The sequence below is a fragment of the Corticium candelabrum genome, chromosome 9 (genome assembly GCF_963422355.1).
Source record: "Corticium candelabrum chromosome 9, ooCorCand1.1, whole genome shotgun sequence".
Classification (NCBI taxonomy): Eukaryota; Metazoa; Porifera; class Homoscleromorpha; order Homosclerophorida; family Plakinidae; genus Corticium; species Corticium candelabrum.
Window position 1 is genome coordinate 7,583,161 of NC_085093.1, and position 72,089 is coordinate 7,655,249.

Consider the following 72,089-nt stretch of genomic DNA (forward strand, 5'->3'; position numbering starts at 1 on the left):
GAAAAGTTCTTTTGCTGGTAGCTGACCAAAAAGCATACAGTTGGGCATCCTAGACTCAGCCATTTTACTAGTCACACACACACACACACACACACACACACACACACACACACACACACCACACACACACACACACACACACACACACACACACACACACACACACGCGCACACACACCAGATGCAAGCGTTCTTAGCTTAAGGTTAGAGCCACATTGAGTAAAGTTTCAGTTAGTGGTAGTATTCAATAATTGTGTTTGAAGAATTGACAGTATTAATTAATTAATTAAGAATTGACAGTCAAATTTCTCGAGAACAGTACTCTTTGTGTTTTGGTCTATGCTATTGGTTAGAATATGTAAGGCAGTTGTGTTGTGCTGTTGGCTTGTGTACCTTGAAACTGCAGTATGTACATACAGGCATCATTTAAAACCAACTCCTTTGCAGAATTAGTGGCTTTGTACTGATTTTTAGAAGGGCATGACAGCTGACAATTTCTGTGGCTTCAATATGTTCACAACAACAACTTCATTGTGTATTGCTGGATATTTTTATGTCACTAGTAATTTAAGCTGTGTTTACACCATTGCTTCTACAGCTATGAGCCTTCAAAATTCTGAACACCACATACGCTAGGAGGAGTAATTACGAATATACACGATGATTCTTTCTAGCTGTAAATGTATTTAAAATCCTACATAGTGCCTGTCGTTTTGTGTAACCGCAAAGTCCATAGGTGGTCTGTAGTTGTAAGTAGAGTCATCGTATACGGGACATAAAATGTCTCCTGGTTACGTAGTGTTAGATTCCTGTATAACTATCGTAAAACCAAGAAAACGATTGAATTCGGGTCAGCAGTTGCAGACAGGTGAATTCTGTTGTTAATTTCCGACAAGTTTGCAAACATAAATTACACCGTTCCGGTAATAAAACTCTCATGAAAGTTTCACGCATAGGATTGGCTGTTCGTTTATTGTCTTTGGTTGCCACGTACGACATAAAAAGGAATTAATTCTTCACGATTGGGCCACACAAAGGAGGCGTGACACATTCCTGCAGCGTGACAGACATAGCCAGCCACATAGTCCCCAGACCGGCAGCATAAGGCTCCACCTCTTTTTGGTAGCTGCGCTACGAGAATTTGGGTGGCCGTCCTGTACATGGTGTTTAGTCCTTTGCTCTACATAAGGGTTAGCACATAGAAACAATGCCTACTATGCACGTGCATGTTTTTCCAGCAACAACCAGATGGCGATTCAGGTGCGATGCAGTACTTGTAACATTTTGCTTGTTCCAGTGTTTCTGCATAGCGGTTCTGCAGTCTTACAGCTTGAATTTTCTGTGTGCGTTCCTGAGCGGGCACGGTGTTGTTGCAAAATCACTAGTGCTCCTCAGGAATTTGGGAAGGGAATGTGCATTGTCCATGACGGCGTCTGTTTGTCGGACGAAGCGACTGACCTGTAAGTACACTAGTGCGTCTTTATTCATTTTTGTTACAGTATCCTGAACAGAGACTCCTAATCTCCATGTGCTTGTGCATGTTTTTCCACATTGATGTTTGTTTGACTCTGGCGGCTCTCAACTCAAATGATGGCGGTTAGACGTATTACTGTGTAAATACAGTAGGCGTAACCACCACGTGAAGGGATTTTCAATGGTGTCAAATTCATGAGTGTTCCTCAGCTGCCTTACACACACTATACACGTCTTAGCACCTGTGGTGTCCATGTGCACCAGCCGAGGGTTTAGCACTGTATAGTGCTTCTCTATTCATTTAGATAGTTGTGAGAACTAGGATGTAAAATTAGTGCTAATGTCTTACAAGTATATTGGTGTGAATATGAAAGTCATGATTTGCTGGTTATAACATGAGTTGTACCAAATCTACATAGGTAGTAAATCAGTACATTTCATCGACTGATACCACAGCATATCCTGATTTGATACATTCCTGATTTGATACATTAATACTATGCGTCTTGAGAAATACCCCTAATTTGTGGAAATGAGAATTTCTGTAATAGAATGTCAAATGGTTGTGATGAAATTGTTTGACTCTTCTGTTGATTTGTGTTTTTGAAGTCTTGTTTTTTTGTTGCAGAGTTTTATGATTTTTGTCATCTGCTTTGGAGGGGTTATGTTTCTTAATGGCAAGTGGCTTCGTATTGTTTATGGATAGTTTGTGTACTGTGTCTTGTATAGGGTTCTTGGGATGCTGTGGTACGCTTAACGAAAATAAATGTATTCTCAAAATGGTCAGATTGTTGTGTAACTCAGAGGTTGATCAATGGATGCTAAATATTTTTGGGAATTGTTGTAGTTTTGTTGTCTTACCATCCTTCTCATATTGGGAGAAATTGGATTATCTCTTGTGGTGTGGCTTTTGCAAGATGATGTAAGCTCAGATGTTGTTATTCAGCAGTCAGTAACAGCATTATGGAATTGGCACTGTTATTTGTTAAAAGTAGTATTTGTATTCTACATCTTCACTTTGTACATGTCATCTAGCTGCCAAATCTAACTCAACACACATGGCGCGCATGTACCATCTCTGTTACACAAATGTAATCTAAATTTGTTACATCTACCTTTCTCTCAAAACACATGTACTCTGTGTATACATATTATAACAGAAATTAATAGTAGTGTGTGTAATAACTACGTTGTGCTGCAGTGGACAAGTTGGAGTTGGAGAAGGTGGTTTGGAGGCAGACGTGCTTTGCCTTTCCACATTCATGATGAGAACAAAGACAGAAATGATTTGTGCTGTCTCAAAACAGAGATGTGTTTTTAACAACTGCAATGGATTTTTTCTTCTTAATTATGTCATTTTGAAATCTTCTCTTGGGTAAAGTGGTCTGACAACGCTGCTAGAGAACTGCATTTCGGTCATCATCACCTTGCCTCTCTACTAGTGGAGTAGAACAAGGTGACTTACTGGGCCCACTTCTCTTTTCTCTCATCGTGATGGAATTCTTAGATGATATTCGTGAAATACTGGGTTTGGAGTTGCAGCTGTGGTACCTCATTGGCGGTGCTGATTTTGTCATTTGTAAACCACCTAAAGGCACGAGGTCCGACATCTGGTTTGCATTTAGACCATGAGAAATGTGAACTTTTTTGGCCATTTCGACACAGGATTTTACTAACTTCAACTCTGCTATACATCAAATAAACATTACTATAGCTGATGCAAGATTACTTGGTGCTCCAATAATGAGGCATTATTTTTCTGATTTTATTCATGCGGACAAGATTCTCCATTCTCAGTCTCATCTGATGACCGTAATGATCCTCAGGTAGAATTACATTGATTGACTAGTTGTCTCCGTGAACTATCTTTTGAGAACAACATCACCTGGCAGATCTGAAATCAGTAGTTTGTTTGATTCTGGTCTACGTGAAGCCTTTAGACACTCACTTGTTCATCAGACTTGTCTTGGTCACAGGCTACACTTCCTAGTCCGTCTTGAATTACAGGAAGCCAGTAACTTTGCTGCTGCAGCTTTTCTTGGCAGTTGCAACTCTACTTGCACTCTGATAGCAGCTCTACTGAAGTATCAACAGCCATTGAGACATTCATTTACTGTTCACCAGTTAACATTGTTGGAGGAGATGCAGCTAAACTACAGTTCACACTCCTTTGTAACAATGCAGACATTGAGTTTAGCAATGGCAATGTTCACTTATTGATTATGCTAAGCTTAGAGCAGTCAATTCTCAAGTAGTATTAGAGATCAAGCATGTAGTTTGATCATCACTGTCATCAACTCACTCAGGTTCATAGCTTCGGGCGATCCCTAATCTCAAAATCAGCCTGTCCATCCTTAGAGAAGAGATCCTAATGCAAAGTGCACACCATGGTACCAACTGGTAATACGCTGTAATCCTGATGTTATCACCGAAAGATTCCGGGTGTATTACGTCGTGGACACGCAGTAATACCAGCAAGAAATTGCATTGCACTTAATACCTATATTTATTCTTATAATACTGATTTATCTGTCAAAGTGTAGTAGTTAGCCGGGTTAATCCAGGGACTCTGGTGTGACTGAAGGCGGACTACAGGATGTGTTGTACACGTAGCAAAGCATTGTAGCAAATATACTACATTTCTGGCAACAAGGACGAGATTATGGCTGAACGTGAACCAAACCCGGAAGAGGGACGGCAGCAAGTCAATCTGCAAGTAGGATAGGATTTCTCGCGACTAGTCTTACCAGTCAGTCACTTCAAAGAGTACAAGGCGTCATCTCAAGATTGGTCTAATCTACCAGGAGAGATTAGAACAGTTTTTCATCACGAATGGGATCACACATGAAGATGTACACAGAAAGCGCGACATATTGCTAAATTCTTGTGGGAAGGCAACATACCATCTGATTTGTAGCCTTGTAGCACCTCTAAACCAGCCGACACACTGTACATGAAACTTTGCGAGAAGCTGCAGAAGCACTGTAGCCCGAAACCCAGTGACGGTACAACGATACCTGGTTAACACCCGTTCACAACAACCAGTTGAGGAAGTGGTAACGTTTGTAGCTAAATTACGAGAGATAGGAGAACACTGGGAGTTTGGGGACAGGCTGGATGAACATCTGCGTGACCAACTTGTGTGCGAATAGCAGATGAACATGTGAAGCAGAGGCTATTCACGGAGATGGCGCTCATGTTTCAGAAAGCAATGGACATTACACGTGGCATGGAAACCACAGGAAAGAATGTGGCAGCAGTTCATGGCACTATCGCAAACCAGGAGAGGCGGCAATACAAGTGGCCAATATAATCACAGTGAGGAAGGGGGAGTCTGGAAATTTGGGAAGGACACCCTGTTACAGATGATGCGGCACTAGCCATTCGGCAGGAAAGTATTGTTTCGAGGACAGTGAATGCCACTTATGCCAGGGGAGAGGGCACATTGCAAGGATGTGTCACCTAAGAAGAAAGCAGAACAGGCAGGCAGGATTGGCATGAAGAGGCCACACAAGACACAGAAGGTAGAGGAAGACCACAACCAAGAGGAGTTAGAATCAGAGGAAGAGTTGTGAATCACACGACAAGGGATCAAAGAATAGACCCCTCACAGTTCAGATAGTGGTGGGTGGTTGATGATTAGATATGGCTTTGGATACTGAAGCATCAGTGACCTCATTTTGGAAAAGACCTACCAACAACAATGACCAAATGGAAGGAAACCAGCTCTGAATCCGTCACGAAAGAGGCTACATACCTATACAGACAAGGTGAGTCCACTGTTGGGAGAGCTAGAAGTCAAAGTGAAATCAGGTCAAGAGAATGAAGAGGTTACTTTACTGCTCTTGGTGATAAAAGGGGAAGGTGTCAGTCTCCTAGGACGAGACTGGCTGAAGGAAATCAACCTGGAATGGAAAGAGTTTTCAAAATATCATCGACTGGAATAGATCAAGTAGTGAGGAGACACAAAAATCTTTTTGAACCGGGGCTGGGAACTTGTTAGGGACCAGAAGCAAAAATCGTAGTAGATGCAGCAGTTAGCCCCTGGTTTTGCAAGGCCAGAAGCATACTTTCACTTTGTGAGAACGGGTTAAGAAACGACAGGAAGCTGACGGCATTATCACCCCCTCTTACTCAGTCTGAATGGGTGACACGACACCTATAGTTCCAACAGTGAAGCTGGACAAATCAATCAGGATCTGTGGAGACTTCAAACAGACCATCAATAGGTCCGCCCGGTGTGATACCTATTCGGTTCCGAGTGTGGAAGACTTATTATTGGCAACCCTTTGTAGGGGGAAGTACTTCTCAAAGCTGGACTTTAGTCAGGCATATAATCAAGTACCACTGGATAATGCTTCCAGGAAATATACCACCATCAACACCTCAAGAGGTCTTTACGAGTACACTCAATTGCCATTCAGTATCGCATCAGCTCTGAGTATATTCCAGAGAGTACCGGAAGGAGTGCTGAAGGGAATACCACAAACAAGACATAGTACCGCCCCCATCTGTATAGTCGTTGATCGACAACATCCGTCTAGTCAATGGTCGACAAGAATCACTACTGTAACGAGAGGTTTTGCCTCAGGTTAACAACTACTTGGATGATATTCTAGTAGCAACACAGTCAGAGCAAGAGCGTAGGCATGTTCTGGATAATGTGCTGAGCAGGCTGGAAGATGCAGGTGTCCGATTGAAGACAGACAAGTGCACCTTTATGACTAGGTCAGTTAACTACTTGGGATACGTTATTGATGAACAAGGACTGCAACAAGATCCCATCAATGTCAGACAATCAGTGAAGGAATCACCGGAACCAAAAGATGTGACTGAACTCCGAATCTTTCTGGGCTTAATCAACTACTATAATCGATTCATGCTTAATCTTGCCAACATCTTGGCATCCTTATATCATTTAGTTCGCAAGGGGGCGAAATAGGAATGGAATAAGAAGCAGAGCATGGCCTTTGAAGAAGCAAAGCAACAGTTGATATCTATGATGGTATTGGCTCACTATGATCCAGTCAAGCACCTGGTGTTGGCTTGTGATGCCTCACCATATGGTTTGGGAAGCGTATTATCACACAAGATGGAGGATGGGAGTGAGCGCTCAGAGCCGTATATAGAGAGTTTTGACAACCCGGATTAGGAGTGCCATTTGTGTCCAGTAGTACAAAATTTGGACTATTTAGCTCTGGTTAACACGATGACTGCGGGTCCGGGGATTAAGGAAGAAGAGTGTACGTGTGCTTGTGATGTACATAGTGACGTGTTTTGACGGGTTAGACAGTAGTGAACTCTGTACAGTGTAGTAACGTCTGTTTCTGTTATGCTGCGGGAAAAGTGCACAGCTACTTCTCGCGCAGGTCGGTTACTTCAAGAGTACTTGGCTCTGTTGGGTGAAACGCATTCTAGCTGAGACAGGGTGTCAGGTGAGGAAACCTCATCATCACAATTTTCCTGCATCATATAAACTGCATCCATCTCTCCTTCAGAACCAACAAATAGTGTTTTTGATAATTATCAAAGTGAACAAGTGCATTTATTTCATCACAACTCCGAATTTATATATTTTAGGAATTGCTCACTGACATTGAAGAACAAAATGGAAGAGCAGTAGGAATGATCCAATGAGACGAAGGGGAGCTTCTGATTCTGGATGTACTCTTTGTGTTGAAGGAGACTTTCTCCGAAAGACAGCTTTGCGATGAGGGAATATTGTCAGAATGGCATTTCCTTTCAGCTCTCTCTTCCCGTCAGCTCTCGAATTAAGACTCATAGAAATGAACCTAAAAGCAAAGCAAGTAAAGAAACAACATGCCTTCTACATTACCTGGCAGAGAAATGACCTCGTTGTAGATGACACCCAAAAACGTCGCCTCACTTTTGCCTCCCAAATCTTCCTCGCAGGGTTTTTCGGAAAATGATGCAGCTTGTACCCTTTTGCTGCATCCCCAATCACAACAGCAAGGCATTCTGCAAGCATTGACTAAACAAAGCGACTATCTTTGTATTTCCCGGATCCATTCAATGTACAACTGGACACAAAATGGCGCCCATAAAGTCACGTGACCAAATTGTCATGTTGCAACTCTCTCTATGCGGCTGTGAGCGCCCAATTGCATTCGCCTCACGCTCACTGAATGACACAAGTATATTTTGGGGAGAGACATCACGTTGCTCACAGATCACAAACCAATGTTGGGTTTACTCAAGGCAGAGAAAAGTATTCCAGCCACAGCATCATCAAAGATGCAGCATTACACATTGAAATTGGCAGGACACTATTACAATCTGCAATAACGAGCAGGGTCCAAACACAGCGATGTATTGAGCTACTTACCGGTACCGACCACCAGATCACTGGTAGAAATACCTTGGGAAATCATTTTAACTATACAACTATTGGACGCTTTGCCAGTTACAGCCAAACAGATAGCAAACATGACATCTTGAGATCTCTGTTTTTCTCAGGTATGACACTGGATACTAACAGGGACCATGTCAGTCGCCAAGGAGACAGGAGGACTCCCAGTTTGCAGAACTGCTGGCTCTGTGGCAGAGACAAAGGGAACTAATGTACAGCAAGGCTGCATATTGGGGGACATCATGTGGTGATACCCACCCCCCTCGAAGGGCAGAACAAGACTACTGGAGACGTTATATGAAAGGCATCCTGGGGTCTGTCAGACCAAAGCCCTTGCTAGGAGTTTCCTGTGGTGACCGGGAGTGGACACAGCCATGGAACGAATTACCAAGGCATGCCAGACATGTCAAGAAACAAGGAAGTCACCAACAAGAGCCCATTACAACCCTGAGGAGGGCCACAGAAGCCATAGACACAGCTCCATTTTGATTATGCTGGACCTTTCATGGGAAAGATATTTTTAGTAATTATCGATGCCATGTCTGAATGGATGGATGTACACTTATTAGCACAGCCACCAGCCAAGCCACTATTGATGAAGTTAGAGCCTCAATAGCCATACATGGAATTCCGGATTGGATTGTCTCGGATAGCAGTTGTTTTACTTGTGCAGAGTTTGAATTGTTTTGCATGGCTAATGGAATCATTCATACCAAAACAGCCCTCTACCACACAGCCTCCAATGGACTGGCAGAGCGAGGAGCACAAACATTTAAGGAGGGGGTGAAGAAAATGAAGAGAGGAACGTTAGAAGAAAGGCTGCAAAGTTCCTGATGGCCTACCAAAAGACGCCACACACCACAATGGGAGTGACACAGGCGGAATTGCTGTTAGGATGGAGACCAAAAACGTTGCTGGACCACATCCGCCCTGATCTCTCAGCCAATGTGAGGTCAAAACAAACCAAGCAGAAAGACCAGCATGACCAACACAGCAAGGCCGGGAGCTTCTTAGCAGGTCAAGCCATTTACATTCGAAATTTCGACCAGGTCCCAGATGGTTAGCGGCTACAATTGAAAGCCAACAAGACCGTATTCACAACCAACTATTAGGGAACACTGATGAATAAACATCAAGGGCACAGGACCGACTCCAACGAGAAGAAGAAAGATAATCAGATGTGGAAGACGCCGGAAAAGAGCCCTACAACGCAACAGAACAGGACGTGATCGAGGAAGGAGTGGAACTGGACAACAAGGTAGACAAAGATACGGAGGCTGAAAAGACAGCAGACTCCTCAATCAGCCCTGAACTGCCTACAACTCCAAGAGCTGGAAACGACAGTGAAGTGGGGGTACATCATTCCCAACACATGAGGAAGCCATCTGAAAAACTGGACTAATAAGTTTCTGTGGTTGTTTTGTTTGGTTTTTGTTTACTAGTTAACGGGGTTAATCCGGGGACTTTGGTGTGATGTAAGCCGGACTGCAGAATGCAGTGTGTTGTACACGTAGCAATTAAAGCAGAGTAGTAAACATAGTACAGAAAGCTAAAATACCACATAGAATAACAAGAGTCAACTGTTTGTTCAGAGTCTAAAAACTGATACTAGGTGAATTTCCGGAGCATGGTCTTCTGATTTTCTTCTCGTAGGGATTCTCTGAGCTGCCTATGTGCGTGGTCTGTCAAATTTATTGAAAGTTGTACAAATCTTCTAGCCATTTCAGTGAAATTAGATAGATGCAGCGCAGTTGAATACGCACAACAATGTTATTACTGCTGTTTGATTGGTCAAGAGGTAAGCAGTGGAATGGAAGCGTTGATTCCTCCTAGCAACTGCCCAAACTTGTAGAAAAATAGAATAGAAATGCCACGGGTCGTTGAGGACAATGGAGTAGCTAGAGGTGCATACTTGCAGTGGAGGAAACGCAATGAAGAAGTGGAACGGCGGATGACTCACAATTATACTTTAATGATAAATGCAACAAAGCAAACTCTAATTTACGTGTATACCGTCATTAATTAAGCTAGCGACTGAGAAAGTCTGCGATGTTGTTGTCTCCTTTTATCATCTCAATGCGCATCTTGAGGCCTTGAGGAGACAGACCCCAGAGGAGACACATCCCAGCGCATTACACAACTGTTATGTATTTTGTTTTATTCAGGTACTGTAATGGCTGGTGGTCTGTCTGGATTGTAAACTCACATCCGTATAAGTACCATGCATATTTCCCTACCGCCCATACTACAGCTAGACATCCTCTTTGATAGCTGAATATTGTCGCTCTGCATCGGTGAGCTTCTTCCTTCCCTTGTCAACTAGGAACAATTTCCGTCATGACATTGGAAGTAAGGCGGCTCCAACACTGACCTGATTCGTCGACGTGCAACGTATATGGCTTGTCATGATCGGGGAGGTGTAAGACAGGTCTACTTGTTACAGCATGTTTTAGCGCTGTATACTCTCTCTCTCTCTCTTGTGACTTTCCCACTGGATCGTGTTGGGTTGTCCCCTTTAGTAAGATTGGTCAGAATTACAGCCACCACGCTGAAGTTGGGAATGAAGTTTCTATAAAACCCCGCAGGACCTATGAAGGCTTGAAGCTCCTTCGTAGTTGTTAGTTGTGGTGTGTTGCATACTTTACTAATGTTCTCTACATTTGGTTCAATTATACCTTTGCTGATGTTGTGGCCAATGAAATCCAAAGTCTCAGCTCCGATCAAGCACTTTGATGGTCTCACTGTCAATCCTGCTTGAATCCGTTCCAATACCTAATTAAGAACAGTTACGTGGTTTTGCCACGTCCATGCATGAACTATGGGTGTCCTCCACATAGGAGTCTGCCCTACCCATCCCTTGAAATAACTTCAGGTCTGTGTAATGAAATTGCTGCTTTGGGTTTTACTGATTTTGCCAATACAGCTGTGTGGGTTGTTTGCAAATAGACATGACCTATGAGATCAACTGGTTGTTTCTATCAACGGACTTTCCACAATTAAGAGCTATGTAAATAACGCGTGAACGTTTAGTCTGTAGACTGGGCTTTCTTGAGCCTGGAGTAGACATGCAAGAAACACGGTTGAGTTTAGCAGGGATTTGAATTTGTGTTTGTTTTTAGATTGAGTCATACAAACAGAAGATGTGGAGAGGTTTTGGTGACCCTATTCGGATATATCTGCAAACGGAGGTGCTGGTGTGCTGGTGTTTTTGACTGAAGTTTGTGTAAGGACTTTGTTATCTTCTTTAGCTGGATTGCTGTGCCTATCTTCACAGTAATGTTCAAATAGAACATGAGCGAAAGTTCAAGTCTTTTCAGCATGGATCTTGTTACCGGGACAACTTAGTCAGATCTAATGACTTAGCCCTCAATGTTTCTTTGTCTGACATCATCAAGCCTGCGTGTCAAGAGGCAATTACGCGGTGGTTGACAGACCATAGGGCGGTGCTCAGTGTGGCTGGTTCACTGTTTATCTGTTTACAGGTTGGTGAAGTAGGATTGTTTTTCTAGTCGAAGTCACAAATTTTTGTTCTCCTAATGCAGATTGTGGCTATTATGTATGTCTGTTTTTTCCTTTGTTCGGATGATTCTAGTTCATTGAACTCTGCTGATCAACCGCTTCCACAAAGAAAGAAGCACCCTAACTTTGGCTTGGTGAACAACAGGGTTGTACCTCTTGAGCTTGAGGATTTTGATGATTCTGGTCATAGATACAACTTACACCAAACAACTGACGAACAGCTCGCACTGCAGCGGCGACCTGTACCACGTAGTGAAAGCTAGTAGTACGCTATCAATGGATATTTTGACGAACGTAGAGGATACAATTACACTACTGTAGCAAATAAACTCCAGGGACATGTTTTAGTGTACAATTTTTGAAGATTGTAACTAGGCGATATGGTGCAGTAATGGCAGTTGCGTTATAGCAGAGACCCTGAGAGGAATCCCCAAGGGAAAACCAAAGGCAACTTGCCATTGGATGATGAGTTGACTGACGTGCATTTGGCGGGCGCAGCTAGACGTGTGTGATCAGAGAAATTTAGTGGACAAGTGTGAGTTCCCAGCTTAACTGCTGCTGCTAGACAACAGAGTCTAGACATCCCTTAGGTTGGCGTACTATGTTTGTGTTGATATACGGAAGTCTTTTTCTTGATTATTTGAAATCTGTGTTTCATGAATGAATTCATAATAGCGGTTGTGCTGCATTAACATAAATCAATGAAGTATGTACTTGCTGTTAGAATGATATTGCCATAGAATGTAATTTCTGACGCTGCTGTACCTGGTTTTAATGAATTTCTACGCTGTGCACATGATTAGATTGATCTAGAGAAAAAATCATGCAGTGTCTTGGCTTAAAACCTATTGTGAAAGGGGATACCACTTTCTCTAGTTAAAGTGGAATACGTTCTAGGTGGCAGACAGCGGAAAGAAGTATCAAAGCGATGTCGTCAAGCCAGTACTTTCGACAACCATCTATAGTAGGAGCATCAGCAAGGAAAGCTCAACCTAAACGAAGCTTAACAAATCTTCAGTCAGGTGAAACTGCCAAGCATCGTCATATTCGAACAAGAGAGATGAAGGAGTCTTGCAGAGCTAAGCTAGATGCAAGACATCGATATATCTTGCGACTTGTTGCTGATTGTCTTTCTATTGAAATGACTGAAGGAGAAGAAGCAATACTGGATGAGAAGCAAGTAAGCTTTTCTTACAGTAACATAACTATTTTAATTAAATACACATTAAAGATGCCCACTCACGATTAATCGCGCACGCGCAGACACACTCACGCAAACTTGAAATCGTGCCTTTATGCACACATTTATCCATTTACCAGTTTGAGATAACATGCTGTTGAACGACAAAGCAATTTCTCGATCCGTTTCCTTGTTGCACGTGACCCAAAATGAGTGGAGCACAGAGCGCGCACTTTTAGCACGATGGCACCGGGAGAGACATCTACCACGTATGAAGTTGTAGACTAGCTTATCAGTGTACCAACGCATACATCTGACTTACAGTTGTTGAATTTCTGTGAAAAAGAAACACCTCTACCGGCGCATCGTCTGTCGCTACTGGTCTCGGCTATTACTCAATTCTAGCTAGCTCTTGCAGCTACCATGTAAAGACAAATGCACGATCTGCGTTGCCGGCGGCGTCCGGCACCTCTCCATGGCTTAGTTCACCCTTCGCGTTTCAGATGCCGATAAGTATGCTCTGTGCTCCACCCATTCGCGGGTCACGTGCAACTAGAAAACGATCGAGAAAGCGCTTTGTTGTTCAACAGCAAGCTATCTCAAGATGGTAAATGGTAAATGTGTAGATAAAGAACCTAACACACTTGCCGTTACTTTCCCCGAAAGGTCAAGTAGACCTACGATGAGCGAAACTGCCGTGGCGGACAAGAACGCGATTCGTCTTCCTCTTTATACTAGGAATAAAGACTATGTCATAGGACGTGGTGCACCCTAAGATGTTTGCTTGTTCCTGCTTTGTCATGACACAACTTGAAATTGTGGCAAATTTCAAGTCTGCATGGGTGTGCCTGCACGTGCGAGGTGAATCGTGAGCGGGCACCCTAGGTAACTGACATGCAAAAATCAAGAAAATTATTTTATTGCCTCTTCCGTTAGTTATTAACGTCCGTATGCTCCCAAAAATGAAATTTTTGTTTTGACGTTACAATAGTGAAGATATCGAGGCGCAAAGTTGCTTCCTGTTGTTTAGTAGGCGTACCCGTCGTGACGTAGTAGCAGGAACGGAAGTGGCAGGAACGGAGTTGCTACCTCGCATGCAGGCAACACAAAATGTCTTACGAGAGTACACCTCTCGTTGCTTGCTGGCTGCAGTAGTAATGTGCTCAGAAAGAAAGTGTGGCTTTGAATCGCTTCCATAATAATGCCAAGATGTGAAAGAAATGGGCAGTACGAGTGAAACCAGCAAGAAGTCTGTGGGATGGGTCAATTTCACGTTCAGACCCGTCTAGTGCGTATTCTCAACCGGAATGATTCAAAACGGAGGATAACGTTACTGTGAGGCTTTGGGCGTTATCTAAGCTAAACTGAGACTGAAGCCTGAAGCATGAAGCTGTGCGCTGGTGATTTGTACAAGGAAGCCAATGTAACGTGACAATGTGAGATCAACAAATATAGAAGAGGATAACGGATGAAAGAAAGAATAGGAAATGAAGGGTAAGTACAATTTTAACGATCGACAGAGTTGCTCGTGACAATTTTTTTACATTAGTTAGATACTGCTAGAACGTGGACGAGATGAGCTTCATTGTGCAGGAGATACCACACAGTGGCAGTATATCACCAACTCACAAGACTCCGTGTGCTGTAAGTGGGTTGGAGAGAACATGAGTTAAATCTAACTTACTTCATTTTTCATAAACAAACAAATAATTGAAAATCAGTTGCCCATGGTCAGAGTAAACAAGAGTATGAAATCTCCCTTTAACTCTAATGATTTATGATTCTCTAATTTATGAAGATGTTTAAAACTGCTGCAAAAGGATGGGTGTGAGGTATTGTTGATAATTGGTTACAATCTTCAGAAGTTTCAACACTCACAACCTACAACAAAAATAACATCATTCACTTTTAGTGCCAGCTCGAGACAAATATGTTTCACATGACACCGAACCACAACTATTGACAGTAGGTTTCCTACTAAATAATTAACACCCTACTTATTGTCTCATAGTGCCTTCTGACGTTTGGCTTGTAACCTCATGGAATTTTAATTTTATTCAAAGCAGCCAACGATCTATAAAAGCAACATTACTTTTATATTATTGTAAAGCACTGGATATTCTATGATGTGTATGTGTGCTAGCGTTTCTAACAAAGTGTGAAGACAACAGGAAAGAAAAATAACGCCATTCTGCTATTTGCCAAGACATTTCAATTACCTAGACAGTAATTATACAAACCAGAGAAATGCCACCACTACCAACAACAATAACAATAACAATGACAACAACAACAACAATTGCCATTACAACCAACTTTGCATTATACCTGCCAATGCTACATACTGGACCAACGCCAGGACATTGATCAGATTCTTCATCATTTTCTACTTAATGCATATCAACTCTCTTCGATTTCACGCAGTATCTAGGGCGTGTTTCCACTAGCGCCTAAACCGGTTTAACAAACTCGTTTAAGAATTGTCCTGTTTCACTAAACCAGTTATATTTTAAACCTAGGCCGTGTTTCCACTAGCTGCACCTTAAACTAGTTCAGCTTAACAGCAACAAAACTAAACCATTTCAAGAAAGCGACTGTTTCCACTAGGAACTTGCACATCCAGGATGTGCAAAACGAACTGTCTAGGAACGCCTTATTTTAAACGCTGAGTCAGGGCAACTGTACATGTTGGTTGTCACTGATTCAGCGTCTGGTAGTAATAATTTGCATGACGATGAACGAGGACACCGCGTTCTCTCTCTCAATCTGTAGCTGCTGATTTCTTTCCGTTAGCTAACAACCCTTCCATCTTTTAAGGCGATCAAAATAGTCAATATCATCAAATGGTGTTGTCAGAAGCCATCTAAACAAGCTTGCTACTGTCACGTGACAGTTAAACCTAAATCACTTTGCTAAATTTACTTTGAAGTAGGTTTAAGAAAGTGGGTTAGGTTTAAAATATAACTGGTTAGTGCAGGTGGAAACAGGTCAATTCTTAAACCAGTTTAGCTTAAACCACTTGCTAAACCGGTTTAGGCGGTAGTGGAAACGCTCCCCTAAACCTCTTCCTTAAACCTACTTCAAAGCAGGTGTAGCAAAGTGGTTTAGGTTTAACTGTTACGTGACAGTAGTGCGCTTGTTTAGATGGCTTTTGACAATGCCGTTTTGATGATATTGACTATTTTGCTGGGATCAAATTGCCTTAGAAGATGTAAGGGTCATTAACTAGGGTAAAGACATCAGCAGCTACAAAGATTGAGAGAGAAGAACGTACGTGTCCTTGGTCATTCTCATGCAAATTCTTATTAGCAGATGCTAAATCAGTGACAACCAACAGTTGCTCTGACTTGGCGACAGAGCAGCCCAATACTTAAGAATAAGGCATTCCTAGTGGAAACAGTTACTTTCTTGAACTGGTTTAGTTTTTGAACGTGTTTTAAGCTAAGCTAGTTTAAGGTGCAGCTAGTGGAAACACAGCCCTAGTGTAGCAAGCAACTGTATCGATTGCTAGAATTGTACAGGATTTAAGCCTGGTTCACAATAGGCGTCGCGCTGTCTCGCGTCAAAGGAGGTCGTTTCTGACGTGACGCGACGTGTTGGATAGGATTTTTGCCTATTCCAGCGCGTCGCGTCAGAAACGGCTTCCTTTGACGCTACGCAAGATGTATTGTGAACCAGGCTTAACCCTTCATTTCTTATGCTTTCTTTCATATCCTTTATTGTCTTCTATATTTGTTGACTTTCTCACATTGTCACGTTACAATGGCTTCCTTGTACAAATCGCCAGCATGCAGCTACTGTAGATGCTTTAGACTTCAGTCTCCGTTCAGCTTGGATAAAGCCAAAAGCCTCATAGTAACGTTATCGTTTGTTTCAAAATTATTCTGGTTGAGAATACACACTAGACGGGTCTGAACGTGCGGTTGGCCCATCCCATCGAATTTTTTCTTGTTTTACTCCCGCTACCCATTTCTTTCACATCTTGGCATTATTGGGGAAGTGAATCAAAGCCGCACTTTCTTTCTGAGCACATTACTGCAGCCAGCAGGCAACGAGAGGTGTAGTATCTCGTAAGACATTTTGTATTGCCTGCATGCACTGTAGCCACTTCTGTTCCTGCTAATAAGTCACAGCTGGTACGCCTACTATACCGGATATACACAACCGGAAGCAACTTTGCACCTCCATATCTTTACGAATGTAACTTCAATGACAAATTTTTATTTTGGGGGCATACGGACAGTAAGAACTAATGAAAAAGGCAATAAAATAATTTTTGATTTTTGCATTACCGTTTAAGCTTCTAACACAATACACATTAAGTAAGCTGTTGAACATATGTACAGTGTAGTCTTTTACTGATGTCAGTTCTGATTGGTTGCTTTTTGACTATAATGTCATTATACATGTGTAGCTGTTTCTTTGCAGATGTTGATTAAATCAGAGGGATTAGAAAATTATGTGGGTAATAGGATGTTATTTTTCTATTCAGTATGTTTTGATGTTTCTATAAAAACTTACTGTTGACATTATGTGATGTAAACTATTGTTTATTCACATTTTTCAAGGATAGCCAATGGCCTTGCAGTTATCACTTTTTAAAGTTTTGGGTTAGAAGTTTAGTAGAAGGAAGTTATAGCAATGGCAAACATTGACAAGGATGTAGAAGCACAGGCAAGCACTTTATTGAATCAATAGGTGTTTTCTTGCTTTATTTTTTAGCAAACAATTTACTGTATACGTTGTTTCTGTTATATAGCAATCAAGCAATAAGTTCATTTTACAGCTATGAGCCATAAGAAACAGGACTGTCAGACTGGCAGGGTTCGAAAAGCTAAGAAATGTTGGTCGGCAAAGCAATTCTTATTATGCCACGACCCTCAATAATTGTATGCAGGGCCACGCCTACTTGTGATGCTCAGAAGTTATTAGTCAAACAGTCTCTCTACAGCTACTTACCTTTTGTTGCACTCATCCTAGTTCACTAGTATGATGAGGCAATGTGACTACATGCAGGCACAGAAGGCGCTTCATTCTCTAGATTAATATCTAGGTTCAGCAGTTGGGACATCTTAAAGTTTATAACCTGACCAACTGACCAACAGTTTGTTACGCTAAACTTTCAATTAGGAGTCACGTGATGCATCGTTGAGAAGCCTAATTAATTACGAAGACATAAATACTTGCAGGTTAAGGCCAAGGTCTTATCTCATACTTGAAATTCTTACCATAAATAACACTAGACAAATAGATTGCGAGGCAGAGAGAAGCCAGACTCCATTGACACCTTGTCAGGCTATTCCTTGCAGCAACTGATGTAATTGAGCATTAGCTCAAGAACAGTGCGAAGCTGTAGTTCTCTAGGGCAGTTTTCATGCCCCGTAAAAAGCAAAGAAATGGCCCAATAGCGGCATTTTCCGTCTGTGCCCACAGCTACTGGAAGCAGATTTGCTGGAGCATCATCTGGTATCAGATCCCTAGTGAGCAAATCTAGTTGGCACCGAGACAAGAAACTAGTAGCTGGCTTCCGGGAATATTGGTATTCGACGGTCTCTGCTAGAATTGCTCTGGCTTCAACTCCTGTTGCACATTTCAAGTTTTGTAAGTGCTGAATGCACTACATTGCGCGGGAAGCTAGTCAAAATTGAGCCTATTGTGCGGTTTCTTTAATTAATTAAATTACCTAAGTGTTTCCCAGGTGCAGGTAAGGGTCATTCCTTGCGCATGTGCTTGAGCACATTAGGATCATGGAACACACAGGCGGACAGTTTACGTTCATGTAGATGGGAAAGTTGAGGCTTTTGTGTACCCAGATTACGCCGTACTAGTTTCAAGCTCCTACTAAACTCGGAAATCTGGAAAGTTTATTTTCGTCACAATTTACCATTTCTACGCATTGCGACTTCCTAGGCTTGACTGGTCTCCATTCCTGTGACAGAGATCACCATTTGGCGACTTGGCGACCGGTTTTTGAAACCCTGACTGTGTAAGGGTCATGAGACTTGGCAAGTAGCGTACTCAATCATTTAGGGGTTAACTGGCATCTGGTTCATGGGCTATGCGTGTGGATAGATGTGTGGATGTGTGTCACAAGTAACTGCGTCCTTAGCACGCGCTCAGCCAGTCTTGCTGTTAATTAACTCAAGTAGATCTATTCATGAATGACTGGCTAGTCATAAATGTCGTTCATTCACTGAAATGTAACACAATACCAGTTCCCGTTGTCTTACTACATCCTTCTCCCCTCCCGACTATGTGACTGATATTAACAATTAAGAGGTATTTAGTACAACATAATAGTCTAATCTACTAAATATTCAGTCAGCTGGTGTCTTCTTCTGCTGGAACGGCGGACTGGAGTCACTCTGTTGTTGGCACCTAGATTTGATGCTCTAGTTGGTTCTACATGTATCTCTTAAGTCTTCTGGTCCTGTGCTGATCTCCAGCGATGGTACGGTACCATCGCGTCCTGTTCTATTTGTTTGTCAACTCCATTTTGTTGTTGTTTTGGTAAGTCTGGTGTGACATCCCACTCTTCGGGTTCTCCCGGCGATACCGGTACCATTGCTCTTGAACGTGGTTTATTCGGTGGATGTACTAGTTCCACTAGTAGATCTTCTGGTTCACCTCTTTCATGTCTTTCTGATGTAAGGTTTTCCAAATCTGATCCAAATGTCATTTGACTACCCTCCCATCTTCCAATTTGATAGTGTATGATAGGGGCCTGTTTTGGACTGAACTACACCAGCTACCCAAAGACGACCCTCTGTTGCAATTACTCTCACCCCGTTGTAAAGGTCTATCATACTATTCCGGTTACCCTTGTAGAAATGTCTCTGTTGCCATTGTTTTTGTGTACCGTTTGCTTTGAGTCGGGGTGTTACAAATCTAAATGTGACCGTAATTTGTGACCCATTAATAATACTGCAGGCGACATTCCTGTCTTGGAATGCGGTGTAATCTGATAGCTGAACAACACTTGTGTCAAGTGATATGTCAATGTTCCTTGTTTGCTAGGGGCAGTCCTTTCTTCAATACTTGTACTGCTCTTTCCACCGGCCCATTACTTGACGGATGATAGGGTGCTGTTCTGATGTTAACAATTCCATTCGATTTTACAAAATCTGTAAACTCTTGACTGGTGAATACTGACCCAACGTCTGATACCAGTTTTTCAGGAATTCCATGAGTTGAGAAATTTTTTTAATTTTTCCACCATAGTTTTGTTGTCGCTAATTCTACAGGTTCTACTTCAATCCACTTCGAGAGTGCATCAATGAGTACAAGAAACATTTTTTCTAGCAAGGGTTCAACGTAGTTCACGTACACCCTCATCCACAGCTGATGAGGCCAAGACCAGTGATGCAATGGGGCTTTTGGTGGTGCGTTCCTTGTTTTTTGACAACTAGAACAACCTTGGACCTTGCTTTCAATGTCCCCATCCAACCCAGGCCACCAGACTATTGTTCTGGCTAAACCTTTCATCCGCGCTACACAAGGATGACCAGCATGTAACTCCTCCAAAACTCGTTGTTGTCCTTGTTGTGGTACAATCACCCTGTACTCCTATAATACGCATCCCTCTTTGATACATAATTCACTTGCTCTTTGCCAGTAAGGAGTCGACACTTTGATTAATGGTTTATTGGGCCAACCATGATTGACATAATATGGTACCCTATACAGTATAGAGTCTTGTTCTGTCCATCTTCTAACATCTTTTACCAATACTGGTGACGATTCCAGTTGCTATAAAATTGAATTGTCTCTGCTTGTTCTTCTCATTTATCAATGGTAGTTGTAAGTGTAATTGACTGCGGGTTACCGACTACAATAGTCGGTATTACCGACATTCCCGCCTGGTTTGTATCGCAACTTATAACTGTAGCCTATCATGGCCCATCGATGGATTCTCACTGATGCCATTGGTGGAAGAGGCGTATTTCCCCCCAACAATCCTACCAGTGGTTTATGGTCTGACACTAGCACAAACTCTCTGCCAAACAGATATTGTTGAAATCTTTGTAGACCAAAAATTACTGCCAATGCTTCTCTTTTCACCTGTGCATAATTCCTCTCCGCTTTCGTCAATGTTCTCGATGCAAATGCTACTGGATGTTCTTTTCGTCCTTCCCTCTCTGAGCCAATACAGCACCGAAACCATACGTCGAGGTATCACAGGTTACGACTGACTTTTGCTATGGATCGAATGTGCTAACGCTTTGGCTGACACTAACAGTTGTTTTGATTGGCAATAAGCTTGTCTTGTTCACATGACCAGTTCCACTTTACTCTTTTTTGTAAAAATCTATGTAGTGGAACTAGAAATGTTAACAAATTCTGTAAGAATTTGCCATAATAAGATAGCAATCCTAGGTATGCATTTAATTCTGTCACATTTTGTGGTCCCGGTGCTTCCGTTATTGCCTGAATTTGTCCCTTGTCAGGCAACTCTGTCTTGTCAATGACATGTCCCAAATACACTACTTCAGATTGCATGAACTGACATTCAGTCTTAAGTCCAGCCTCTCCCGATTTCGTCAACACCTTGTACCTAAGTTAGACAAACGCTCTTGTTCATTTTTTTCTGTTATTAATATGTCACCTAAGTAGATCACTGCTCCTGCAATTGCTTGCAACAGAGTTTTTGTCGTTCTTTCAAAGATACCGAGAGCCAATGAAACACCAAACTGTAGTCTATTATACTGATATAATCCCTGGTGAGTATTGAGGACGACATACTTACGTGATTCCTCATCAAGTACAAGCTGTTGATATGCTCTATCCTAATCCAGGGTTGTATACAGCTGTCTTCCTGCTATTCGAGCGAACAAGTCTTCAATGTGTGGAATCGGTAAGTATAGCATTTCGACACTTGATTCACTGTCAACCGATAGTCTTCACAGATTCTGACCTATCCATTGTTTTTCAATACTGGAACTATGAGGGCTGCCCACTTTGAAAAGTATTGGCTCAATAATTCCGGCTTTGTGAGGTCGAACAATTCTTCTTCTGTCTTCTCTTTCAAAGCATACGGTACTTGTCTTGGTCGGTGAAACTTGGGACTCGTCATTTCTGTCACTGGTAATTTCACTTCCTCATCTTGCAATCTGCCTAACTTTCCACTGAACACTTCGCTGCGTAATAACAATAACCCTTCCACTTTTCCTTGGTGAGGGTTTGCCTCCAAAAGATGAACTCTTCTCCAATCAATTTGTACTTGTCGAATCCAGTCTTTTTCCAATATACTCGGGCCAGAGTCTACCACTACCACAAGCGGAAGAGACAGTCGTCGTCCATCCAGAGTGTCTACCCACACTTTCAACTTTCCACATACAGGTACTGGTTCCCCAGTATATGTCTTCAGCGTCTTCTTTGTATCTTTTAATGGTGCTTCATCTTTCTTCCAGACTGACTTCCATGTTGTTTTGCTCACAATACTGACACTGGCTCCCGTGTTCATTCCATCTCGAGTGGCTGTCCTTGTATAGTCAACATTATCTTTATAGGCTTCTCTTTTCTTTTGTGTAATGTGTGAATATTGCTGCTCTACTCAACTTCCTCATCCTCATTTGTATCTGACTGTGCCTCCTCATAGCCGATTTTGTATGTACCTCTACCACTGTCCTCTTTCTGAGCCGTTTTTCTCACTGTGCGACAGACAGCCTTCGCATGCCCGATTTTGCGCACCCAAGACATTTCACATTCTTGAACCAGCACTCGAACTGTTTTTGTCCCAGTTTACCACAGCGATAACAACAACCGGATATCTTTTCAGTCAGTCTGTTACCTGCTTTGGGTACTTGTGTACAAGCTGCTTCTGTAACTTGTGTATGGACTCTCCTTCTGGGTTGCCAGGCGTAGTCATTGCTTCTATCTGCTTTAGCTCTGCATTATTCTTTTCGGCTGTTTCTTGTACATTATTCCTACGACTAGTCTGTTTTGTAGCATATCGCTAAGCATTGCCCTGAATTCGCAATGTTTACTGAGTCACTGCAGCTCTGCCCTGAATTTAGCGACCGACTCACATTCTTGATGCGATGACTGCTAAATCTAAATCTTTGTACTGTTACTGATGGCTTCCTCTTGTGACCATTTGTGGCCATTCCTCCTTTAATTCGTCAAACTCCGCTATTTTTCTGAATACTGCCGTCATCCTCATCGCCAGATGTCACAAGTAACTGCATCCTTAGCACGTGCTCAGCCAGTCTTGCTGTTAACTCAAGTTGATCTACTGATCTATTTCCAAGGCAATACGAAAAAAAGTGAAACAAAGACTTAGTGCTTTGCTAAAAGATGTTGAACAGCAGAATAAGATTATTCAAATATACGAATAGATATCTCTTGTGGAGGCCACGCAATTTCAAGAAGACAGTCTACCCAAAATACACAAACAAAACATTTCATTGTGACCTGTCATTAATGACCTACAATCTATCTAAAGAACCGCGTCGAATTTTGTCATCACTAACAGGATGTACTGGACTCACCGTCAAGAACTTGAAAAGAAATTGTTTGCCAACTTCAAAAATGTACCAATTCAAGATGAAGAAGTAATGGTCAGTTTTGACGTGCAGTCTCTCTTTATAAGAGTTCCTATTGAAGGAGCAATAAAGCTGTTGAATCTAGATTGAAAGGATATCTAGAACCTCTTTCATCTGTTTCTAGCCTTGACGTCAGATTGACGTCATTTTTTAACTTGATTCATTCTGAATACCACCTATTTTCAATATCGAGGAACGATATATGAACAAACAAAAGGAACGCCAATGGGATCTCCACTTTCACCAATTGTTGCTAATTTGTATATGGAAGAGCAAGAAAGAACCATCTACAACATTTACCACCATTATTAACAAAACCAAAACTATGGTGATGCTATGATGATGACATAGTTTTGCCATTATACGTCGAGGAGACCATCAAACAAGTCTTGATCAACTCAACTCATACCATTCATCAATTATGTTTACCATCGAACATGAGTCTGACAACCAACTTCCGTTTCTTGTCTGGTTAGTGAAGCGTACAACCACCAGAAATTTATATTACTTCAGTGTACTGCAAAGCAACCAATACCAACAGATATCTTCACAACCGGCCAGCTCATCCTCTATCAATAGCATAATTGGGTTGAGTCTTGGCGAGGCCCTTTCCACATGTATGTGTACTGTACTGTGTTGAGATGTGTGTGATGATACGTACCTACATGCGATTGACCGGGCCAGAAATAACGTTGATTTTGAGCTAATCACAGGCGTGATGGTTTGTGATGTCACAATTCAGGTGTAAGTGTAATAGCTGTACGACTCTCCAGGTTGTTGCGCGCCATTCCGATGGGACTAATAAGAGAATGTGCGAACAAGCTCAAGCTTCTAGAGATGGCTTGATGACTGCGGCCTAAAATGCAGCTAAATGTGAGAACCCGTCCTTTTTACAAAGCAATCTTTATTAGCATTCTATCTGTACGTGTATGTGTATGTTCTCCGGGATTTTCAAACGCGCGTTCACATCCAGTTGTGAATGAAATACTCGTAGCTTGATTTGAAGCGGTCAAATTACAGGTATATTTCTTTGCTAGAGTATCTACGAACTATGTGAGCATACACGCTACAAAGTACGTGGTTTGCATTCTGTGTTGTGGAGGTCTATAATCGGTTTTTGTCTACTTCCAATTTCTACATACATTGTTTTTAGCTGACACATCAAGAGAGGAAGATGTTTACAACTGATTGCCGCTCGTCACGGGACTAGACTACAAAGAATGCAACAGACTGGAACTCCAAACTATAAAGAAATTTACGTTAGCATTATACCTACAGTATACACGCATATTCTCCACGATTACAAATCACTGTCTCGGGTCTGCCTGTTCTCATTGAGGCTCACCCCAACAATGCTTTGCATTGTTAACTATTTAGATGTCTACACCATCGAGCAAACAGAATTTGCAGCACCGATGAAGCTAAAAAATTAGAGACCAACAACATTTTGAACATCTTTGAAAGCACAGATATCTACAATCGTTTATCAGAAACAACTAAAATGATCAATCATCCACAATAAGCTAGACCATCTGAGGAAACAATGCCACTTTTATGCCTACCCTATGTACCAGAGCTACCTGGACGATTCAACGCCTCTGTCATAGACTTAACTTCCGCTTGGTTAACAAAACGACAACAACAATAAGATCATTTCTATGCCATCTAAAAGATTCAGTTCCAATCTTACACAAAACCAATGTGGTATAACAGAGACAATATGAACACAAATTGGCTACCTGTTGGGGTGACATTAACACCAATGCAGTAGCTGCTCACTGTTGGGAAAACAATCATGGTACGGACTGAAAGAACAGCACAGCATTTAAAAGAGAAAGCAGGTGCTTTAATAGACGTGTCAAGGAGCCCATCTGCATTTAGAGAAAAGGAAAGTGTAATCAGGATGATGGATTAAGAGTACAGTTCAAGATCATTGGTCTACCTTATTATGACAGCATAGACACTTACAAATTTTAAAACGATTTACAGTAGTTGTAGTAGTCGTTTTTGGACAACCTACTGTACGTGTAAAAATCCAACTATTTCTTGGTCTATTTGCGGTAAACATTCATGTGTATACATGTATAGAAGAGCTGTGTGTGTGTGTGTGTGTGTGTGTGTGTGTGCATGTGTGTTGTGTGTGTGTGTATGTGTGTGTGTGTGTGTGTGTGTGTGTGTGTGTGTGTGTGTGTGTGTGTGTGTTTCTGTGTTTCTGTGTGTAGCTGTAGCTTAATTGGTTAGAGAGTTATCATATGAAGTGAGTACATCCACGACCTTGCAGGGTTGTAAGTTTAAGTCACGGTAATGGCGAGCTATGGCATAACTCCTTAAGCAAGAAACTTACACACAATTGCTTCTTTCGACTCAGGAAAAAAACGAGCACCTGGTCATTGACTGGGGTGGTCAGACTGCTGGTTTGGCAATTCCTATGTACCTGCATATCTCCAAAATGGCGAATCATAGCGCCACCAAATTTTGCTCGTGCACACTGAATCGATTATGCTTGACAGTGAAGTTATTGTCTTTCAGAGTTCTCTTGGGACGATGTGATTTTATGCCCATCGAACCCTCCTCCAGTTGCACGTGAATTTTTTATAATTTTGTTTTCTTGAACAGGATATTTGACTAATTAGCAATTTCCAATTAATTTAAAAGCACGCCCACACCAGTCTCATGTAGGCTGTACACGTATGTGTTGTCATCCTTCGCAGCGCTTCCAGAGATTGAAGATTTCTTCTCAATTAAAGCCACTCTTCTAGCGCTTGTCTTTCACTTTGAATTCTGATTGCATTTGCACTGAATCCAACCTACGCATTTTCAGAACGGGACACTCGGTTACATTTTCATTTGTCCCAATTCTGATTGCATTTGCATGAAGTCCAACCTATACACGTTTCCAGAACGGGACACTCAGCTAGATTTTCATTTGTGGTATTAACTAACAATCGATAATCTAATTAGCCTGTGAGAAGAATGGGCAACTCAGCTACACCTCGAAGGGCTGATAACAGGCAACATTTATTTGCATATAAATTAACAGTTTTTTAATTGTGCATCTAACATCTAATAATCAGGAATGCAGTGTCATGGGACAGTGGAGCAATGTTCAATAGCTGCATCTACTTGAATGTTCTCTCCATGTGTTTAATTGGTATCTAATTCCTTTGCTATTGCCTCAGTTTGCATAATGTTTTGGGCACTTGTGGTTGTAATTGCTTTGTTAACTCATTGCTCTGAATTACTCTTTTGCTGGTAGACTATTATGTAAACACAGTCACAAAGTGAGACGTGGCACTGCCGATTGAAACCCTGTTTGTATTTTATAATTAAATAGATTGAGTTATTCAATGATTTTATGACTCCTGGTGGAAGAAAAAGTGTTCTCTTCTTTTATCAAGAAACAGAACATGAAGCGAAAGGTCTGCTTATTTTGATGGTTAGGCAAGGAGCATAAGTTTGTATTGCTTGTTTTATTGTGTCAGATTCATTGGTTGGAAAGATGTTGAAACACTTGTTTCTGACTGATGGTACCAGCTTGGCACTGACGGGGCAGTGTGTCATATTCGTTCGTGTAAACAACAGCAAGGCATTGACGAGTAGTAATATCAGTGAGGTATGTTTCTCAGTTTAGTGCATTTTTACTTTGCATAACTTCTTTCTGTGTTTAGGAGGTTTGTTGTCAGATGTTAGATATGACAGGCCAACAGAGTTTACTGATTGCGGTACAGCAGCTATTAAGCACTGTGATGATACCTGCACTAAGATCTTGGAAAAAGTGGGGTCCTTTAGAAGAATACAAAACTGGTAAAAATGACCAGGAACGCTGTTTGCTGTCATTGGATTTATTCATTGACTTTTTGAAAGGTAAGTTATGCTTCAACAAATAGATGCATGGGTGTACCTTTAAGTAACCCTTGCTGGTTATTTGTTCTGGTACATCTAATACTGAGAGGATCTGTGCCACTTTGTGTATAGTGTTGATTATGGTATTTTATAAGGAGGTGAAATTCACCTCTCTTTCTGTACTCGTATTAGATGTTTGCACAGCATAGCTAAAAGGCAGGAAATAGTGTTTTCTATCTGGGCTAGGGTTTACAAATTGCTTTGAAAATTTTTTACAATGCCAGTTATTGGTGCTGCACTCCATGTGGTTTTTACGTGGTAGCTAGCATTATTAGAAGGTTAAAAGTCAAATTTCTGCTTTCAAAAATGAAGAAGCACTACAGTGCAAACCCTCCATGTGCCATTGTCGCGTGTGAGAATCCAAGAGCTTTCGGCGTGCACAGAAGACGACGTATTTTGACTCTTAGTGAATGAGTAAATTAGTATTACGAGCTATATATGAATACACTCATGCACATACATACACAAGTTCTTCAACACCACGTAGATAACAGTTAATAATTATAACGGTAAGCACCAATTCTCCCTGTCCCTTCTGTCTGTTGTACTTGTATCGTTCGCACGGAACTTTCTATGCCTGATTCTTTTCTTCTCCTCTTCTCTTTCTCTCCTTTCTCCTCTCCTCTCTCACTCTTTTCTCCTCTCCTCTCATATATATATATATATATATATATATATATATATATATATATATATATATATACAGTACCGGCAATAAGTAACCTAACATTTTTATCGTATGCGTATCGTATGGTATCGTATCGTATCGTATTGCGTATCATATATCGTACCATCTGGTATCTTATCTTAATTGTATCATATATCATATTGCGTATCGTATATCCTATGGATGGTATCTTATCTTAATTGTATGGTATCATCTTTTATCTTATCCTATCCATAGTATCTTTTATGGTATCCTATGATATCCTATCGTATCGTATCGTATCGTATCGTATCGTATCGTATCGTATCCTATCGTATCCTATCGTATCCTATCGTATCGTATCGTATCCTATCGTATCGTATCGTATCGTATCGTATCGTATCGTATCGTATGGTATCGTATCGTATCGTATCGTATCGTATCGTATCGTATCGTATCGCTGTCAGCTTACTTATTGCCGGTACTGTATATATATATATATATATATATATATATATATATAGAGAGAGAGAGAGAGAGAGAGAGAGAGATGACATATCTCCCCCATTTGAAAAGAAACTCCTCCGTAGTTTCTTGCAACTCAACCATGTCTTAGTCGGTCGCCGTTAGCAGACTCTACTGAGGAAGTCGGCCCCGACATTCTCTGAACCTTTGATGGCCTGCACCGTGAACCGGTAACTTTGCAGATACATGGCCCATCTCATAATCCTGTTGTTCTCGAATTTTGCTCTATGCAAGTATGCCAGCAGTTGGTGGTCCGTCTGGAGAGTGAATTCTACTTCGTAAATAAATCTCATGAACTTTCTGATTCCCCAGACAACCGCCGCTAAACAATCTTTCTCGATGGTAGAGAATCTTCTCTCTCGGTCGCTGAGTTTCTTACTTGCATATGCTACAGCAAATGGTTTTTCTCCATACTTCTGCATCAACATCGCTCCCACTTCTACATCTGACGCGTCCACTTGAAGGAAGAAACGCCTATCATGTTCGGGCAACTTGAGTATGGATCGAGTGGATAGTGCCGTCTTCAACGCCAAATACGACCTCTCCTGCGCTTCTTTCTATTCCAGTTTGTTTGGGAGTCCTTTCTTTGTCAAGTCGGTCAGAGGAACTGCTATGGCCGCGTAGTTGGGTAGGTATTCTCTATAATATCCTGTTAGCCCTAGAAATGCGAGCAGTTCTTTTTTGTGCCGGGCATATTGGCCTTCCTAATTTTTTAGGAAGTTTTCTTTGCTCGGGTGAATGAGGCCGTGCCTGATCTTGTGGCCAATAAATGACAGTGTGCGTGCTCCAACGACACATTTAGAAGGTCTAATTGTCAGGCGGGCTGGGTAATCCTCTTTAGTACTCTCCTGAGAGCGGCAACGTGTTTTCTCCACGTAGGTGTGAATGACGATGTCGTCCATGTAGTGGTTCGCATACTCCAGTCCCTTCAGTAACTTTCTCAATCTTCTCACCAAAGTAGCTGCAGAGTTGACTAACCCAAATGGCATTCTGAGGAACTCATAGGTGCCATTGATACCACAAACGCAGTTTTGTGCACATCTTCCGTCTTCACGGGAAACTGCCAATAGCCTTTGGACAAGTCTATCTTCGTAAAGTATTGGTCTTGGGCAAGGTCTTGAACTACGTCCACCAAGGGTGTCATAGGCTCCGGATCGCATATGGTCAGACGATTGAGGTTTCTATAATCCACGCAAAACTTGTTTGTTCCGTCAGGTTTCCAAACGTTAAGACAACGTACAGAACCATTCTGGAACGTTAGGACATCGTAACATTAATTCCGTTCCAGAAAGTGACAGAGAGTGATGGTGGCTGTGTCGATTACATTCTCAAACTGTTTCTAGTTACTTTTTGGGACAACGTACCAATCTAATTACAGTATGCATGCAATTAGAACGGTACATGATTGACAAGATTCTACCTTCTATCTCATTATTTTACCAGAAGCATCACTTATCTCTGCTTATCTCTTGTGTAATGCATCCTACAAAAGAGAGGCATCCATAATTGAATAAAGCAGACATAGATATTTCCTATAATACCCTTATGACCTCAGTCCATTCCAGGGTTACGCGTCAGCAGCCCACTTTCACACAACTGACTTTAATTCTGGAACGGACTTTATTAGTAACTAACATGTTAGTAGCATGGCTGATGCTACTCTCTCTGTGTAACTCTGTTGCACACATATTAGTACGGTGAGCGGTTCTCCGGAGCACCATGTATACACCTCTATATAGAGGTTTAGTTAGACAAGACTCACTCATGGATCACAGATGTGGACGCTGTATAGAAGAAATATTCAGGATCTAGAAAATTTCACCTTTTGCTGTCTGCATTGAATAATGAAATTTATTGGTCGGAAAGAGTGACAAACATAGAAGTTCTGTAAAGAGCTGAAATAACAGAAATTGAATACATGTTGACTCGACAAAAAAGCAACTAAAATGAGTAGGTCATGCACAAGAATGGATGAGAGACGTTTACCAAAACAAGTGCTACAGTGTGTATACAGTCAGTTGTTAGATGCACCAAGAAAAGCTGGTGGTCAGAAGTTGAGGTTCAAAGACACTCTAAGACAAATCTGCAGAATGTCAGTATTGATCACAAGAATTGGGAAATGATAGCGTGTGACCGTTCAAGGTGGAAGAAAATATGAGATTAGGTGTAGATCGTTATGAGGAAGGTAAAGTTGACGAATTTGAAGAAAAGAGACTAATGCGCCATGACTATGCACCAGAAAGCTTGACTATTGGTACAAAGAATGTTTGCAATATTTGTCATCGAGTGCTTATGTATGTCATTTTAGAAGTGGGCTCTTTTGCACATGAACGTGCTCATCAAAGACAAATTGTAAGCAACTGCTGAACGGAAGTCGTGAACTCATTGTTGAGTAGTGAAAAAGAAGTGTGTATGTACCCAGGTATCTCCAAAACGGCGAGTTGCAGTGCCACTGAATTTTACTTGCGCACGGTGAATCGATTGAACTCAACAGTGAAGGTATCATCATCTTCCTGATTTCTCTTGAGACAATGCAATTTCTTCTCAGTCGAACCCACTTCCAGTCGCACGCTAATTTCTCTGGAACAGCACATTGGATCTCCACCAAATTGAAATTCCCATTTCTGACCTCAGACGGTACTCACATAGCGTGTCGTTTATAGCTGGTGACGTCAAAAAGGCCAGATATTTTTAGTATATCCGGGTCTTTAAAATACAATTACTTTTGTTTATCCTTGTACACGCGTTGAATAGCTGCCTTGAGGGTTCAGTACTCTTGTTCCCTGCAGTGGCAGCAACATCTTTGAAGTGACGATGTCTAACAGGGCTGTCAAAATGGCTGTGACACGAGACGTGACTTGGTCAGATATACAGGGAACTGATTATCCAGGTGAGTAACTAACTGCACGTGCCTTTCAAGTTTCTGCTACCCGGATACATAACCCTGAACAGTAAACTCGCTGCTAGATTCTCGAGTCTGATCTCCGCTACATTTGACTTGCTTTGGCTCACACACTTCGAATCGATGAACGCCGACAGTGAGGGTGCCGCCGTTTTTATATACAGGTGTGTAAGCAACTGCATGTGACTTCCAAGATTCTGCTGCCCGGATGTATAGCTCTAAGCGAGAAACTCGCTGTTAATTTCTCAGAATGGGACACTTGGTTACATTAATTATTTTTCTTCAAACGGATATTAACTAACCATCAATAATCTAATCAGCTCGGGCGAAGAATAGGTCTCTAACAGCACACATACTTTGGCATACTCATTGCTAATTTCTCAGAACGGGATATGATTGAACTGGATATAACTCTGAACAAACTACTTCGTGAGAATTCTGTTTGGCTGCTAATTCTTAAGAACGGAGTAAGAATGCATGTGAACAACATATCTTTTATGATAAATAATCTAATCTGCCCATGCAGAGAACGGGCTACTATTCAGCTATTTCAAATATTGCTCATAAGCACTGACAATGGAAATTCTCTAGTTTGAGATACTACTCGTTTTGTAGACCAGGTCTTAGCACCGTGCAAGAATGCCAAGTACTACTGGTTTATAGACACTTTGTTTTGTGGGCAATAGAAAGCATTGGAATACCAAATTTTCAACTTTTCATACGTGTAGGACCGACCAGCTGCTGCTATGCGATTCTCTACATCAAGGGCAACAGATCCATCACAATGTACAACAACATTCAAGGTATATGTAGTTGAACTGATTTGCAATTGTCGAAGGAACATGCCTTGTTGAGGATTTTTGTCACAATCAATTACCATGACTTTTGTCTTTTGTACACTGAGTGAAACTCAGTGGCTGCAAATGTCAAATTGTTCTCCATTGAATGAATGAACTGCTCTTTAAATTTGGCCAAGATAGCGATGTCATCAGCAAACTGGAGTTTATTTTGTGTTATAGTGGCTCCGTCATCTACACACACACACACGCGCGCGCGCGCGCGCAAATGGACAATGGGCAAATGTCAAGCCCTTCATGTCATTCGTGAATGACGTCAACCTTAAGGTTAGTTGCGGAGATAGCTCCCCTGCCTCTAGAGTCAGGGCCTCCATTTGCTACATGGAGGCTTAGGGCCAGCGCTACAATCCACCTGGAGCTTGGCCAGAGTCACTGACTATGGCGTAACTTTGGGACTGGACACCAAGGCCCACATGTACTCGTCTGCTGCATGATGTTAAGGCCAAGCCAGCGGTCATGTCCACCTCAGTCAATGACCAGGTACTCATTTATACTCCTGAGACGAGAGCAGCAATTGTGTGTAAGTTTCTTGCTTAAGGAAATTATGCCATAGCTTGCCATCACTGTGACTTGAACCTGCAACCCTGCAAGGTCTCGGATGTTTTTATTCTCCAAATGCACTCTCTAAACAACTGAGTTATTGCACCACATACGCGCACATGCACACGCATGCATGTGCATGCACACACACACACACACACACACACACACACACACACACACACACACACACACACACACACACACACACACAAACACACACACACACACACGCATGCACGCACACACACACACACACACACACACACACACACACACACACACACACACACACACCTCGTACCTCGATTCCACCATACCCACTATGGGTTTTGGCAACGCAGTGTAATAGTGCTTCTCCAAGCAGCACGATCATCAGCATCACAAAGACTGATATGTAATGATCTGAGGTCTCTTGTGACAGCATCTATTCATCTCTGTTTAGGTCCATGTGTTGGTCTTGTTGTATTGCTAAGTCTGCTGTGAAGTAGTTGTTTTTGGGGACGATTGTCACTCATGCGTAGCAGATGGCCCAGCCATTGCAATCGTTGTTTCCGTATTGTCATAGCAATAGGGTCTTCACACACTCGTTCTAGATTGTCTGAATTCTTGATTTTATTTCATCTTGAGACACCAAGAATCGATCGAATGCACCGCATGTGGAATGTATGTAAGCATTGCAAGTTTGGTTGTGTAACGGACCAAGTCTCACATCCATATAGTAAAACAGGTCTCACCAAAGCACGAAAAATTTTCATCTTTGTGGAGATTGAAGACTGCCTGTTGGTAAATACCCTTTTCTTCCAGGAACCAAATTTACTTGCTTAGCTTATACGAGCATCAATTTCAGCAATGCATCCACCATCTTGGCTCATGATACTCCCCAAGTAAGTAAACTCTGTAACATTTTCAAGAACAGAACCGTCAAGAAGAATACGTGCCTGCTCGTAACCAATGCTCAAAACTTTTGTTTTCTTGATGCTGATTTTCATTCCCCATTTACAGCAGGACTCATGTAGACTGTCTACTAACTTTTGTAGTTCACCCGAGGTCTTCCCAATTAATTCTAAATCATCAGCATACATAGCAGCTTTAATGACACTAGTTCCTTGAGCTTTGACTCTGTAGTTCATGTAGAGGCGTTCCTCTTTCCTGTATTCAATTTCTACTCTGCCAACTTTAGCTTTGTTTAGTGCTTCACATACAATCCTGTCCATGACGAGATTAAGTAATACAGGAGACATAGAACAACCCTGACATACACCAGTTGTAACTTCAAATTTTGATGACTTCTCACCACTAGATTTGACAACACAATGTGTTCCATTGTGAACGTCAACAATCAATTGTACAGCTTGTTCCTCAATGCCTCTCTCTTTCAAAAGTAGTCTGAGAATTTCTCTAGGTACGGAGTCAAAAGCTTTTTCCAGATCAACAAAACAAATATGGACAGCGCACTCATGTTCAATGGACTTTTCAATTAACTGATGAACCAACCATATTTGATCAATTGTTCCTCTACCCGGACAACAACCACATTGGGCTTCCAGTAGTAGATGTTCAACTGACTGTTTAAGTCGTTCCAGAAGAATATTTGCTAATACCTTTCCAGGGACACTGAGTAATGAAATACCATGATAGTTGTCACATATTAGTCTGTCATTTTTCTTGAAAACAGGGACAAGAAATGAATCTTTCCAATCCTGTGGCACTCTTCCTGAAGACCAAACTTGTTGAAGAAGCTCAGATAACCAATCAAAAAGCTCCGAAGACCCAGCTTTCAGTAATTCAGCTGTTATTCCATCATTACCAGATGCTCTATTATTTTTTAACTTTTTAATAGCATTGGTTATTTCTTCTTAACTGAGTGGAGCACCAGACCCAACAAAGTAGTTTCTGATCATGCTCATCTAAAATTACTGAGGCAGGTTGAATGGGTACGTGATAAAAGTTTTTGAGCTTCCTGAAAAATTCATAATGATTGTGGTGTTTCAAGTCATATTCTAAATCAAATGCTTGTTCATGCAACCATTCTTTTTTGTCTAGTCGGACTGCTTGTTTTACTTGTTTGCATGAACACAAGCATCACACACACACACACACACACACACACACACACACACACACACACACACACACACACACACACACACACACACACACACACACACACACACACACACACACACACACACACACACACACACACACACCGTTCCTTCCTTTCACTGTACTCATTCCAATACGAAGGTGCAGGCCAAGGTCACTACAGGCTTTGTTGGGAGGTGGACATTCTTTGACAGCAAAACTCTCGTGGTTATGAGGCCTTTGTTCAAGGAAAGTTTGATGACAATACTCACTTTGGCCAGTTAAGGACTGACTACTTTTCTGCCTTTGACGGTTTACAAGGCCAGCATGATTTACAGCAGTTAAGCCACAACCATCAAAACCTCAATGTAATCTCAATGTATATGAAACTTTGATGTTGTTTGGGTTGTTTTGCATTGCTGTTTCTGCTCATCCTTGTGGTCTTTCTCTTTTTCTTCTTTCTTGAAAGTTACTTCTCGTGTGATGATCCAGATTTTATTCCTCCATACATTTTGATCTCGCGCTTGTATCTTCAAACCCTCTCAAGTTTGCAATCCCTCAATCCTCTAAGCACTAAATCATTCCATTGCATTCTCTGGCCTCCCACTGAGCAACTTTCTTGCGATGGCACAGACACCAAAAGCTTCCTCGGTAGACGACACTCTTCGATGCGCAAGATGTGACCCAATAGCCGAAGACGCTTCTCGGTCAGCATGGTGGAGATTTTCTTGTGGAGGTGTCTTTCTTCCTGTCCAATAACAACACATCAAGGATGAAATAGAGGCATCGCATCACGAAACTCTGTAAATGACGTATCCGAAGGTCTAGAATTACAGCTGTTTCCAGCTCTAGGTTTGATCTTGTTCAATATAGCACGAGTGAAAATCTTGTTGGTAATGCTTAAGAGGGCAATGCCTCTGTAGTTGTCACACTCACAACAGCTTCCCTTTTTGAAGAGTGACAATGAGGTGGTTTAGCCAATTTGAAGGGACTCTCTCACTACTCCAGATAGAGTTGAACAGTGGGATGAGCCAGCAGGTGGATTTGCCTTTTCCTAACTGGGTTAAGGATCTGCTAATGGCATGACATGGGTCAGTTGAAATGGTGTCCCCAACTGTTCTGTGTTCATCTTGTGGTGAACAGAAGACATCAGCCTTTAAAACCAAGCTTCACACACACACACACACACACACACACACACACACACACACACACACACACACACACACACACACACAAGCCTGCTTGGTTATTCTATATATGGACAGATCTACGTACCGTATTTGCTTGTAATAACACCCTGGGCATATAGAAAAGAAATCTTTTTTTCTGGCTGTATACGAGGACATGGACATTATTTTGGTCCCAGGCGTGTATATATATATATATATATATATATATATGGTCGGAAAATGCTGTTGTTTGGCCAGTCATCATTTAAACACTTGAAGACAGAATACAACAAATGCTATTTGCAAGATTAAAGGTACTGGTATCCGTACAGCATCAGCTTATACGCAGAAACTAGACACTACACACACAAACTACAGTGGTTGGCCTGAAGCCCGTCAAAAGCATGAGGATCAGTAATTGCAACGAAAACATGAGTCTAGCGGTAAGCACTTTTACTCAACATTGACACTAGCTCATCAAATGCACAGATGGAGACGAATGTTCTATGGACCCCATTTTGTTTTGTCTGCATATCCTGGGGTTATACTTGGACATGGACTTATGCTTAGGCATGGGGGTTTTTTGGGTTGAAAGTTCTGACCTGTCTCACATGGGGTATATACAGGCATGGGCATTATTTTGGTATGGGCGTTATTACAGGCAAATACGGCAATTGTTTGGGAATGCCTCTAACCTTTGAAGACATTTAGGTTATGTAAGTGTAGTCTTTAGGTTTCTGCATGGATACTGGAGTAATAGGTGGTCCAGATTAGTGTGGACACTCTAAACTTTAAGTCTACTTTGGTAGGTTAGTCAAGCCATGAACTAAGCAGTATTTGCTGGCTTGAGATATACAGAAAGATACATGAGATGTAAGGATAGTGACACTGAGTGATATGGATAGTGCTGTGCAACAGTTGACTTATGTGTAAGAGGTATTTTTAGCACTTGTATGTACACTATGTTTAGTAGGGAGGTTGCATTTGTGTGTACCTGGACTAGTAGTAGTATCTAATGTGATTTGAATCACAGAATCGAATCAGAATCTTTCCAGCACAGTGACATTGTCACATGAGTGCAAAGTGAATGTCAATTCCATTCATCCTTCTAATATGAAGGCAGCAGCCAATAATCCAGAAACTGTTGCAGCCTTTGAAGAACTTGCTACCAAATGGTGTAAAGAAATTGAGCAGGTTTGTAGTCAAGGTCTTGTTTATTACAGCTCAAAATAACATTTTTTGGTAAATATTTTATTTGTTGATAGGTTTTAACAGAAAGTGAACAAATGCGAAAGGAGACTGATGATATTGGGCCATTGGCAGAACTAGAGCACTGGAAGCATCGTATGGCCAAATTTAATTCTTTGCTAGAGGAAATCAGATCTCAGAATTGTCGCATTGTATTGAGTGTGCTTGCTGGAGCTCAATCTAAAGTTGTCAAAGTAAGTGTTAATTGTATTTTGATGGAATTGCATTATCTAACCAGGTTGTGTTATAGTTGTGGAAAGAATTGGATGAAAGAATTACTAAGGCTTATGGGGAAGCTAAAGACAATGTCAAGTTTCTATATACACTGGAGAAACCATGCATTTCTCTTTACAAGAGTGATCCAGTATTTATAGCTAATTCACACTTTAGGTTTGCTTGCAGATGTGACGCATGGTACTATTATAGGTTTCAATGCTTGAATGCGTTCCTGGAATTATAAATGCAGTTCGTATGATCTACAGTGTGTCTTACTACTACAATTCTTCTGAGCGAATGACTTCCCTGTTTGTTAAGGTACATGCAGTAACAAGTATTAAGTAGTGTTTGTTGTAGGTGAAGAAGGGTACATTGTGTTTTTTCTAGATCACTAATCAAATGGTGACAGCATGCAAGAATTACATTACTGAAAATGGTAGCTGCAGAGTGTGGGATGTGCAACGACAAACACTTGTTGCTCGAATTCAAGCATGTTTAAGGCTGAACCACGAATATCAGTGTTACTTCCAACACACAAAGCGCATGTTGCAAATGTCACCATCTGAGCGAGACTTTGATTTCTCAGAACTGTACATCTTTGGGAAATTTGAAGCTTTCTGCAAACGCTTGAAAAAGGTACAAAAGTCAGAGAGTCAATACAAATTAAGCAAATATTAATAATTAGGATTTCTCTAGAATTTTAAATAGCGATGCTGGGTGTTGTTGTTTTTGTTGTTGTTGTTGTTGTAGCTACTGTTGTGTATGCATGCATGAGTGAAACAACCAGTACGTACCTCTGGATCATTTTTATTTTTGGTGGTGGGCTATGTTGTAACTTCTTTAAGCAAGGAATTTAGCTACATTTGCCTGAAAGTCAGTTATTTTAAACAGATTGAAAAGATGGCAAACACTATTGAAGCACTTTCTGTGTTGATGGAGTCTCAGATTGAAGGAGTTGAACCAATAGTTGGCAAGCTGAATCACATTGTTTCTACAGTAAAGAAGAAGCCTTATGACATTTTGGATCATCGAAAGATGGATTTTGATGGTGACTTTGACGACTTTTACCGGCAAGTAGTTGAACTGGAATTGCAGCTGCAAAACTTCATTGACTCTGCAGTGATCAAAATGCCTTCAATATTCCAAGCTCTTAAGTTCATATCAAGGTTGTGTTGTGTCATTATACAGTTGTATAGTTTTGATGATTTTATTGTTCTAGGTTTGTTGCTTTGAGAATTCCCAATCTCAAAGACTACCTGTTTCAATGCCATGTTATTCTTCTTCGCCAATTTGTTGAGGAAGTTGAATATATTGCATGGGTAAGGATAAATTGAGAACATATTCATTTGTATGTTTAAGTTGTTGTCAGAAATGGATGAAAAAATAGGTGTTGCCTATTTTGAATAAGCTAAACATATTAGGCAAATCGATAGTTTTATATTGTCAGGAACATAACTAGAGGAAGTGTTGCCATACCTGGTTTTGGTAGAGGACTTTGAAGCTTTTCATTGATTTGATTGCAATGCAGCTGAACGAGCTAGGTTTCTGTATTCTTGTCATTTTTAAGCAGACATGTTGCTGTTTACATATGGTTTTTAGGTTTAATATGTTTGTATAAGTAGGTCCTCTTACTGAGTCATTAGACAATGTTTCTAATCAAAACGTATAAATTATTTGTTACAATGACTTGTTTTGAAGCTTTGCTAAAACTTTTATTTGTATTTCTTTCATTATATTCTTGATGGACAGAATTGTTACATTTATTCTATGTGGAAGGGAAGTTTCATGAATCAATGCTTCAGATGACTAATCAGTTTCTATTATTGTCGTCGTCACCCTCTAGGTAGGGTAAGTGGGATCTTTACCCTCAACTGGGCGCCCACCAACCCGGCGTGTAAGTCCCAGAGAGGTACATGTTTCCATGCAATCCATATAGCGCTAGTAACTGGGTTAGCGATATTGATTGTTTGCTCTACGAGGATTTTGCCAGCTCTGAACAGCATGCCCAGTAGATATCAATGACTACCAGGAAAGCACTGCTCATTGCCAACGGTCCCCACACCAGATCACAGAAACTCCCCATCGACGGAAACAAGTCTACTCTTACAGACATAGCCAAATACACAGTGACAAAGAACCAACAGACTCGTTTCATTATATTGCTGTCATCACCCGGGATTTTTATGTATTGCTATGCCCCTCCATGGTGGGCAAGTGGGGTTTTTACCCCATCTGGGCGCCCACCAACCCAGCAGGTGAGCCCAGCAGAGTACATGTTTCTGTGTAGTCCACATGGCAATCAATGACTAGCTAATTCGATATAGATTGCAGGCATTAAGGTGACCGCGAACATCGGGACAGCACGCCTAATGGATATAAATGACCACCAGGAAAGCACTGAACGCCATCGTCAACGGTCCGTTTGCCAGACCACAGAAACTTTCCAACAACTGAAACGAGTCATAGTCATCATGGATAAAGCTAGAGAAACATGAGAAAGTAAGGACAGACGAGCTTCATAATTTACTGTCGTCACTGGGGTTTGAACTCCCAAACTATGGAGTGGTAGCCATACCATGGAGTGGTAGCCATATTATTTATGTCGTGCTCAACCAGATCAGTCTGGTTTGTATAGTCTATTACAAGTACTGGAAACAAACCCTGCTTCAGAAGTACCTAGACCATCACGGCTGTCTAGAAAGAAGACATGCCTTTATGAAGGATCTGAGTAGATCCCAGAAGCACTGTTTTCTGTAAGTGCTGCAGGTTGTGATGATCTAGAATAATGTCCAGCCACCGTGCAATACCTGCGTGCACTGTGCCCAAAGCTCCCAAGACCACCGGAACCACCAGTGTTCGACAATGCCACATGCGGCTTATCTCCACTCGCAAGTCACTTGTACTTTGCCATCTTCTCAGCATGTCTCTTGCCAATGTTGTCATCAGCAGGACAGCTGATATCAATAAGAAGACAAGTGTTTGTCTTCTTATTTCTGAGACAGATGTCTGGACGATTGGCTTTGATCTTCTTGGCAGTGGGGATGGTGGTATCTCACATCATAGTAATGTCATCCGTCTCCACAAGCCTATCAGGATGATGCCGGTACCATCTGCTCTCCACTGGAACCCCAAAATGGCGACAAACATCCCAGTGAATGATGGAGGCCACCTGATTGTGTCGATCAGTGTAGTCCATTGGTGCCAAAGCACTACAGCCTGCCACAATGTGGTCGACTGTTTCCAGGCCTACACTGCACATTCAGCAAGTAGGACTGACATCGCAATGTAGAATCTTGCTCTCATACAGTAGTATCGAGTCCGAAGAGGTTGGTCTTGAGCAGCAACAAGCATTCCCTCAGTTGCAGCAGGAAGATTCGCTACCTGTAGCCATCCGTAGGTCTCTTTCATGTTCACAGACGGTTGCTGAGTGAGATGGCGATACTGCCCGTGCATAGGCTTTCCCCTCCAGGACCGCACACGAAGAGAACTGCAACATGTACGGTAATGTCTCGCATCTGTTTCCAGTGCTTGCTCGAAGCCATCTTCAGCCGAGATGGATGCATTCCTGTGTAAGCTCTGCGACTTGTCGTCCGAAGCAAGACTTCTCTGCAGCTGTGCAGTAAAGCGACAAGCCATGCGCTTGATCGAGTGTGAAGATTTTCCGGAGTCACACTCCTGTATCATCTGTAAAAAGGATGAGAACTGTCAGCAAGGTAACAGTTCAGCCTCACAATACAAGACTGATATGTCGACTGAATCTGTTGTAACCCCCTACCCCCATCACTGCAAGGAGCATACAGTCGGTCAATGTCTGCAGAAGGATGGTGGACACCATGCATAGAGAGGAGCTTTCTGGTCCGTCAATCGAGCTGCTGCAAGTCCGTGCACCCCCAATGAATGATGCCAAAACTGTAAGTGAGAACCGGTAGTGTAAACCCATTGATGGCTAGAATCTTGTTTCGACCATACAATATAGTCCGGAGGACCACCTTCACTCTGCAGAAGTAGTCACGACTGAGTCTCTCTCACATTATGCTGTGCTGAATACCATTACTCTTATCTACATCCAAGTACTTGTAGACTTGACCCGGTTCCAGACAGTTGATGGTACGGTGTCTGTTTTTCCTACCGTCACTCCAGAGTTGTGTCCAGATAGCCTGCCATTGACAAAGTGTGCAACAGCACACTTGTCCAGGCCAAACTTCATCTGGATGTCATCAGAGAAGGTATGCGCTGTGTGCAACAACCCATCCAACTGATCAGAGTTTCTGCTATACAGCTTCAGATCATCCATGAAAAGTAGATGACTGATGAGCTGACGTTTGGCAGTCTCACCATGCTCAGTGGTCATCCGGTAGCTGTAGCCGGTTCTGTTCAACTCCTTACTCAGAGTGAGAGCCATACAGAAGAGAAGTGGAGAAAGTGAGTCACCTTGGAAAATACCCCTCCTGATCTGCATATGCCTTGTCTTGATCGTACTGTTCCACAAGAAAGCACCATCAATGTCCTCCAACTCTTCATCACACGTGACATGAACCTGCACAAGACTGGACTGGTTTTATGCATCTGAAGCCATTGGAGCAACCAACTGTGTGGCACCCTGTTATAGGCTTTCTGGTAGTCCACTCAAGCCATGCTCAAGCTCTTGTGCCTGGTCTTACAGTCTTCGGTAAGCAGCTTGTTGATCAAGAGCTGATCCTTTGCACCAAAAGATCCCTGTCGACATTCCTTCTGCTCCAGAGCCATGAGGTTTCTTTGAACAAAATGCCCTGCAATCCTCTGCCTGATGACTGAGGTAAGGGTCTTATAGAAGACAGACAGACACGTGATAGGCTGGTAATTTTTGGCCTGGTCAGTCTTGTCATTCTTATAAATCAGTGATTGTTTCTTGAGACAACCAGTCAGGTACAGAGTCTGGATTCTGAACCAGCAGGTTATAGTTACGAGTCAGATCAGTGTGAAGACACGTGATACGAATGACCCAGAAACCATAAACCTTGTCTGGACCAGGAGACTTCCAGTTCCCCATCCTTTTGAGACACGATGTGACCTCATTGTCTGAGATAGGTAACCACTGCTGCTCATCTCTCTGGTGCGTCTCGCCATCGGTTTGACGTCTCAGCCAGAAGGCAGACTCATTGTGATGTACCTCAGTTTCTAGGATACCACCCCAATAATCCTCGATCTCGGACTCGGATGGCGAGGAAGTGACCTGGATAGTCTGCTTACCCAACTCTCTGTAAAACCATCCAGCGTCTCGTTGAAACAAATCATTCTGGTGAAGTCTCTTACGATTCTTCTCCAGCCTCCTGGTTCGCTCGACCTTGGACTTAAGTTCCATTTTGAACCGATTGATGGTGACCTCACAACTTTCCGAACATTATGTGTCGTGCTTAACCAGATCAGTCTGGTTTGTAAAGTCTATTACAAGTACTGGAAGCAAAGTCTGCTTCAGAAGTACTTAGACCATCACGGCTGTCTAGAAAGAAGACATGACTTTACGAAGGATTCGAGTAGATCCCAGAAGCACTGTTTTCTGTAAGTGCTGCAGGTTGTGATGACCTGGAATAATGTCCAGCCACCGTGCAATACCTGCGTGCACTGTGCCCAAAGCTCCCAAGACCACCGGAATCACCAGTGTTCGACAATGCTACACGCGGCTTATCTCCACTCGCAAGTCGCTGTACTTTGCCAACTTCTCAGCATGTTTCTTGCCAATGTTGCCATCAGCAGGACAGCTGATATCAATAAGAAGACAAGTGTTTGTCTTCCTATTTGTGAGACAGATGTCTGGGCGATTGGCTTTGATCTTCCTGGCAGTGAGGATGGTGGTATCCCACATCATAGTAATGTCATTCGTCTCCACAAGTCTATCAGGATGATGCCGGTACCATCTGCTCTCCACTGGAACCCCAAAATGGCGACAAACATCCCATTGAATGATGGAGGCCACCTGATTGTGTCGATCAGTGTAGTCTGTCGGTGCCAAAGCTCTACAGCCTGCTACAATGTGGTCGACTGTTTTCAGGCCTACACTGCACATTCAGCAAGTAGGACTGACATCACGATGTAGAATCTTGCTCTCATACAGTAGTATCGAGTCCGAAGAGGTTGGTCTTGAGCAGCAACAAGCATTCCCTCAGTTGCAGCAGGAAGATTCGCTGCCTTTAGCCATCCGTAGGTCTCTTTTATGTCCACAGGCAGTTGTTCAGTGAGACGGTGATACTGCCCATGCATAGGCTTCCCGCTCCAGGACCGCACACGAAGAGAACTGCAGCACGTACGGTAATGTCTCACATCTGTTTCAGGCGCTTGCTCGAAGCCACCTTCAACCGAGATGGATGCATTCCTGTGTAAGTTCTGCGACTTGTCGTTCGAAGCAAGACTTCTCTGCAGCTGTGCAGTAAACCGACAAGCCATTATGTGTGCCGCTATGCCCCTCCATAATGGGCAAGTGGGGTCTTTACCCCCATCTGGGCACCCACCAACCCGGCAGGTGAGCCCAGTAGGGTACATGTTTCTGTGTAGTCCACACGGCGATCAATGACTAGCCAATTCGATGTAGATTGCAGGCATTACGGTGACCGAGAACATTGAGACAGCACGCCTAGTGGATATCAGTGACCACCAGGAAAGCACTGAAAGTCATCGTCAACGGACCGTTTGCCAGACCACAGAAACTCCCCAACGACTAAAACGAGTCATAGTCTCATGGATAAATCTAGAGAAACGTGAGAAAGAAAGACAGACGAGTTTCATAATTTACTGTCGTCACTGGGGTTTGAACCCTCAAACCATGGAGTGGTAGCCATTGTTGCTAACCACTAAGCCACGGCTTTTATTGTGTCGCTATGCCCCTCCATAATGGGCAAGTGAGGTCTTTACCCCATCTGGGCGCCCATCAACCCGGCAGGTGAGCCCAGTGGGGTACATGTTTCCGTGTAGTCCATATGGCGATCAATGACTAGCCAATTCGATATAGATTACAGGCATTACGGTGACCGCGAATTCGTGGACAGCACGCCTGGTGGATATCAACGACCACCAGGAAAGCACTGAACGTCATCGTCAATGGACCGTTTGCCAGACCACAGAAACTCCCCAACGACTGAAAAAACGAGTCATAGTCTCATGGATAAAGCTAGAGAAACATGAGAGAGAAAGACAGACAAGTTTCATAATTTACTATCGTCACTGGGGTTTGAACCCCAAACCATGGAGTGGTAGCCATTGTCGCTAACCACTAAGCCACGGTGGTGACTTTATTATGTGTCGTTATGCCCCTCCATAATGGGCAAGTGGGGTCTTTACCCCCATCTGGGCGCCCACCAACCTGGCAGGTGAGCCCGGCGGGGTACATGTTTTCGTGTAGTCCATACGGCGATCAATGACTAGCCAATTTGATATAGATTGCAGGCATTACGGTGACTGCGTACTTGATACAGCACGCCTAGTGGATATCAACGACCACCAGGAAAGCACCTGACGTCATCGTCAACGGACCGTTCGCCAGACCACAGAAACTCCCCAACGACTGAAACGAGTCATAGTCTCATGGATAAAGCTAGAGAAACATGAGAAAGAAAGAGAGACAAGTTTCACAATTTACTATCGTCACTGGGGTTTGAACCCCCAAACCATGGAGTGGTAGCCATTGTCGCTAACCACTAAGCCACGGTGGTGATTTTATTATTATGTGTCGCTATGCCCCTCCATAATGGGCAAGTGGGGTCTTTACCCCCATCTGTGCGCCCACCAACCCGGCAGGTGAGCCCATATTATTATTATTATTATTATTATTATTATTATTATTATTATTATTATATGAATACATATCAAACAAGTGTCCTTTGTCTGCCTTTACAATAATTTGTAAATATTGATGCTAAGAAATATTATATTGAAGTTGATAATGTATAATGTGTTCTAGCTGTATGAAGAACAAAGGGAAAACCCTCCTATTGCCGCCAACATGCCACCAATTGCTGGTCGCATTGGCTGGGCACAGCAACTATTTCTTCGTCTGGAGACCTCAATGAAACTTTTTCAGAAGCAAGAGCCTGGTGTTCTTGCATTACCAGAAAGCAGAAAAGTTATTCGAATGTATAACAGACTCAACTATACATTGGTCAAGTACCAAGTTCTTTATCATCATGCATGGTGCAAGCAGGTGGAGCAAGCAAAATGTGGTAAATACGCTGTGCTGCATTTGGTGTGATGTGTTTCATATCTGTTTGTGCTATAGGTTTACAGGCAACTTTATTTGTCAGACATCCCAGAACGGGGAAGATCTTTCTTAATTTAGATCCTGGGATATTGCAGTTGCTGTCTGAGTCTGAAATGCTTATTAAAATGTGCTTAGATGTTCCTCCTGCTGCTCGCGAACTTTGTTTGATTGGTGATGACATAAAGAAAAATTACTGCTCTTTGAAGGCAATGACTCATACCATTTCATTTGTTATTTTCTTGTTGTTGCTATTACAACTGTTTGTTTAGTCTCTTCTTGCTGCTTATGAGAAATGTCAAGCTGAAGTTCCAAGTTTGTTCAAGAATCTCATGAAAGCCCAACTTCTAAAGGTACAGCTGGATTTCAGTAATTTCTTTACATATGTAGCTTTCTCCCTCCTTTGCTCCCTCTCTTCTTCTTTCCTCCCTCTTTTTTCCTCTCTCCCTTCCTCCTCTTCCAAGACATAGAGCGAATAAAGGTATCCTAATGTAATTAAGATCCAGTGTTAGTTAATGTAAAGTGCTGTAACAGGAGACTAACCTGTTTATTTATGGAGCGTCAAACATAGTCTTATTTGCCAAACTTTTGTCATTTACATCTTTGGCAGGGAAGGGTCTGGTGAGGTTCCTTTGAAGTTGCTGCTTCACCGATAATGGGTGAATGATATGTTGAATCTGGTTTGTTAAACAATTAATTAAAGATCAGATCTGTTTGCCATACCATGCAATCTTATCTCACTTACCGTATTTCTTGATTTAACGCCACCCTCAAATAAGCGCCACATTTCATCTATTGCTCAGATTTTGAAGGAAAAATCGTACGACCTCTTTGGAGGCATACGTGAGGCAAATGTTTCTTTAGAATATTGGGATACTGTTTCACCACATGACGTCTCAAAGTCTGAAATGTGTACCAGTATTGTAAGTGTTGTTTTCTTGAAAAGATGTCATGCTTACAGCATGACACTCTTAAAGCACGGACAGAGAGCCTTAACAAGTAAACGCCACCCTTGTTTAAACGCTGCAGTTGAAGCCCTAGCTTAAAATAAACGCCACAGCGTTTAATCGAAGAAATACGGTATATATCTTCTTGTCTGTTTGTCAGTGTAGGTGATTCTCAGTGTTGATGAAATGTGTGATGCTCAAATTCAATTGCGTCTTTGCTGTTTGTAAACTACATGTCTACAGCAGCCAATGTTGGCTACAGAAGCCTTGACATTGGGCCAGCCACAATGTTTTATGGAGCTGCATGCATTGTACACTTGTTTCAAGATGAAGACTGGATGCGGAGGTGATACTGTTTGACTTCCAAAGCAACTGTAGACAGTATAGAGCGGGTTATGTATGTCTGGAAGGGCTTGGAGCTGACATCATCAAAACAAGATGTAGTCGGGTGCTGTGCATGGAGATTTCTTGAACAGCAAGGAGACTTTGAAGAAGTTCTTTTCACTGCGAATCCAATCACCTATGTTGATGAACAGACAAGAAGATAGTGAGATAGGATTGCAGGGCGTTGCATACCGATCTGGTCTTTTAAGTACACACTGTTCAACAAACCAGATCCAGTATTTACTTCATCCATTATTATTGATGAAGCAGCAACACAGCAACTTCAAAGAAACCTCATCTAATGTATCCCCATAGTCAGATGACATAAATGAGAAGGTTTTGGCTACAGTAGACTACAGCAACACTTTGTCTGATGGTTTTGTGAGTGATGGGTAGGTCTGAGTCTAGGCTACTCTGAAAAGTAATTCACTAATTTACCAATAGAAAATAACATTCTATTGACAACTTAAAGAGCAGCTTGTAGAATTAGAGTTACAGATTAATGCACTTTAGTGATGTAATGAACTGCTTGCTTAGTATTTTATTTACAGGACTCTTGTAATATTTTATAGTCTTTACATGTATTTAATTTACTAGTTGTATTGGGTTTAATTTGGTCATCTTATATCAGACCTCTCAACTCTCACGATTTCCTCATGAGACTTACGATTTACAGGCATGTCTCATGATCTTACGATTTGCACCCAATTCTCACGATTGCCAGTCCTTCTCCCAACAGTCCTACTGTGAGACACTCTGACAGTCGCTTTGCACAGTCATGGTTAGCCTCGTCTTTCCGGACATAGCGGATTCTTTGAACTAGACTCTATATACGGCTCTGCTTGCTTGTACCCGGGGTATTCGGGGTATCTACCTGCAGTACAAGTGTGCTGTTTCCATTCCTACGTTAGAGATGTTTAATGGGTTTGGTTATTGGTAGATGTGATTGCTGTGTATATGTGGACAGATATGTGCTCCTACATTCCAATACTTAGTTGTAGTTGTAATTGGTTACCAGCGTGGCCCCTACCCAATGAGCACTCTTGTAGACTGTGTAATAATATCATTATTTGGCCAAGTGCTCGCATAGTTTAGTTATTGCATAGTTCAGTTATTGCGTGCTCCCAGTTATTGAATGCTCACACTGGGACTGATCTTGACATTGAAACCTTAACATCTCCACAAACAAGCTAGGACATCTTATGGAAACCGCACTAATTTTACAAACAAGCTAAGAAGTCAAATGAGAAAGGAGAAATATTGTGCAGTCAGTCAAGTGTAGCAGACAAAAGTAAGCCATCTTTGACTAACTAGTTGAAATTGTCGCCAAACCGGGAATACCAAGTACATGACAGTCTACTTCAATGCCCATTGGGTAGGGGCAATGTCCAGAGCAATATTACATTTTTGCCCTCTCACCATTTATCGTGCTTTTTGCAATAAACGGTGCTCATGGCAATAACTACGATATTGCTCTAGAATGCGGGTGATAACCGACATACTTACTAGTACCAATACATCACTAAGTCAGTCACCTGGGTTCAATGGTTTCAGTATTGGTTTGTTAGGAATGATTTGCAGGTTTGGTCTGCATTTTAAGTGTAAATCCTTGCATTAGAAACTGATTCCTGACAACACAAGACTTGTTTAATTAATGTTTATTTTGGCAAAGTTGGTTTATACAGAAAAACATTTTTAAATATTTTGTACATGTCAATTGTTGCAGTTTTGCAGGGATTGCAATTGTATGCAATACATTTGCTGTTAACAGTGCAATACTGTGATGATGATCATCTGCTGAACAGCTTGTTTCTGATGCATGAGATATCAATGTTTTAGCCACCTTGCTATGAAATGATGTATGTAGCTGCTAGAACAATGCCAGATTTCTCTTTTCTTTGTAGAATATATTCATCATGGCATTTAAATTTAACAACAGTTTTGTCAAAGGACCAGAGCAGCAGTGCTGCATGGCTTTCTCAAATCTCATCATAACTGAATGGAACTCGATCAGTTTGCAGTGTCATGCATGAACTGTACACATTTCTTGAGGCTGATGCTGAGATCATGTGTCACATCCATTGGTATATGGACATTTTATACATTTTTGTGATTATTCTTATTGTTGTTTGTTTTTTTACGCTATCCTAATTGTATAAGGGTACGGTAGGACCCTGTACATGTAGGGACTGCCCAAGTGTTGTGGCGTAGCTGGATTTTTATGTATAGCTTTAGAAATTCAAATTGCCTAAAACAAACTGAAATCATTTCTAAAGTTACGCAGTGAAAGAGGTAAGACTTTATATGTAGAAGTACTTTTAGTTATCAAGCCAATCTAAAAAATGAGAAAGCCGTCATCTACATGTATATGTGGGAGCATGGCTAAATTGTTTTTTTCTTTTTTTCCAGTAAGGATAACTCTAAATGTACGTACAGTATCTTGGAAATTTGGGGATATTGTGTAAAATAGCCTGATTTAGTTTCCCGTAACAAAAGGAAGTAGAAATATCCAAGAGGAAAGTAGCTCTGCCATCGCACTTGAGATCTGAACCGTAAACTCCATGATTAAATTCATTCAGTACTTTTCTATGTCAACACTTAGCAACGCTTGAAAGTCACGTGTGATCATACTAAATGCATGGTATTGGCTGAAGTCAGCTCATGTCGTTTTGAGAAAGTTTCACTTCATAATGCTCACATTGTGTGGGGCAAGCTCTTGTTCTTGTCATTGCATGAGCAGATTTTTTGCAGGCAAATTTTGTAACATTAACAATTGAATTAGCTTTAGTCAACGGTTAGCTAACTTTGAAGAATGGTGGGCATGTATTAAACTACCATTTGACTGTGATTAACAAATTTGTATGTATTATTTATTAACTTATAGGTGGATAATGTACTAAGTGCAGGATTAAGAGTTGTCACTTGGAATTCAATCAACATTCCTGCATTTGTAAAACAAGCAATTGCTGCTATATGGGAAATGGAGAATCTTGCAAAACAGGTATGAAGCTGTTGGAAGGCAGATTCTTTGAGATGTCACTTATAGATCTGTGGTTTTGTGGTTTTTGTTTAGGTCAGCGATATTCATCGGTGGAAAATAGAACCTTTGCTTGAAGAAATGACTTCCACAATGTTGTGTACGTTCCCACCTGCTGGCAAGCCATGGTCTACCACAGAATTCTTAGAAGAAACAAAAGTACTTTGACAATATTATAAACTTGGTTTGTCTATTATGTTCATGTGTAGAAACATTGCTTTCATGCTGCTATTGTGCTTGAAAGTAGAAGCTTTCTTTTGGAGATGGCTGTTCAGGAGTTGTTGTCAGTATTTTGCTTGGCTCAAGGACCCAGTCAAAACAAATTTAATGCTAATGACACTTTTGAAGCTGTATCTAATGGGTCTGCTTTATCTGGCTCATCTGAAGGAAAGAGTTGCAGTAGTGGAACATTAGGTGCAGCTCATGGGACAGGTGACATGACTACAGTTGATCAGGCAGTTCCAAAGGGTCAGCAAACATCAAACAGACAGGATGAAGGGACTGAGTTTAAAGAGTATTGTGATACTTTGGTTTCTCACATCAACCATTTGACATTTGATGCTTTGGTAAAAGCTACAAGAGATTCACTGGATGCACTTAGAAAATGCTTTTTCTTTCCTCGGTATTATTTTAATGGTTCAAAATAGAGTTTCTGTTTTTATGTAGGCTTGTGTGTATGTGTGTGTGTGTGTGTGTGTGTGTGTGTGTGTGTGTGTGTGTGTGTGTGTGTGTGTGTGTGTGTGTGTGTGAGCTTGTGCTTTTATTGTTGTAGAGGATATGCAGCACAGTCACTTCATGGTACAGCCAAGAAGGGACATAGAACGGCTCTTTTTATGGCACAGATTCATCTAGCAATACCCAACGTTGTAAGATTTTCTATACTGGCTTTGTATATTTTGAAATTCTACTTCCTGAATGAATTTGGGGTTTCAGATAATGCAACCAACTTTAGATGAAATGCAGCATGCTGTCAGCAAGTCTGTTCAATTGATGTTGGATGTCAGCAAATACGTGTATGGGTGGGGTCAGACTAGACCTACCAGTGCCGATATGTTGGATCGTGATGGAGTGGAGAAACTAGAGTCAGAGACTTCTTCTGGTATTTTTTTAAAGTTGTAGATGTGGTCTTTTACAAGTACTGTTTGATTCTGTTGGAAGAGTCTGCACTGACTCAGGCGATGGCTCCATCTGGTCTCAAGAATTACTACAAGAGCGTGAGCGAGAACAAAGATGTTTCAAAGTTGGTTATGGTGTTGTCTGCAGTGTCACAGACAGCAAGGCAAGATATAAATGTAATACTGCTTGAGTTTGGTGCCTATCATCAACTTTGGGAAAATGAACAAGCAACAGTTATTCAAGTGATTTCAATATTATAGTGTAACTTTGAATTGACTTTGTGATTTTGTGGAACTGCTATTTGATGTAACAGGAGTTTCTAAGTTGTGATCCCTTGCTATCTGACTTTGAGAAAAAAGTGCAGCTGTATCAAAAAATGGAGGGAAACATAAGCAGTATTCCTGATAGACGGACAATTTCTTTCACTGAGCTTTGCTTTGGTGAGTAGATTGTTTTGTAAGGTGTGTTGCACTTTCAGAAAGGTATTTTTGTCTCAAGAACCAATCAAGTATGCTTTGTCTTTGGAAATTAAAAGTTGGATTCAAGCTTTTGGGCGTGCTTTGAATGGCAAGTATCGCTGCAGAATGGAAGAGATTATACAGTTTGTTGGTGACTACAGCAAAAGGCTTAGTAGACCCATTAATGATCTTGAAGATGTACGAAATGCTATGGCTGCTCTAGAAGACATCAGGCAAGGTCAGACAGAAATGGACATGTCTCTTGGGCCTGTTGAGGTATAAATGTTGGTCAGCTTGGTTTGATTGTTTTGTAATGGGAATATGGTTTCTTAAATACAGGAAGCATATGCAATGCTTCAGTTTTACAATGTGTCAGTGGCCAAGGAAGAATCAGATCGAATTGACTCGTTGCGCTATTCTGTGGAGAAGCTTCTATCACAAGCAGTAATACTTTCCTTAATGCTGTAGTATTTGACAAGATTGATTTGTTTTACTTATCAGGCTTCAGTTCAAAATAATCTTGGTAAAATTCAACCTGAGCTGAAATCAGATTTGCTGACTGCTGTGCAACATTTTGGTGGTGAACTCGCTGATTTCAATGCTAATTATGAAAAGGTATTTACATGCAACATGTACGTTCGTACTTACTGTAGAATAAGACTCAGAGCATGTTCATACCGGGCCTAATCATGATTAGTGTAACTCCATTCTAACATCGTAGAGAGTAGCATTGACAACCGCATTAGTGGCGTTAGTTGTTGCACGTGACTTTGGCATCTACAGCAATGGTTCGTCAAGACAATTCACGTGAATTCTTGCCAGATATGACCTATGAAAACTGTCGAGGCTAGTTTCACTCACGTGCCCACATGACTTACTAATCATAGGTAGCGGTGTGAACGCCCTTGATCTAATGTTGGCCTAATCATAGTTAGCCTAATTATAGTTAGTCCAGATGTTGGTGTGACCACACTCTCAGACTATGTTGAAATGATCTCTTGGAAGAGGCTTTATTGGAAAAGTAAACTGTTGTTGTTTACAGCTGCATGCTCTATACACATAGATATTATAAAGTTATACACTAGAAACCGATCATGATGTGCATTATTTTGACAAGGTTTGCAATTATTGAACAATGACAGAACTCACTTTTATATCTTAGCTGAAGTTAAATTAACTTAATCTTCTAAATTTTGTCAATGGCATTGTTTAATTAAAGTTAAATTAACTTAACTAAGCTTCTAAATTTTGTCAAATGGCATTGTCTTTTGTTATGTAAGAAAATGGCAACCATTATTTACTTGTACACAGCTACCTTTCTGAAGTTTTAACTATTTTTTATTTGAAGGGGGGACCAATGGTTGAAGGATTGGCTCCTCAAGAAGCAAGTGTGCGTTTGGCTATGTTTCAGGTTCTAGGTTTTTGTTGCCTTTTGGATATTAATTGATCATCTTGCTTTTTTGACTTGTAATTGAATAGGCACAGTTTACCGAATTGTGGCGTCAGTTTGTAACTTGTTCAGGTGGGGAAGAGCTATTTGGTCTCCCTGTTACTGACTACCCTATTCTCATGCACACTAAGAAGGAGCTCGGGCTGCTACAAAAGTTATATGGATTATATGATGCTGTTATTGATGGTGTGAACGGCTACTACGACATGTTGTGGCATGATGTGGACATTGACAAAATCAACTCCGAACTAATCGACTTTCAGAACCGGTTGGGTGTTTTATGCCTATTTTGTTTTGCTGTTTCTATTTGTAGCATGTAGGTGTCGTAAACTGCCTAAAGGCCTCAAAGAATGGCAAGCATTCAAGGACTTAAAAAAGAAGATTGATGATTTTAATGAAACATGTCCTTTGTTGGAACTCATGGCAAACAAAGCTATGCAGAATCGTCACTGGGAAAGGCTTACTGAATTGACTGGTCACACATTTGATGTGGAGTCAGAGTCTTTTCACTTGAGGAATATTATGGAGGCACCATTATTAGAGCACAAGGATGACATTGAAGATATTTGCATTGCTGCTGTGAAGGAGAAGGACATAGAGGCCAAGTTGAATAGTGTTGTTGGTGAGTGGAGTGGTCAGGAATTACAGTTTGTTTCTTTTAAAACTCGAGGTGAGCTCTTGCTGTCTGGTGAATCAGCCTCAGATGTTATGTCATTAATGGAAGACAGTTTGATGGTACTAAATTCCCTCATGAGCAATCGTTACAATGCACCCTTTAAGAAGGAAATTCAGGCATGGGTACAAAAATTGTCTAATACATCAGACATCATTGAGAACTGGCTTGTTGTTCAAAATCTATGGGTCTACTTAGAGGCAGTATTTGTGGGTGGTGACATTGCTAAACAGTTACCAAAAGAAGCAAAACGGTTCCAAAATATTGATAAGTCTTGGGTAAAGATTATGACGCGTGCTCACGAAGTGCCAAATGTAGTGCAGTGTTGTGTCGGTGACGAAATGCTTGACCAGCTTTTACCGCATTTGTTGGAACAACTTGAATTGTGTCAGAAGTCTCTGAGCGGGTGAAGTCTAACCAATGATGTTTCTGTTAGGTGATTTTGTAAAAGTGAGCATGTACCTAGGTACTTGGAAAAGAAAAGGCTAGTATTTCCAAGGTTCTTCTTTGTGTCTGATCCAGCTTTGCTAGAAATTCTTGGTCAAGCAAGTGATTCACACACAATACAGGTACCTGACGATTTTTTTAAGACTAGCAAATGGGAATTCACTAACAATTTTGGTGTTAGGCACATCTTTTGGGAGTATTTGACAACGTCAAGTCAGTTGTTTTTCATGACAAAGATTATGACAAAATCTTAGCCATTTCGTCCAAAGAAGGAGAATCAGTAGACGTATGTAAGCAGGAGTTCAGTGAATTCTCGTATTCTATTTATAATTGTTTAGCTGAGAAAGCCTGTACTAGCACAGGGTAATGTTGAAACGTGGCTTTGCCAATTATTGTTGGAGTCTCAGCTTTCTCTTCATGAGGTTATAAGACATGCATCATTTGCTACTGGAGATGCAAACTTTAGCATGCTTGACTTTCTCAACTCATTTCCAGCTCAAGTGAGGATGGTTTTACATGTAGTATCAGTTGCAGGCTGTGGTTACTCAATGCTATTGTCAGGTTGGTTTACTGGGTATTCAGATGATCTGGACAAGTGAGGCAGAGGAAGCACTGAAACATGCAAGACATGATAAGAAGGTTATGCAGCAGACAAATGCACGATTCTTACAATTGCTGAACACTCTAATCGATACTACTACTCAAGATTTGTCACAAATGGATCGTGTAAAGTATGAAACGCTGGTTACAATACATGTTCATCAAAGAGACATATTTGATGATTTGGTAAGTCTTAGGCTGTTAGTGAGCCCCGGGTAATATATGTCTTTATGTTGTTCGGTCAGTCTTATTGTTGTATTCAGTGTCCTTTCATAGTTGTCGTCACTTTCATGAGCATGCAGAATGTGGCTTTAAGATTTGCTTAAATTTATATGAAAGAGTTGTCACAGCGTGGAAAGGACAGGTTTAAGCCTTGTACAAGGGTGTCGGAGCACTCCAGAAACTGGTGCGGTGGAAACAAACTGATTTGCCCAACACCATTTGCATGTGATATGATCCCAAAAGTGGTACAGTGCTCGCTGAAATGCCGTACCGGCTCCACCGCTCTTGTTGTACATATATGCTTTTTATATTGTAGATGTTATACATATTTATGCGTGTGCTGTGCATGGTGGCACTTTGAATACTGAAAGTGACGATTGTGGTGTAGTTGGTTAATCAGCTAAACTTGTATATGATATCCTCATATTAGCTTCAGAATTAATTTTGGTATCAAGCAGTAGTTAAAGCAGTTTTAGTTATGCACACTACTGTACTTTGTACACCAGTGTTAATTAAATGCATAGGTAAAGGGACCATTTTTACCATCAGAGGATTAATATCAAACTTTGTGAGATAATGTGCTTAAAGTATTGTTTGGTCTAACTGGAAATTGTACTGCTTTTTATTGAAGTAGTGTAACTCCATTACTATATTAGAAGTAGTTCACCTTGGTGTTTGTAAGAGTTTTATTGTAAGTGCTTCTTGCAAAATTCATACTTACACTTACTCATGTCTACTTTGCAGAACTTTGACCATTTGTGATGTATCGCACAGTAATGAGTCACAGCGTTTCTGTGAAGTAGCTCTATTACTAGTTGCGTACAACTTACAAAAGAACCACGTATATTTAGGTCACGTGGTAGGCACATGCTATTGGCCACGTGACAACTACACTTACTAACTACATACAGTACTTACTAAGTCAGTCTGTTACATCTCATTCCCCAGACGTTGTCGTCGTCATCGTAGAAGGGATTGTCATAGGTCCAATCTTGTTGGTGGCTTCACCATCCTCCCGACTTTTGTCCTGTATCCTGCTGAGATCGGAGAGGATGGATCTGGTTCAAGTGGTACTGGAGAACTTTGCAGAGGACTAGATGGTGATGGCCCTGTTGAGCCATTAAGTGACATTTTAGTGTGCCCCGAGTTAGTAGGCAGTACTGTCCAACGACTGGCAGCATACTCCAAAGGCCCAGGGGCGGTGGTTTTGCAATGCTGATTTGCAACAAGTGTTGCCTTTGCTCAGTTGCCCACGATTTCGTCGGTACTTCCGCCCATTGCTATCACACCTGATTACCAATGGGTTGGGGGCATTCGTGGTGTCTGACTACTGTAGTGGGTAGCCACTTTGAGGTCCCTGTAAGTGGTGACATCCTTACCAGGTCTCCTGGTATTAGCTCAGGTAGTGGCTTGACTCCAAGTTTCTGATCGTGGTAGTACTTCTTACTTTGTGTTGTCTTTCTTGAGATGAATCATGCTGTGTCGGTCATAGGAGTTGTTGTGCTTTGGGAAGCAGTTTCCGTGGACGTCTACCCATCAGATGTTGTGCTGAGGACACGTTGAGACCTGCGACCAGTGTGGAGCGGTAGTCCAGGAGCGCCTTATCCTTATCCACAGCTTTCTTGCACATCCACGTTACTGTCTGGATTGCTCTTTCCGCTGCCACATTGCTCTGCTGGTGGTTCGGGCTGCATGTGGCAAGAGTTCGGAACAGAGTTGTGGTCCACTGTCACTGTGCAATGTTTCAGTATGCCATACCGGCAGAACTGTGCTTTTAGTGCTTGTACAACTGAGGCTGTCAATAACCATTTCAGCTCGTCTACTTCGATAAACTTAGAATAATAGTTGATCAATAGAAGACACTGCTTTGACTTAACTGAAACGAATCAATACCCACTTCGACGAAAGGCAAGTCGGGGACCATCAAAGGTTGAAGGGGTTCTGCAGAGGGTCAGATTTGCATTTTGGCGCAGTGGCAGCAGTTCCTGACAGTGTTCTCAATGCTTGAATTTATAGTTGGACAGAAGAGGACCTTACGAGCTCTCTGCTTACACTTGACCATCCCTAAGTGGGATTCATGTATCTGTTCTAGCATGCACGGCTGAAAGCTGGGAGGTGAACCGCAGTCCTCATTCTTTGAAGATTATCCTGTCCGATATTGCAAGCTGATCTCTGGCGTCCCAAGACAGTCTAACTCCTGGGTGGGCATTTTCGCGGTGTTCCGTCCACCCTGCCAGTATGGTGTTGTAAAGTGAGCTCAACTCATTGGATGTAGCCTGCTGGAACTCAGCGTGTTTCCCATTCGTTATGAGTATGTAGTGCATTATGTTGATGTGCGCTGGTGCTAATGTTGTAGTTTGTGTGCCCTACAGAAATGCTCGTGATAGTGTGTCGGCCAGTTCCATTTTTGCTCCCTTCCTGTAGTGGACTCTAAGGTTGTACCACTGCAGTTTGAGTAACGTAGCGTTATTGGGGCACTCAGCAGTGGCTTTGTGAATATGCTCTCCAGTGGCTTATGATTGTTGTACACCGTGACATGCTTGCCAAACAACTACTGATGTAATTTTGAAGTTGCATTCATAATAGATAACTTTTTTTCGATTTGTATGTATCTTTGTTCAGTATCAAACATGGCCCGTGAGGTGTACGCTACTGGTCTGCTCTTCTGTAGGAAGACTGTTCTAAGTCGTTGCTACTTGCATCACACTTTATCTCCACCGGTTTTCGCATGTTGAAGTACGCTAATGTCGGTGGATGGCTGCACAGATCCTTCAGCTTCTCAAAGCTGTGTTGATGTGCTGGCTGCCAGGTGAAGTCATTGTCCGCCTTCAGTAATGCCCTTAGGAGTTTGTCAACGCTGCTTCGGTTTGGGATGAATTTGGGCAGGTAGTCAATGAACCCTAGGAACCGCTTTACTTCCTCCTTGAGATGGGAGCAGTCATCGCCATGATGGCTTATAGTTTCCCTGGGTCAAATTTTAGGCCTTGTCACAAGTAACTGCCTCCTTAGCACACGCTCAGGCAGTCTTGCTGTTAACTCAAGTCGATCTATTTCAAAAATGACCGGCTAGTCCTAAATTCCGGTCAATGACTGAAATGTACACCATACAAGTTCCCGGATGTATATACTACATTCTTCTCCCCCTACCCCGACTATGTGACTGATTAACAAATTTAAGAGGTATGCAGTGCAACACAATAGTCTGATCTACTAAAATTCAGTCTGTCTGGTGCCTTTTTTCTTCTGCTGGAATGGTGGACTAGAGTCACTCTTTTGTTGGCACCTAGATTTAATGCTCTAGTTGTAGTTCCATGTGAGCCTCTAAGTCTTCTGGTCCTGTGCTGAATTCTGGCGATGGTACCATCGTGTCTTGTTCTTTTGTTTGTCAACTCTATCTTGTTGTTCTGATAAGTCTGGTGCGACATCCCACTCTTTGGATTTTCCCTGCGATACCAGTATCATTGCTCTTGAACATGGTTTATCTGGTGGATGTATTGGTTCCACTAGTAGGTCTTCTGGTTCACCTCTTTCATGTGTTTCTGATTGTAAGGTTTTCCGAATCTGATCCAAATGTTATTTGACTACCCTCCCATCTTCCATTTTGATAGTGTATGATAGGGGGCCTGTTTTGGACTGAACTACACCAGCTACCCAAGGACGACCTCTGTTGTAATTGCGTGCGTAGACTCTCACCCCGTTGTAAAGGTCTATCATACTATTCCGGTTACCCTTGTAGAAATGTTTCTGTTGCCATTGTTTATTGTGTACCGTTTGCTCCAAGTTGGGGTGTAGCAAATCTAAACGTGACCAGGGTTCTCGCTAGAGATTTTTAGGAGTGTGGTGGGATGGGCGGGTTTACGACGCATGCAGTCCTTGCTCTTTGGCAGTCGGACATGCGCACTGGAGCCGATCTCAAGTGAGGTAGACTTAGCATTGTAGCTATTGCCTTTAACATACGTTCAAGTTTCCCGGCAAGGAAATCAACTTCGATTGCCAGTAAGCCCTTCTTAACGATGTTCATCGATTGTGCGTGCGCAAGTTTCATAGCCGAACTACAGAAAGTCTGTCTAGTCAAGCATTGATTGACGTGGACCACTGTTGTTGCTTCGCAAGAAGCCATGACTAGTCTAGAGTAGATTCTAGGTGCTACTTCCCGGACAAGAGGTGTGCTTTCCATGTCACTGGAAGGGCAGCTGGGACTATAATCAGAGGCAGCACATCCTGGACACTTCTGTGTATGTCTCGAGCGAGGCTATCATCCCTCGTTATTATGCAAGAGCCTGGATTTGTGGCTATTGTCACCTCTAGTATTCTGCTTCAGTAGTATGGAATTCTCAAACAGTCCCTTAGTAGCTATCTGTAAGACTTTGGACTCCTAGCTACCGTTCTGAGTGTGGCGCACTCATACTGGAGCGTGGCACAGCACCACGCTGTGACGCTGTAGCGAGAACCCTACGTGACCATAATTTGTGACCCATTAATAATATCGCATGCGATATTTCTGTTGTGGAATGCAGTGTATCCGGTAGCTGAACAACATTTGTGTCAAGCAATATGTCAATGTTTCTTGTTTTGCTAGGGACAGTCCTTTCTTCAATACTTGTACTGATCTTTCCGCCAGCCCATTACTTGACGGATGATACAGTGCTGGTTTGATGTGGTTGATTCCATTTGATTTTTCAAAATCGGTAAACTCTTGACTACTGAATACTGACTCAATGTCTGATACCAGTTTTTCAGGAATTCCATGAGTTGAAAAAATTTTTCTTAACTTTTCCACTGTAGTTTTTCGTTGTCGCTGATTCTACAGGTTGTACTTCAATCCTCTTCGAGTGTGCGTCAATGAGTACAAGAAGCATTTTTTCTAGCAAGTATTCAGCGTAGTTCACGTGCACCCTCATCCACGACTGATGGGGGCAAGACCAGCGATGCAATGGAGCTTTCGGTGGTGTGTTCCTTGTTTCTTGACAACTAGAACAACCTTGGACCTTGTGCTCAATGTCCCCATCTAGTCCTGGCCACCAGACTATATTGCTACTGGATGTTCTTTCCGTTCTTTCTTCTCTGAGCCAATACGCACCTAAACTGTACGACGAAGCATCACAGGTTACGACGGACTCTTGCTGTGGATCGAAATGTGCTAACACTTTGGCTGACACTACAGTTGTTTTGATCGGCAATAAGCTCATTCTTGTTCACGTGACCAGTTCCACATTACTCCTTTTCGTAACAATGTATGTAGTGGAGCTAGAACTGTTGACAAATTGTGTAAGAATATGCCATAATAAGATAGCAATCCTAGGTACACTTTTAATTTTGTCACATTTTGTGGTCTAGGTGCTTCCATTATTGCCTGAATTCGTCCCTTGTCCGGATGTATCCCTGTGTTGTCAATGACATGTCCCAAATACACTACTTCAGATTGCATGAACCGGCATTTGTCTTTATTCAGCCTTAGTGCAGCCTCTTCCAATTTCGTCAACACCTTACCTAAGTTAGACAAATGCTCTTGTTTGTTTCTTCCTGTTATTAATATGTCATCTAAGTAGACCACTACTCCTGGAATTGCTTGCAACAGAGTTTCCATCGTCCTTTCAAAGATACCGGGAGCCGATGAAACACCAAACGGTAGTCTATTATACTGATATAATCCCTTTTGAGTATTGATGACAACATACGTGTGTGATTCCTCATCAAGTACAAGCTGTTGATATGCTCTATCCTAATCCAGGGTTGTAAACTGCTGTCCTTCTGCTATTCAAACGAACGACAAGTCTTCAATATGTGGAATCGGATAAGTATTGCATTTCGACACTTGATTCACTGTCAACCGATAGTCTCCACAGATTCTGACTTTTCCATTGTTTTTCAATACTGGAACTATGGGAGCCGCTCACTCCGAAAAGTGTATTGGCTCAATAATTCCAGCTTTTTGTGAGGTCGAACAATTCTTCTATCTTCTCTCTCAAAAGCATACGGTACTTGTCTTGGTCGGTAAAACTTGGGACTCGTTGTTTCCGTCACCGGTAAATTTCACTTCCACACCTTGCAATCTGCCTAACTTCCCACTGAACACTTCACTGTGTAATAACAATAACCCTTCCACTTTTCCTTGGCGAGGGTTTGCCTCCAAAAGATGAACTCTTCCCCAATCAATTTGTACTTGACGAATCCAGTCTCTTCCTAATAATCTCGGGCCAGAGCCTGCCACTACCACAAGCGGAAGAGACAGTCGTCGTTCATCCAGAGTGTCTATCCACACTGTCAACTTTCCACATACAGGTACTGGTTCCCCAGTATAAGTCTTCAGCATCTTCTTTGTATCTTTCAATGGTGCTTTTCTTTTCTTCCAGACTGACTTCCGTGTTCTTTTGCTCACAATACTGACACTTGCTCCCGTGTCTATTTCCATCTCGAGTGGCTGTCCTTGTACAGTCAACATTGTCTTCGTAGGCTTCTCTTTCCTTTGTGTAACGCGTGCATATTGCTACTAATCCACTCAACCTCCTCATCCTCATTTGTATCTGACTGCGCCTCCTCATAGCCGATTTTGTATGTACCTCTACCACTGTCCTCTTTCTGAGCCGTTTTTCTCAAACAGCCTTCGCATACCCAATTTTGCTGCAACCAAAATATTTGACATCCTTGAACCAGCACTCAAACTGTTTGTGTCCCTGTTTACCACAGCGATAACAACAACCGGATATCTTTTCAATCGGTCTGTTACCTGCTTTGGGTACTCGTTGCTTCTGTAACTTATGTGCATGCTGCTTCTGCAACTGCATGGTGTACGGACTCTCCTTCTGGGTTGCCAGGCGTACTCATTGCTTCCTTCTGCTTTAGCTTTGTGGTATTCTTTTCGGCTGTTTCTTGTGCAATCGCTAATTCATATGCCCTCTTGAATGTCAGCTCTTTTTCTGCCAACAGCTGTTACTGTCCACTGTCATTCATTATTCTACAACTAGTCTGTCTCGTAGCATATCACTAAGCACCGCCCCGAATTTGCAATTTTCACTGAGTCGCTGCAGTTCTACTGTGAATTTAGCGACCGACTCACCTTCCTGGTGCAATCAACTGTTAAATCTAAATTTTTGTACTACAGTATTACTGATGGCTTCGGGTCAAAATGTTCTGTCAACGTCTGTAGTATTTTGTCGACTTACTTTCTTTAGGCTTCAACGGAGCCACTAAACTTCGTAGAGTTTGATACGTGTGAGTTCCAATCATGCTTAATAGAATAGCTCTTTGGCTATCAGCGTCGTCTACGCCAGTCGCTGTGAAGTATTGTTAACCTTTCTGTGTAAATTGGCCATTCCTCCTTTGATTCGTCAAACTCCGCTATTTGTCCAAATACTGCCATCATCCTCGTCGTCAAATGTCACAAGTAACTGCGTCCTCAGCACGTGCTCAGCCTGTCTTGCTGTTAACCCAAGTTGATCTATTTCAAGAATGACTGGCTAGTTCTAAATGCCGGTCAATGACTGAAATGTACCACAATACAAGTTTTCAGATGTACAGTACCGGCAATAAGTAACCTAACATTTTTATCGTATGCATATCGTATCGTATGGTATCGTATCGTATTGCGTATCGTATCGTATTGCGTATCATAGCGTATGGTATATCGTATTGCGTATTATCGTACCATCTGGTATCTTATCTTAATTGTATCATATATCATATTGCGTATCGTATATCCTATGGATGGTATCTTATCTTAATTGTATGGTATCATCTTTTATCTTATCCTATCCTACAGGTATCTTTTATCGTATCGTATGGTATCGTATGGTATCGTATCGTATCGTATCGCTGTCAGCTTACTTATTGCCGGTACTGTATAACTATAACTACATCCTTCTCTGGTGATTAGGTGTCCAACATACAGGACAGACGTTATATGTACCTTGCACTTCTCGAACTTGAGCTTTAGATTGTATTGTGTTGCTTTCTCATGATGATCCCTGTCTCGACCGGCAATGAGAATGTCATTCATGATTGTCATGGCCCCCTCAATGCCTTTCAGCATTTCATCCATTATTCTTTGGAATATTTCCTGGGCGCATTTAACTCCAAAGTGTAGTCTAAGCCACCTATACCGACCAATTTGCGTGTTAAAGGTCATTAATAGGGATGGTTCGTGATTGAGCACGATCTGGAGAAACCCAGACTTGGCGTGTAGGACTGAAAAATGGTGACATTGGGAATGCTGCTAATCACCTCATCTGTTTTCATGGGGTGGTGTTCCCTCTTGATTACTTTGTTGAGGTTACTTGGATCAATGCATAGGTGCATTTTGTTGTTCTTTAGGGAAGTAACCATTGAGCTCACCCATTCCGTTGGTCGCTCAGCCTTCACATTGTGGCCATCATTCTCCATTTCTCTTAGCTTCTTGATACTCTCTCTCGTAAGGCTGCTGGCTGTCTCCTCCACCGGATGAATAATTCCTCTAGCTCCAGGATCAATTTTAATTGAGTAGGTCCCAGGAAGGGTCCTAGTGACACTGGCTAGGTCCAGGAACTCCTAATTCTTTGGAAGCCACTGTTGTTCGCAGGTCTAGTTCATGAATCCGTTTGATCAATCTCAACTTCTCGGCCAAGTCTCTTGAGATTACGTCTTCCTGTTGTAGAGTAATAATCTCGAAGTCTGCTTCTTTGTTGGTGCCATTATGTCCTATAAGAAGCTTGGTGAAGCTGACAGGGTGGAGCCTATGATTGGTGAAGAAGTACAGCCTATGATTGGTGAAGAAGTACAATACTTTGTTTGATTTCCTCATTGTTCCAAGTCTGGGAGTGTTTGTATGTTCCTCTCTGGTCATCACCTTGCACCTTGCAAAAGAACCTGTGTCGATTCTGAAAGGTATGTCCTTGCCGCCTGTCTGAAGAGTGGTCTGCCATTTGTCGGGACGACCATTCCTAGAAGGTGAAACTGTATTGATGCTTAACATTGCTTCTTTGTAAGATGGGGCATTTCCGTTGTCCATCGTGTTCTTACTGTCACTGCTAGATGGTGTGCTTGGTTCCTTAGTGGATTGTAGAGCGTGTATCTTGGCTGCCAGTCTCTTCCTGCATACAGTATGCCAGTGGTTTTTCTTGTCGCAAAACGTGCATTGTGAACCTATAGCAGTCCATTTACCATTGGTACTGGCATGGGTCGCCTCCTTTCCACAGCAGCTGCACGTGTGTTTCTTTGTTGCCTGGGTCTCTTTGTCTTAGTAGACGTATCTGTGGTGCTGGTGTTCTTGAAAGCTTTGGTCTTCTCAGTGTCACCTCTGGGCTGTGACGCTGCAATTCCTGATTTTTGCACTCTAGTGTCCTCGTCTCTCATCTCACTCATGTTGTTGGGCTAGCTTTGTCTAGTGTGAGACCCTATCTTTCATTCAGGAGGCGCTCCTGTACCTTGTGGGAAACTCCCATGATGATCCAGTCTATTAGGACGTTGTCATTGTCCATGAAAATGTTAAATGTTAGGGTTATGGTTAGAATGTGTTAAAGTTCTCACCAACTTTCTGATTCCGTTCATGGAATCGGAAACACACCACGCGTTTATTTTTTGCGGGCTAACGTAGGCTTCTAATTTGTCGAGTACCTTTGTGGGGTCTTCATTTTGCCGTCCTTCCATGTGAGGGTTTTGTATGCTTCGCGGCCCTCATGCAGGATCGACATGCCAAACCAGCTTGCTTTCTCTTCCTTTCCGCGTTGCTGAGTGAGCCATCGAGGACAAAATTGACATATTCCCTGAATCGTTTGAACTTCTCATAGGGGTCTGATGTGCCCCAGTTCATGGCAGGATGATCAAACATGAAGGTTGCCGCCATCTCGGTCTGCTTCCGTGAATGAGTCAGTGATGTGGTAATCCGTTACTCCTGACACCATGTGATGTCGCACAGTATTGAGTCACAGCATCTCTGTGAAGTAGCTCTATTACTAGTTGCGTACAAGTTACAAAAGGACCGCGTCAGGAGAATATAAAGAAAGAAGATGGAACGTTCGTCTAGGCATGGGTGGGGTGATATCGTTGTGATAAGAAAGAGGCAGAGCGACTATCCTAATATGGTAACTTTGAGTTAGGGCTAGAACGACAGCTTTGACACTTTCACTGCAAGAAGCACTTGCGAAACGAGACGTAGACTTTGACAGTAACATTCACATCAGTACAGTGCGCTAGCACTACTCAGCTAGACAGGGAAGTGCTAGATCTGCATTTCCTTTCAAAAGCTGACCTTGGTGAAGGGACCCAGCTTTCTTTTTGTTATCAGGTCATTGTTTAAGCGTTGATCAGGTTTCTCGCAGCTTCCTCCAGCCACCTTCTTGACCAGACACTAACTCAAACTTACCATATAAGGCACAGCGTAAACAACAGCTCTGTCTCTTACCATCACAACGATATCACCCCACCCATGCCTAGACGGACGTTCCATCTTCTCTCTTAATATGCTTCTGACCGTGTATATTTAGTTCACATGATAGGCATCTGCTATTGGCTACATGACTACTACTTACTAACTACATACAGTACTTACTCTGGTTATATCGTTTGTTTGTGTGAGTGTGTTTGCATCTACACTGTACAGCATGTGGCTTATTGTAACACATTTGTTGTTAAGGTTCGGATGCATATTAAATCACCTAACAACTTTGAATGGCTCAAACAGTCTCGTTTCTATTTCAACATTGATACAGACCAGTGTCTCATATGCATCACTGACGTCACCTTCAGTTATCAGAATGAGTTTGTTGGGTGTACAGATCGTTTGGTTATCACCCCTTTAACTGACCGATGCTACATTACATTATCTCAAGCTCTTGGTATGTCTATGGGTGGAGCTCCAGCAGGCCCGGCAGGAACAGGAAAGACAGGTAGTTGTGTTATAACAATTTATTTTTATATTTAGTGATGCAGCTCGTCAATATTAGAGACCGTGAAAGACATGGGGAAAGCACTGGGAAAGTATGTTGTAGTCTTCAATTGCTCTGATCAGATGGACTACAGAGGATTGGCTCGTATCTACAAAGGTAAGTGCAGCTACGTTTACTGTACACATGTAGCCACGGTCTTTTTTACATTACGGGTGTAATGCTAACAGGTTGTTTGCCTGCTTTATAGGATTAGCTCAATCAGGCAGCTGGGGATGCTTTGATGAATTCAACCGGATTGAATTGCCTGTCTTGTCAGTAGCAGCTCAGCAGATTGCTATCGTACTTACGTGCAAGAAGGAAAAGAAAAAGCAGTTCCTATTCAGTGATGGTGATGTTGTTGATATGAATCCCGAATTTGGGATTTTTCTTACAATGGTAGTTTTTTGTTTACACTACAGCCTGGTGGTTGTGTAAACTGGATTTGTCTTTGTAGAATCCTGGATATGCTGGCAGACAAGAACTTCCTGAGAATCTAAAAGTTCAGTTTAGGACTGTAGCTATGATGGTTCCAGATCGACAGGTCAGTATTAATGTATGTCACAAAATGTTGTTCATTGTCTATTTAGTGCTTCTTTGTTGTCCTTGCATCTGAAGATCATCATGCGTGTGAAGTTGGCTAGTTGTGGATTTTTAGAGAATGTGGTGCTGGCACAAAAGTTCTTTACTCTTTACAAGCTTTGTGAAGAGCAGCTGACAAAACAGGTCTGTTTTAACTGAATTTTCTCACAGTTTGACTGACGTGACATGACATCTACTGGTGCAGGTGCATTATGATTTTGGTTTGCGCAATATATTGTCTGTTTTGCGAACACTTGGAGCAGCCAAACGTTTAAGTCCTGATGACAGTGAGAGTGCAACCGTGATGAGAGTTCTTCGTGACATGAATGTTTCTAAACTAGTTAGTTGTAACTTGCTGACTTAGTACATGTATGTCAAAACTATTACGCTGTTTCGCAGGTGGACGAAGATGAACCCTTGTTCATGTCTCTCATCAATGACCTGTTTCCTGGAATCGTGTTAGACAAGGCCACTTACTGTGATCTTGAAGCTGCTATTTCTAAAATTGTTGAAGAAGAAAGACTTGTCAATCATCCTCCATGGACCCTGAAACTGATACAGGTAGGTGAATTTTTGGTGTTATCAGCGTTGAACTTTGGAACAAACCATGTGTAGTTTGTGATGTAAGCATGCATGCAAATGTAATTTTGTTTGTTAAATCTACAGTACAGTACTTACTGTTTATGTGTAGTTATATGAAACTCAAAGGGTACGGCATGGAATGATGACTTTAGGCCCATCAGGTGCAGGGAAGACAAAGTGTATCAATGTGTTGATGAAGGCAATGACAGAAATTGGACAATTTCATCGTGAGATGCGAATGAATCCTAAAGCAATCACAGCTCCTCAAATGTTTGGTCGTTTGGATGTTTCAACTAATGACTGGACTGATGGCATTTTCTCCACATTATGGCGGAAGACTCTGAAAATAAAGAAAACGGAGCATGTTTGGGTAGTTTTAGATGGCCCAGTTGATGCAATTTGGATTGAGAACCTAAACTCTGTTCTTGATGACAACAAAACATTAACTTTAGCAAATGGCGATAGAATTCCCATGGCTCCAAATTGCAAGATAGTTTTTGAACCTCATAACATTGACAATGCGTCACCTGCCACAGTATCACGAAATGGTATGGTGTACATGAGTTCGTCAGCTCTTGATTGGAAACCAATTCTTCAAGGTTGGATAAAGCAGCGATCAAACCAGGAACGGGTTGTTTTGTGGAATCTCTTTCAGGAATCGTTTGATGATATCTATAATTTTGTGCAAGTGAGCTTAGACGCCAAGATGGACATACTGGAATGCAACTACATTGCACAGGCGATTAATCTACTTGATGGTCTTATTCCTGGTGAAGATGAACATGGACACAAAGTTGATATGACTGTTAGTCACTTGGAAAAGCTGTTTGTGTTTTCACTGATGTGGAGTTTGGGTGCCCTGTTGGAGATTGACGATCGTGCAAAGCTTGAACAATTTATGAAAGAAATGGAAAAACTGTCTCTTCCTTTAGTTAGTGATGAGCAGACCATATTTGAATATGTTGTAGACTCGAGCGGTGAGCAATAAATGTCATTTCTTAGTTATCCTGATTGTGATGTTTGGTGGTACTAGGCTACTGGAAACATTGGTCTGCATATGTGGAGGAGTATGTTTACCCACCAGATACAACTCCTGACTATTCCTCCATTCTTGTGCCCAATGTTGATAATGTCAGAACAAACTTTCTTATTGACACAATTGCCAAGCAGCAAAAGGTCACAATGTTGTATATATGGTTACTACTGTTGTCATTTAGCATCAGTTGTGCAGGCGGTTCTATTAATAGGAGAACAGGGTACAGCCAAGACTGTGATGGTTACAGGTTATGCTGCACGATATGATCGTGATGTGCAGCTTTTCAAAAGCATGAATTTTTCATCTGCTACAACTCCAATGATGTTCCAAGTAACGTTTATGGCACTATTTAATTTAAAAACATCAGAGTCTTAACATTTTTGTTTAGAGAACTATTGAAAGCTATGTGGATAAGAGGATGGGATCAACATACGGGCCTCCAGCAGGCAAGAAAATGACAGTATTCGTGGATGACATCAACATGCCTATTATTAATGAATGGGGAGACCAAATCACTAATGAAATTGTTCGTCAATTGATGCAAATGAATGGCTTTTATAATCTGGACAAGCCAGGTGACTTCACTCACATTGTTGACATTCAGTTTATGGCTGCAATGATACAGCCTGGAGGGGGACGCAATGACATACCAAGCAGGCTCAAAAGGCAGTTCAATATTTTTAACTGCACCTTACCGTCCAATGCATCAGTTGACAAAATTTTTGGTAAGTGGCAAGAGTACGGACATAACATACGACGTTTATGCTCTGTGTTGTTTGAGGTTAAGTGTTGCCAACACTAAAAATATTAATTAGTAGATTTTAGTACACCAAAAGGTTTTTGCGGGTGCTGTTACAGATTAGAGAAGAAGCTGTACTCAATGCAATTTATAGACATCAGAATATCTATAAAAGAAATGTGTCCAACTGTGTGTTTGTTTGCCTTTTTTTCCTTGGTTTTCTTTTGTCTGTTTCTCTCTCTTCTGTTTGTCCGTTTTCTCTCTGTGTGCTTGCTAGTTTGTCTTTCGGTTCTTTAATTGGGTTTCTGCTTAACTGTGAGTGCATCTCTGCCAAGTAGAAATTTGGTGCTTGTCCTCCAATTTATGCACAATGATGTTACTGTTTGTCATGATGGCGGCATTTCAGTATCCTCAAAACTTCCAGACCAGAGAGCGCACGAAGCACGCGACTCTAGTCTAGACCAGAACGGTACTAAAATGATTTCAGAAATAGCCTTCTAAACTGATCAGCGTCTTAGATCCAGAATGTTGGCTCTAAATCTTATTGGTTTAGCAGTAATTGGTTATTCTAAGTCAACTAGCGCTGATTATGCATGTGAAATCTTCCTTGGTGCTAGTGGATGCCAGAGTTGCGAATAGAGAGTCTGGTGCGTGCATGCATCTTACTTTTAGTTTCAGCTCCAGTTCGTTGATCTTTTCAAGCTTACGGTGACAGGACATGCACAGCAGCATCGGTAGACCATCATGACAACTGGTCGAGCAGTTACACAAGCTAGCATTCTGCTGCAGAATCAAAGAATCTTCGTTTCATGCTGTTCATCAAGATATCGCCGCAAACACGGCAGACGTCTCTTCTTCATTTGTGAGATTCCGTGGCATTTAAAAATAATATGTTTGCGTAGTGCAAAAGTGCAGTATCTTTCCATGTCATTATTGAACTCAGTAAACGACCCTAGGCTGTTAGACTATACCATTTAGCATAGCTTTTTGATAAGTGCTTCCGAAATTATTTTAGTATTTATTTTGTTCAGACTAGAGTTGTGCGCTTTGTGTGCTCTCAGACTCTGGTCTGGAAGTTCGAGGCTAGCGTTTCAGGTGACCTTTGATACCTGTAGATTTTTTGAAGCGCTGGATTGCATTTCTGCCAGATTATGTTGATTTGTTGGTGAAAATGAGGTGAGAGAGTTGATTGGAAAGAAAGAGAAGTTGAGAAGCGAGAGTTCAATCAGCTTAAACATGGAAGCTATGCAGTTTTGTAAACTTTGTGTTATTTTGCATGCCGAGTCAGATTTTTGGAGGACCAGACCCACTGAATCGCTAAACCTACTGTCTGTTCCCCATAAGTGTGAACTGTGAAAATCATCAATATCTCCACTGTTTTTTGGACTTTCGCAATAATCTTGGTATTGTTAGAAACCGCCAGGTATGGCATTTCTGTTTATCGAATTATCTACACCCTTCCTACAAACGAAACGGAAGGATAATACTTTTGCATATCAAAGACAAACAGGTGGAGCAATGGTTATTATCCAATTATCTTGTAAGACCAACGGATCAGCAACTGAAACCATTTAAGATGTAGTCGGTGTAACATGGTGCAACTGGAGCAGCTGGTAGTGCTCTAATGAGCACACCTGGTGTGACCTCTACTTCATTACTCACTTCCAAGTTCACACTTACAGGGAATAGACAGTAGTGCAACTAAGTTTCTCAATAGAATTTGTTGGAGGCCAAAAAGAGATAGTTTCTTATGTTGTTGTGAATGGTATAATAACAACTTGTAGTTTACCTGGAAATAAGACTTATTAACGGTGTACATGTAGGACTGGATGTTTATCCTACAAGTTGAAAACATAGAACTGTAGTCAAGAAATATCTTGTTTGTTTATATGCTTCTATTGGTTAGTGATGACTATAGTAGCTTTCTTCCACATCAGCACATCTAGGAATTCACCGTAGGAGGGTTGCATAGGTGTGAGTAGGCGTGACTTAATGTAACTTTATACTACGTAGCTAACATTGGAAACAAAGTTATTGCCAGCTTAATATACTGATATCACAGTTGTCGCTCTTCTGATCATAACTCTAAAAAGTCACATCAACTCTTTCTAAGTAAGTCAGATAATGTACACTACCAACTCTCCTTACTTTCTGGCATTTTTTTGTGGTTTATAAAATGTTGTTTCAACTGTGATAGTTTTGAACGCAGAACAGAGTTGTCCAGTGATCACTAGTAGTGCCAGTTTACAGGCAGCTTGAGCCAAACAGGGAGCACGGTTCTAAAACTACTGTACAGTAGCAGCTTGCGTGCGAAGTGAACAAGACTTGAAGGTTACTGTTTTGACACTTCATGGAAAGAAACAGTTCCTAGAAGTATACGGTTGAGAACTACTGCAGTCTTTCTAGTGCAATTGTTGATTGGGGCAACCAATTATGCGACTTGTGATTTTAATTAGGAGCAGTGTAGTTCAAGAAGCGATAGAATAGAGGTGTACCTACACGTAGTACCGAATGAATTAGTCAATAATTCAGTCATTGCTAGGCATACAGTAGCATTGCCTCTTGTGTCGTACGTCTGTGAATAGTATTATGCTTGGTACTGATATTGCTGCCGTTGCTGCTGGGCCAGTACACAAGGTAATCCCTGTTTCCGCTACTATCAAACACAGAGGAAAAGCCATTAGTTAAGATCTGTGCTAATTAACCCCCAACAGTACAAAGAAATAGTTCAGTTGCAGTTGTTGCAGTTGAGGGTAAGACTCTTGTCACAGCAAGACGGCAACTTCTGTTAGATTTGTGTCCTGATGCAATAAAGAAATAACAAGGGCTTCCTGCCTCAACGCTTTTTATCATGTACTCACTGCCAAAGCTGCATAAGCAGCAGGATTACCGTATATGGGATATGTATAGCTCAGCAGAACAATCACATTGATAAAGTATATGTTACGACTGCAATACTTTTGTTAGCTCTCTATTATTGTATAGAACCATTAATGTCTAAAGCAGTGTTTTATACCTACGTATTTTACAAACTGACAGATTGAGGTGAACAGAACAGAAGAAGACACTAACTGTATTTCATGTCTGCCTCTACTAAATGCATATGGTAGACATGCAGTGACACCAACTCTTGCAAAAATTTTATGTACATGGTTGCAGCCTCCATGTATCACATCTTAACAAAAAGACAGTACATAACCGTATGCGCAAATGTTTAGGTTTTTTTAACATTCAGTGTTGCATTCGAGTCAAAGTCTATGAGATTGGGGATTCATTGAAATACGGTATTAATTGCAAAAGAAATTTGGCAGAGCTGTTCAGTTCTGGCTGCAGCTGGATCATCACATTCACATGTGTGATAGCTTGTATAACATTTCCCACGGTGCTATCAATCTGCTTCAAACGAGAGAGTTGTGACTGTGACACAAAGCACTGAAAACTAACGAGAGTCTGATTTGCAAAGTACAGCTTGCCAGAGTGAAATCAGATAATTGGTTGCCCCAACCTGATAGTT

The 72,089-nt window shown here is 41.7% G+C and overlaps 3 protein-coding genes across 4 annotated transcripts; all 3 read left to right on the plus strand.

Annotated features, from left to right (window-relative positions):
- Nucleotides 1-1,432: 1,432 nt before the first annotated feature.
- Nucleotides 1,433-12,179, plus strand: LOC134184418 (tetraspanin-9-like). Of its 2 annotated transcripts, XM_062652099.1 has the most exons (6): nucleotides 1,434-2,150; nucleotides 2,203-2,255; nucleotides 2,321-2,395; nucleotides 10,963-11,031; nucleotides 11,092-11,325; nucleotides 11,386-12,179. In XM_062652099.1, exons 1-6 carry the CDS (start codon nucleotides 2,108-2,110, stop codon nucleotides 11,623-11,625), a joined length of 714 nt encoding a protein of 237 aa, XP_062508083.1. In that variant the 5' UTR covers nucleotides 1,434-2,107; the 3' UTR covers nucleotides 11,626-12,179. The 2 variants fall into 2 exon arrangements, with proteins under 2 accessions (XP_062508082.1, XP_062508083.1); XM_062652098.1 differs by having other exon boundaries at nucleotides 1,433-2,255.
- A 14,245-nt stretch (nucleotides 12,180-26,424) lies between these two features.
- LOC134184765 (dynein axonemal heavy chain 5-like) lies at nucleotides 26,425-54,745 on the plus strand. Its single transcript, XM_062652509.1, has 30 exons — nucleotides 26,425-26,505; nucleotides 26,569-26,699; nucleotides 26,755-26,950; nucleotides 36,753-36,913; nucleotides 36,985-37,161; nucleotides 37,218-37,331; nucleotides 37,394-37,501; nucleotides 37,571-37,819; nucleotides 38,075-38,349; nucleotides 38,403-38,502; nucleotides 45,114-45,372; nucleotides 45,429-45,616; nucleotides 45,680-45,760; nucleotides 49,623-49,739; nucleotides 49,812-49,934; nucleotides 49,985-50,397; nucleotides 50,548-50,641; nucleotides 50,709-50,874; nucleotides 50,934-51,133; nucleotides 51,205-51,331; nucleotides 51,390-51,625; nucleotides 51,689-51,793; nucleotides 51,851-51,964; nucleotides 52,698-52,760; nucleotides 52,829-53,067; nucleotides 53,120-53,878; nucleotides 53,939-54,041; nucleotides 54,101-54,205; nucleotides 54,258-54,419; nucleotides 54,481-54,745. Exons 1-30 carry the CDS (start codon nucleotides 26,442-26,444, stop codon nucleotides 54,736-54,738), a joined length of 5,487 nt encoding a protein of 1,828 aa, XP_062508493.1. The 5' UTR covers nucleotides 26,425-26,441; the 3' UTR covers nucleotides 54,739-54,745.
- A 9,874-nt stretch (nucleotides 54,746-64,619) lies between these two features.
- LOC134184766 (dynein axonemal heavy chain 5-like) lies at nucleotides 64,620-68,672 on the plus strand. Its single transcript, XM_062652511.1, has 12 exons — nucleotides 64,620-64,697; nucleotides 65,348-65,600; nucleotides 65,658-65,756; nucleotides 65,848-66,035; nucleotides 66,094-66,180; nucleotides 66,255-66,362; nucleotides 66,424-66,558; nucleotides 66,618-66,779; nucleotides 66,910-67,777; nucleotides 67,834-67,976; nucleotides 68,032-68,166; nucleotides 68,225-68,672. Exons 1-12 carry the CDS (start codon nucleotides 64,620-64,622, stop codon nucleotides 68,636-68,638), a joined length of 2,670 nt encoding a protein of 889 aa, XP_062508495.1. The 3' UTR covers nucleotides 68,639-68,672.
- Nucleotides 68,673-72,089: the final 3,417 nt, after the last annotated feature.

Coding starts and splice junctions, on each gene's coding strand:
- LOC134184418 (XM_062652098.1), top strand. CDS start 2,148: ATGGCAAGTGGCTTCGTATTGTTTATGGATAGTTTGTGTACTGTGTCT. Junction 2,396..10,962: donor TGTGGCTTTTGCAAGATGAT/GTAAGCTCAGAT, acceptor GTTTGTTTTTAG/ATTGAGTCATACAAACAGAA. Junction 11,326..11,385: donor CACTGTTTATCTGTTTACAG/GTTGGTGAAGTA, acceptor CTCCTAATGCAG/ATTGTGGCTATTATGTATGT.
- LOC134184765 (XM_062652509.1), top strand. CDS start 26,442: ATGACTCCTGGTGGAAGAAAAAGTGTTCTCTTCTTTTATCAAGAAACA. Junction 36,914..36,984: donor GGTGTAAAGAAATTGAGCAG/GTTTGTAGTCAA, acceptor ATTTGTTGATAG/GTTTTAACAGAAAGTGAACA. Junction 54,420..54,480: donor TCAACTCATTTCCAGCTCAA/GTGAGGATGGTT, acceptor TGCTATTGTCAG/GTTGGTTTACTGGGTATTCA.
- LOC134184766 (XM_062652511.1), top strand. CDS start 64,620: ATGTCGCACAGTATTGAGTCACAGCATCTCTGTGAAGTAGCTCTATTA. Junction 65,757..65,847: donor ATTGGCTCGTATCTACAAAG/GTAAGTGCAGCT, acceptor CCTGCTTTATAG/GATTAGCTCAATCAGGCAGC. Junction 66,363..66,423: donor AAGAGCAGCTGACAAAACAG/GTCTGTTTTAAC, acceptor CTACTGGTGCAG/GTGCATTATGATTTTGGTTT.